This window comes from Capsicum annuum, chromosome 1 (genome assembly GCF_002878395.1).
Source record: "Capsicum annuum cultivar UCD-10X-F1 chromosome 1, UCD10Xv1.1, whole genome shotgun sequence".
In the NCBI taxonomy this organism is placed as follows: domain Eukaryota; kingdom Viridiplantae; phylum Streptophyta; class Magnoliopsida; order Solanales; family Solanaceae; genus Capsicum; species Capsicum annuum.
The window spans coordinates 197,413,447-197,485,535 of NC_061111.1; the positions used below are offsets into that span (position 1 = coordinate 197,413,447).

At 33.8% G+C, this 72,089-nt stretch overlaps 4 protein-coding genes across 5 annotated transcripts; 2 read left to right on the forward strand and 2 right to left on the reverse strand.

Annotated features, from left to right (window-relative positions):
* The first annotated feature begins 20,464 nt into the window (after window positions 1-20,464).
* Window positions 20,465-27,446, forward strand: LOC107843503 (CSC1-like protein At3g54510). Of its 2 annotated transcripts, XM_016687820.2 has the most exons (6): window positions 20,465-21,195; window positions 21,291-21,366; window positions 22,063-22,342; window positions 22,570-22,776; window positions 23,635-23,868; window positions 27,171-27,446. In XM_016687820.2, exons 2-6 carry the CDS (start codon window positions 21,350-21,352, stop codon window positions 27,231-27,233), a joined length of 801 nt encoding a protein of 266 aa, XP_016543306.2. In that variant the 5' UTR covers window positions 20,465-21,195; window positions 21,291-21,349; the 3' UTR covers window positions 27,234-27,446. The 2 variants fall into 2 exon arrangements, with proteins under 2 accessions (XP_016543306.2, XP_016543301.2); XM_016687815.2 differs by lacking the exons at window positions 23,635-23,868; window positions 27,171-27,446 and having other exon boundaries at window positions 20,466-20,847; window positions 21,120-21,195; window positions 22,570-23,606.
* An 11,606-nt stretch (window positions 27,447-39,052) lies between these two features.
* Window positions 39,053-39,427, reverse strand: LOC107860167 (protein PELPK1). Its single transcript, XM_016705438.1, has one exon. It carries the CDS (start codon window positions 39,425-39,427, stop codon window positions 39,053-39,055), a length of 375 nt encoding a protein of 124 aa, XP_016560924.1.
* A 599-nt stretch (window positions 39,428-40,026) lies between these two features.
* LOC107860175 (protein PELPK1) lies at window positions 40,027-40,422 on the forward strand. Its single transcript, XM_016705450.1, has one exon. The coding sequence runs from the start codon at window positions 40,027-40,029 to the stop codon at window positions 40,420-40,422; it is 396 nt and encodes a 131-aa protein (XP_016560936.1).
* Window positions 40,423-41,683: 1,261 nt separating this feature from the next.
* Window positions 41,684-42,479, reverse strand: LOC107843516 (40S ribosomal protein S16). The gene has a single exon (XM_016687831.2). It carries the CDS (start codon window positions 42,358-42,360, stop codon window positions 41,908-41,910), a length of 453 nt encoding a protein of 150 aa, XP_016543317.1. The 5' UTR covers window positions 42,361-42,479; the 3' UTR covers window positions 41,684-41,907.
* Window positions 42,480-72,089: the final 29,610 nt, after the last annotated feature.

Sequence of the window (72,089 nt, forward strand, 5' to 3'; positions counted from 1 at the left end):
ATATGGTCTTCTCAAGTGTAGGGTCAAGTACGTGGGGGATGATAAAGATTTAAAGGAGGGGGGCAAAAATATAGATGAAATCTGGATCAACTACTGTGGCATGCAGGTTTGTTTTGGCATGAAAGAGTTTGCCATAGTGACAGGCTTGAGATGCAATCGTCCAAAAGAACATCTCATCAAGGAAACACCCCTCAAAAAGTCTGTAATACCTCGTATTTCCCTAGCTTAAATTAACTCTTAGTACATGAGTAATCTCATATAAATTTTTATAAATACTAATTATTTTTTAGTTTAGAGCTTACCATTGCGTGGGAAATTTAGTTATCTTTCTAAGGATATAAAAGTCGCTCAAATCCGATACCTAAGTGAAGAGTTATAGCCATTTTTGTAAAATAGTGTGCCAAAATGCATGTCAGCGCATTGCGGAGCCAAGCCAAATGACAATTGTCAAAAACCAGTGAACCAACGCGATAAGCCCGCATCGCGGTGAACTTCCAAGTCTCATCCAGTTTGGCAACGTGATATTACCGCATCGCGACACTTGTCAATTTCCCAATTGTCAATTTCTAGTGGCACTCCGCGATTATACTGCATTACGACACAGGCCAAATTTCCAATCGTCCTTTTGAAACAGTTCCAGTGGAATTCCAGTAGCATGGCACGATGGTGGCGCGTCGCGCCAGGGCCCAAAATTGGGTTTTTCCTGTGACAATTTTCAAATCATTCCTAGGGGTAATTAGGTATTTTTTTCATGACCCAAGTCAGTCACGAGATTTAGCCATAAATAACCTATTTATACCTTTATTCACTTATTATTCCCCAAATTAAAAGCATTATCTCTCAAAGGAGTAAACCCTAGATTCAAGAAATCAAGAACAAACTCAAGAATTCCTTTAAGAACCTTAAAGAATTAATATTCCCAGGTATGTTTTGTGTTCATTCACGGGTTCCTTTCACCCATGAATTCCAAGAATCCTTTTTAAACTTACAAGATCTCAGATTTATAAACTTCATACTTGAAATTGATTGTGTTCATCTCCATGATAGTAGTTGTGTTTCAATTCACGATTAATTATAAGTTTCCAGGAAATTAAAATAGTTATGTGATGAATTATATAAATTTCATGGTAAACCCTTGAATTTGCAATTGAGTATTGAATTCATGATGTTCATGTATTGGCCATTACCATGTGAAATAATCCATGTTCCCTAAGTGTTTGCTAAAATGCCTATGTAAAGTAAATAGTGGAATCTTGACATGTCATTGTGTGGTTCCAATCATTTATAAACTTATGCCCAACAAGTGTTTGATTAATTATCTCTATGAATGAATTATGAACAAGTGGACATTGTTATGCTTTACAAGATCATGCCATGCTTTACTTTCATGCTATTGAGTTCTAGGTGTATTCAATACCCAAAAATCTAGTTGTTTACCTAGAGCTACAGTAGTTATAGAATAGTCTCAGTCATGACACAAAATAGTAGTACTCATCCAGTAGATAGAACTCAATGAACTCAGTCAGTTACAGAACTCAGTATCAATCTAGTTCAGCTTAGTATAATCAGTTCAGTGTCTATTCAGTTGTGATACAAGCATGATCATAATCAGGACACTTTTGAGTATTTTTTAAGACTAGTAACTAAAGGGCTCCTTTATCATTTCTCTATTATTTGTAATGTATTATAAATAAAACCTTGTAGGGTTTATTTCCTTAGTTTATGTTTGAGATTGTAAGAACACTCCTCTTGAGAGAGAGAGCTCCAAAATTGATATTAGGGCATAGCATAAGAGTGGATTCTCTTGTGTGTTGCAAAGCTTGATACCTTGGTGCTTGAGAGGTGGACGCCTTCTTGTGTCATTGTAGGAGTTAGGTGTGTGTCTAGTGTGGTGTTAAGGGTCCAAGAGTTTCCATTCTTGGGTTCTTAATATTACAACATCATTGTGTCTAACTATCTATCTTTATTTCTTGTTCTAGTTTTGGATTTCCCTTGTATTGTTGTAAAACCCATAGGTTCTAATTGTTGTAGCCTTGTTGTTCTTCATTGTAATATGCTAATATAACTTGTTGGTTGGATGTTTTGAGGTGTTAACACTCGTTGTTCCCTCTATTCTTGTTATAAGTAGCAAATCCGAGAGTGATCACCAAAATAGTCTCGGGTTTCCTCAACTTGTGGACTATTTTGGTGTTTGTTTTCTTGTGTTCTTGGTCATCCTTGTATCATTTGGTATCAGAGAAAGGTTTGATTTTGTTCCAACAAAATCAATCTTGGGATTGTTATCTTGAAAATTAAAAAAAAAGTGAAAAAGAAGAAAAAAAGAAAAAAAAGTTATTGTTCATGTTTTTAGGGTTTTTCAAAAAACTTGATTTTTTTGTGTTTTGTGTGTTTCTAGTGTTAGATCCTTGTTTCCTAACACTATTAGAGTCTAGCAATTTCAAATTCCAACAAAAAAGAAGTGTCAAAATCAAAAATTCCCCCCAAAATACTAAACCCATTTTTGACCCTAGGTCAAATTTTGTGTTTTCCTTGTGTTTTTAGTGATATATTTGTGTTCTCCAACACTATAGTAGCATAGGGTTCGAATTTGAGCTAAATTGTAGGTTATTTGAGCCATCCACAATTGTTGAGCTTGAGTTTGAAGAAATTTGAAGGTGGGATCTCATTGTGGGAGGTTGTTTTGAACTCACATGTGTTTTGTTTTATAGGATTTGTATTGTATTATTGTGTGTGACATTGTGGACTGATTGGGTGTCTTGATTGGACTGTAACTTGGAAGGTTAATTTTTGATACCACCACAATGGAACCCGAGGCTTCAAATGCTCATACAATGGACAATAATGCCATCAATCTCATTTTGGTTCACCTTGAAACTATGTCCCAAGATGTGGTGGCCAGATTGAATGTGGGTCTTGAGAAATTAGATACGGATGTGGCATCAATGAGTAGGAGATTAGAATGTGTGGAAAGCCTAAGGAGTCAACCTTCCACCCCTCAAAACATTTCCCTTACTAATACTCCTGAGACCTTACACTAAATTCTATATCCACCAATTGCCACAAATCAAACCAATCTTTACTCCCAAAGCTAAGAACAAGATAGACCAAAAAATCCTCCACTCCACCAAGTCCAACAAGAAGGGCTTGGAACCCAAATACCACCACCAAACTCGAACCCTCCCATCCAAAATCCACTTAACCAAAGACCTCACTATCCAAATCCAATCTCGCCACTACAAGCTCCACTTAACCCAAATAGACCCATCTATGTTGAGGGCTTTGGTAGGGGAGGAAAACATGATGGTTATGGGTCGTATGATGATGTTTACTTGAGGGAAGAAAGAATGAGGGGTGGACATGGGGAGTTAGGCTGAGAGGTAAGAGATGGCCACCCAAACCAAGATATAGGTCTCAATACCATCAAAATGAGCCTTCCCATTTTCAAAGGTGAGAGTGATCCCGAAGCCTACCTTGTATGGGAGTCATCTTGTGACAAGATCTTCCAAGTTAATGATCTCACCGAAGAAAAGAAAAGTTTCTATGCTATAGCTCACTTCGAAGGGTATGCTAATACATGGTATGAGTATATTAAATGGTTTGGGAATGAGTTGATTGGGGGACAACCTCCTCCTTGGTTTAGGTTGAAGAACCACATGTGGAAAAGGTACTTTCCCAAAACTTATAGGCATGAGATCCTTGCCAAATTGTACAATTTGAGTCAAGGGAGCAAGAGTATCATGGCTTACTACGATGAATTTCAACAGTTGATGTTGAAACTTGACCACCGAGGTGAGCACATAAGCATGACATTGTGTGCTTCAAGGTTGGGTTAAACAAGGATATCTCCACTCGTATGAGGCTTCACAAATTCAACACCATAGATGGCATCTTCTACACGGTTTTAGAGATTAAGAGGGAGCTCAAAGAGAACTCATTCATAGCTGCCCAACCTGAGGCCACCAAGGTTGTCCGAAAACATCCTCCAAGGTATGAAGATAAATTGAGTTCTACTTCCAATCCCAAGGGGTTTCAATGATTCAAGTGTCAAGGATAGGGGAACAACACTAGTGAGTACCCAAATCAGAGGAATATAATCCTAAAGGAGGATAGATTATACTATCTTAGAGAAGAGGTAGGCATTGAATCGATTAAGAATGATGGAAAATCGTAAGATGGAGAGCAAAAAGAAGCTGAAGTGCAAAATAAAGAGTATGTAGAAGATATGTGGCCACAATAATGAGATTGTGAAGTTCCTTTGTAAAAGAAGTGAGCCCATGAATTTGTGGTCAAATTCCTCTCAAGATGGAGAGGATGATACAAGTATGATCATGATCATGACACTTTTAAGTAGTTTTGAAGACTAGTCACTTAAGAGATCTTTTGCTATTTCTCTATTATTTGTAATGTTGTATAAATAGAACCTTGTAGGGTTTATTTCCCTAGTTTATTTTTGAGATTGTAAGAACACTCCTCTTGTGAGAGAGAGCTCCAAAATCAAAATTAGGGCATAGCATAAGGATGGATACTCTTATGTGTTGCAAAGATTGCTACCTTGGTGCTTGAGAGGTGGACGCCATCTTGTGTCATTGTAAGAGTTAGGTGTGTGTCAAGTGTGGTGTTAAGGTTCCAAGAGTTACCATTCTTGGTTTCTTAATATTACAACTTCATTGTGTCTAACTATCTATCCTTATTTCTTGTTCTAGTTTCGGGTTTCCCTTGTATTGTTGTAAAACCCGTAGGTTCTAGTTGTTGTAGCCTTGTTGTTCTTCATTGTATTGTGCTAATATAACTTGTTGGTTGGCTGTTTTGAGGTGTTAACACTCGTTCCCTCTATTCTTGTTATAAGTAGCGAATTCGAGAGTGGTCATAAAAATAGTCTCGGGTTTTCTCAACTTGTGGACTATTTTGGTGTATGTTTTCTTGTGTTCTTGATCATTCTTGTATCATGTTAGGAGTAGGATTCAGCACCGAGTGAACCCAAGGATGGGGGCTCACCTTCTAGTAGAGGATGTGATCCTTAGAAGCAGTCTTTGTATTCCAAAACTACGTATCCAGCGTAGGTTGAGACATCAAACTTCCAGTTGAGGGTTAATGAGGTGTTTTAACCTGTCAGTTGAGGGTACCACCATTCTCATTAGAGTACCTTCTAGATGAGGGTAACTCTTCAACTTGTCTTTATTCGTGGCACAGTACTAACACCTTCCAATTGGGGTTACGGGTTAGACCCCAATTATCTTATTTAAGGCATGTTGGTTAGATGATTACTTCCCACAGTCTTATTTTCAGTCTCAGTATAGAACTCAGTTCAGTTCTACAAAATCAGTACTGTTAGATATAATTAATTTATTTTAGTAATTCAGTTATCAAAAATCTCAGATATCAGTTACTCAGTTATCAGAACTTAGAACTCAGTTTCAGTAAAAGCTTAGTTATAATATACACATATATGCACAGTATTACATACTCAGTATTTACAGCAGTTTCAGTTATCCATGTACTCTCATATTCAGTTACTCTATATCATTGAGTTAGTTATTGTTCATGCATATGAACCCTTGTATTCAGCCTTACCTCATCGAGTATGCCAGTACATTCCATGTACTGACTTATACTTTCTCTTTGTGCTATGATATTTTATATCATAGGTTCAGACGCTCAAGTTCCTGACCATACATAGACAGATTCAGTTATCTGCAGTATTTTGGTAATGAGTCCTCATCTATCAATGGAATGATTTTATTTCAGTATTTTAGTTTATCAGTAGTTTAGTAGTCAGAGTTAGTTGGGGGCTTGTCCTATCAACTCCATATTTAGACAGTTCAGTTAGAGGCTTTTCAGACTAGACTAGTTCAAATAGTATTCAGATTTCAAATGTTTTATCAAATGTTATTATTTACCAGTATTTTAGATTTTAAACCTTATGGAATTTCAGCCTATTTTCCTTATTACTTATAGTATTATTATTCAATGCTCACATCAGATATTAGTCATGGGTTAACTTATGGCCCTTTGGGGTCGTAAGCACCCTGTAGTATCTGGGGTACAGAATCGGGGTGTTACAAACTTAGTATCAGAGCCAAAGGTTAAACAGATTCCTAGGGAGTCTGAAAGCCACGTCTATTAGAGTCTTGTGCATGTGTGCGTAGTGCGCCACACTTATGGACAAGAGGCTATGAGATATTTTTAGGAAAAGTTTCCCTTCTTTCAGTATTCATGTCGTGCGCATGAGAATGAGCTCAAGTTAAACTCTCAGTGTAATCCTTTCTCCCTTCTGTTTATAGAAAATGCCTCTTAAAAATACCAACAAAAGAAGAATAGGAAACCAGTCAACACCTCAGCCCATTCAGGAAGATCCCCTGGACGAGCATCTCTCCCATACAGAATTCAGAGCTGTATTCACTACTATAGCAATTCGTTAGTAGCTCAAAATGAATGAGCATCTGCTATTTAGGCCAACCCAGTGCTTAATACTGCTACAGACAAGATTTAGGACTCCACTCGAATGAATCCTCCCCTATTCTCAAGATCTAAGTCAGAAAAGGATCCACAAGAGTTTCTCGATCAGGTTCAGAAAGTCACAGATATCATGGGAGTGACTTCCAGTGAGAGTTCTTAGTTTGCAACCTATCATCTACAATATGTGTCTCATACATGGTTTAAGCAGTGGAAAGTAGACAGGGGCACAGATGTAGAGCCCATAGAGTGGGAAGAGTTTGTTACTGCTTTTCTAGATAGATTTTTTTGCTTAGAGTGGAGAGAAGCCAAGGTGTTAGAGTTCATCAATCTCAATCAAGTAAATATGAGTGTGAAAGAGTATTCCCTCAAGTTTAACCAGTTAGCTAGATATGCTCCCCATGTATTAGCAGACAGTAGGTCCCGAATGAGAAAGTTTGTGTCTGGGGTGTCAAAAAATGTGGTTACGGAGTGCAGAACTATGATTTTAAATAAGGAGATGGACATATCTAGGCTTATAGTCCATGATCAGTAGATAGAAGAAGCTAAGAATAAGGACAAAGAGAGAGGGAGAACAAGAGAGCTAGAACAGGTAACTTCAATTTTACCAAGAACAACAATAAATTAATCCAGCAACACCAACATAACACACACACGAAGAACATCAACAGTAACCAAAAACACATACATTGTTTTTTTGTTTGTACAAACACAAACAACAAAAATTAAACTTCAAAAAACTCAACAGACACCAACAAATCAAATCAACAGTTCGACAAAAAGAACTACAATAACAACAAAAAATTATATTTTACTTTGAAAAGAGAAATTGTTAACCAATACTAGAAGAGAAGTTGGCTCAAGTTTCTTTTTTTCTTCATAACTAAAAAGTCATAATTTTTTACTTGTGAAAGAAAAAAAGAGACGATGAAGAACTCGAAGTTATTGTTGCCGGAGAGCAATTTTGTCACATCAATTGATGGTTAAAAGTCGAAAAGGAACTTGAAGCCCAACTATTTATCATCGGAGGTTGAAGTCGACGGAGATTGAAAGGAAAAATTTGCAGAACTGTTCATTGAGAAAAGTTTGAGAGAAACTGTCGAGAAAGAGGAGAGAGAGAAGAGACGGATAATTTGGAAAGGAGAGGGGTGTGGGTTGATTTGTATTTTTAAAAAGATTAAAAAGTTTAAAATATTAATTAAGTCCACAATTAACTTTATCAAACTTCCTAATTATGTTTGACTATTTAAGTTGGTCAATGTCACCACTTCATTCAAGACTTAGGCTGTATTTATTTTTATTATGATTCATCCATCTGAAACTGAACATAGATTTGAATGATTAACGTGTTGTCTCTAGATCTGAAAATTGAATGATTACGACTGCTTGTTTTTAAACATCTGAATGTGCAAAATTTATTCATTTGTATATACAATAAAAAAAATATAATTCATATAAAAAATTAATTATATATTAAGAAAATATTTGAATTAATGCAAAAAAGTTATTATTTGATTGAAAAAAATATTTATGTTTGCTAGTCATACTCAGATAGTTTGTACTAATGGTGGTAGTGCTAATGATTGATGTTAGTGACTAATAGTGTTGGTGGTGATAGTTGTGATGGTAGAGATGGTTGGTATTATAGTGATTGTTATGATGGTGGCGACTGGTAGCGGCGGTGGTGATTGTGATGTGAAATTGGTTGATAGTAGTTTTTGGAGGTATTGGTTGTGATGGATGAAAAATAAATGTATGATGTTTGACGATGTGTTGGTGGTAGTTATAGATGCTATTAGCTGTGATAGTGTAGATGGTTTTAGTAAAGATAAATTGTAGTAATGGTTGTGGTTGAAGTGGTGGTAAAGGTGGCGACATCGATGATAATGATGGTGGTGGTGGTCAAAGAATGTGTGAAGATTGATGATGTATTAGTGATAGTTAGTGGTGGTTCTAGTTGTGATAGATGAGTTGGTTGATAGAGATTGGTTGGTAGTGTTTGATGATGGTGGTGGAGTTAGAATTAATGTTAGTGTTGGGATGGCGGTAGCGGTGGATATAATTAGAATGATGGAGGTGGTAGATTTATTAGTGGCGGACAGTAGTTGTTAGTAACAACATTGATTCTCAATGGTGAAAATAATTGGTGATGGTTGATGGTGGTAATTGGTGATGGTGGGTGGTGGTTGACAATGATGGTGGTGACAAAGGTGGTAGTGATGGTGACCGGTAATTATAGATAGATTAGTAGTGAATATTATTCAACACAAAAATACGTCTTAATGATATTAAAACTTAGCCCCAGATCTGAATAGTTAAAACCTATTCAGACCAATTAAAAACTAAAATTCTAATAAAAAATAAATATAATTAATAATTTGAAATCTGAACCATTTAAATTTAGATATGTATTAAAAGCAAATAAATGAAGCCTTAAAAAATAACTCTCCTTCAATTTTCTCTAGTGTAATGACAGCGAGAGTACTTATGTGTAGTTATTGTTTACGAGGTCTTGTGCACCCAAATAGTCTCGAATGACAGGCTGTTATGCATGGTGTTTACATCTATCTCTCCACATCTGCCATATATTCATGAATATTGCCACTTCCAACCCTCCCTCTTTCTCCTCATGCACATATGCTTACTTCCTCCAGCTTCCCAACGCAGCAAAAAAGAATTCGAAGAGAAATGAAAAGGAAATAGTAAGAGAAAAACTTGAGAAAAAAAATGAATATACAGAGTTTAGTGGTAGCAGTAGGCATTAACATTGGCTTAGCTATCTTCATTCTCTCTCTTTTCTTTTTACTCAAAAAACAGCCTTTCTATTTTCCTATCTATCATGCTCGACGCCTTTCCTTAGGCCACCATGACGTTCCTAATTCGGCCCACCGCTCTTTTAGTTTCAGGCGGTTGGTTCCGAAGGTCGACTTGCTTTTTCGTGCGGTTCAGGTTACTGAGGAGGAGATTCTCCACAATTTTGGCCTTGATGTACTCGTCTTCGTTAGAATCTTCAAATTCAGGTAAGTTGTCAAATTACCAGACTGATTAGCACTAAGATATATATATATATATATATATGTGTGTGTGTGTGGATTGTATTATGTACAGTTTCTCCTCGGTCTCAATTTATGTGTTACACTTTGCAAATTTTGCAATTCAAACTTCTAAACTCCGAGTTTAAACTTGGACATATATAGAACAACTACAACAGGTACGCAGTGTGAATTCACAAGTGGCACAAGTGGGCTTTGGGAGGGTAGAGAGATATGGTGTATACAGACGTTATACCTACCTAGATAGGTCGAAAGACCCTCGACTCGAGAAAAAGAATAAACACAAGTAAAGAAGCCATCTCAAAATACTATAGAGATTATATCAGAGCGTACTAAAAAAGAAATGTAACTACAGCAAATTAACTTATATGAAACAGTAAAGGCCAAGAAACTCCCTAATAACACTACAACGACCTTACTAGTGGGGAAAGGTATAAATGAGATAACTATCAATTATCTACTAACTCTCCATCCTAATCCATCTTTGATACGAGCCCAAGTTCACAACACAAGAAACAAACAACAAGAAGAACAACAAGATGAACAACAAATGCTAGTGAGTAGAAATAGGCCACACACCGCTTCACTAGTCTTCAAGAGTCACATTTTTAGAATAAGAAGATGATACTAACAACAAGAACAAGCAAGTAAATAATAATGCTAGTGAATCAAAAGAGCCTCACACAGCTTCACTAGACTTCAAGATTCCAACAACATAAGATTAACAAGATTACAAGAGGGATAGTAACTTGACACACAATATTCAATGATCTAAGAACCCTAACAAGAGAAAGGACCCTAAGATTAATGAATATTAATACCAAGCTCTTACTTGGACCAAGAGGAACTCAAAGAACCCCAAGAACCTAGTTTCTAGACAAGAGACAACACTAGTATCACTCTACTAATGAGTTTTCGGAATTGGGGCTTCTCCAATGGAAGAGAGAAGTTTCAAAATATTACAAAGTGTTTGTTGTCTTCCAAAATATGAATGAACTAACTCCTAAATAACCCTAACACTATCTATTTATATTAGTCCACAAAGTGAGATAACAAATGACCATCATACCCTTGCCAAGGGGTGGCCTTGGAGTGTAAGTTTATTACACTTCAAGGCTCTTCTTCACACTTAAAAACATTTAATCCATTGGAAGGTTCATGTACCAACTCACACATGGTCATTTGCATGAACATAGCTTGGATTTTTTGTAACTCCCAAGCTTGGCTACGTGTGAATGGTTATGAACTTGTTGGACAGCTTGTAGAACTTGTTGGACAGCTTGGTACACCTATACCATCCTCTCCATCTTGAGAGGAATTTGAACTCAAATTCAAAATTTGGTCATCTTCAACCGCATCCACTAGAGAAAGATCACACGCGTTGAAAGTGTTGTGCACTTGGTATTCCGAGGGAAGGTCAATCTTGAAGGCATTATTATTGATTCTTTCAAGTACTTAGAATGGACCATCACCCCTTTGCATCAATTTGTTCTTCCTTTAAGATGGAAACTGATACTTCCTAAGATACACCCACACCCAATCTCCCAGTTCAAGAATGAGTTTCTTTCTTTCTTTGTTTGCCCGCTTTGCAATCTCTTGATTTTTCTTCTCAAGTCGAAGCCGAACCTTCTCATGCAATTTTTTCATAAAATCTGCCTGCTTTCTTCCATCTAGGCTAATCATAAGATCACTTAGCAAAGGAGTTAAATCTAAAGGGGTAAGGGGGTTGAGGCCGTATACACACTCAAAGGGAGTCATTCCCGTACTTGAGTGTATGACACGATTATAGGCAAACTCAATCACTGGTAGGTGTTCCTCCCAAGAAGTCAATTTTCCCTTAATCATGGAATGTAGCACAGCACCCAAAGTCCTATTTACTACTTCCGTTTGTCCATCGGTTTGTGGGTGGCAAGAAGTGGAGAACAACAACTTGGTACCAAGACTACCCCACATGGACTTCCAAAAGTGACTTAGGAACTTAGAGTCCCTATCACTCACAATGGTCTTCGGAACACCATACAACTTGACAACATTATCAACAAACAAAGCGGCCACACTAGGTGCATCATTACATTTAGATCATGGAATAAAGTGAGCCATCTTAGAAAACCGATCAACCACAACAAAGATACTATCCCAACCTCTTCTAGTCCTTGGCAACCCTAACACAAAATCCATAGATATATCAAGCCAAGGATATAAAGGGGTGGGTAGCGGGGTGTACAACCCATTAGGTTGGACCCGAGATTTGGCTCCTTTGCAATCTACACATTGGCCGCAAATCCTAGACACATCTTTGTGTATTTTTGGCCAATAGAATTGATCCTCCAATATTCCGAGGGTCTTTTCGACCCTAAAGTGACCCATTAGACCGCCATTGTGTGCTTTCCTCACAAACAACTTTCTCCAAAAGCTAGAGAGTACAAACAATCGCCTATCTTTAAATAAGTAACTGTCAAACTTGGCATAGGGATGTGAACCCCTAGCCGAACCCCACTTGTCCCTACCCCATTCTTTGCATTCCCTATAGATAAGAGCCAAGTGATGGTCCTTGGGATACAATTCCTTTAATATCTCAAAACCCATCAATTTTGAAGATAAAGTAGACACAAGAACGTGTTTTTGAGACAAAGCATCGATAACCACATTGTCCATACCCTTCTTGTAATGAATAACATAAGGGAAAGTTTCAAGAAACTCAATCCACTTGGCATGCCATTTGTTAAGCTTATCTTGTTCCCAAAGATACTTCAAGGACTCATGGTCTGTTCGGATCACAAATTCTTTAGGCCATAAATAATATTGCCAAGTGGCCAAGGCTCTAATCAAGGCATACAACTCTAAATCATATGTAGAGTAGTTTAGAGTTGGTCCTTTGAACTGTTTGATAAAGTAGGCAATAGGATTCAATTCTTGCATTAAAACCGCGCCTATACCAACTTTGCTAGCATCACATTCAACCTCAAAAGTCTTGTCAAAATTTGGCAATTATAGCAAAGGGGCCGAGATGAGCATAGCTTTCAAGTCCTTGAAGGCCTTAGCTTGTTCATCTCCCCACTTGAAAGGCCGATCCTTTTTAATCACTTCATTTAAGGGGACGGCAATGGTGCTAAATCCTTTGATAAAACATCTATAAAAACTAGTCAACCCGTGGAAGCTTCTCACTTCACCTATGGTTTTGGGAGTTGGCCAATTTTTGATAGCATCAATCTTAGATTCATCCACTTTCACCCCTCTTGAACTCACCACAAAACTGAGAAATACAACTTCTTGGACAACCAAAGAACACTTTTCTAAATTAGCATATAACTTCTCCTTTCGGAGGACATCAAACACACATTGTAAATGTTTTACATGCTCATCTAAGGACCTACTATACACCAACACATCATCAAAGTAGACAACAACAAACCTTATGATAAAAGGCTTCATCACATGATTTATTAGCCTCGTGAAAGTACTTGGAGCATTTGTTAGGACGAATGGCATAACCATCCATACACAGAGACCGAATTTAGTCTTGAAAGCAGTTTTCCATTCATCACCCGATTGCATACGGATTTGGTGATAGCCACTCCTCAAATAAATTTTAGAAAAAAAACATGTACCACTCAATTCATCAAGCATATCATCTCACCTAGGAATAGGGTGATGATATTTTACCGTTATCTTATTGATGGCTCAGCAATCAACGTACATATGCCAAGTCCCATCTTTCTTGGGAACTAGTAGCACCAGGACCACGCAAGGTCTCATACTCTCCTTGATATACCCTTTGTTGAGGAGTTCCTCAACTTGGCATTGCAATTCCTTGTTATCCATCGGGTTTCTCCTATAAGCCAGTTTGTTGGGCAATTGTAATCCAGGCATAAAATCTATTTGGTGCTCAATTCCCCGAAGCGGGGGCATCCCTTGTGAAAGTTTTTTGGGAAAAACATCTTCATAATCTTGCAACATACAAGAAATCAAAGGATAAATAGAAGAATTAGTGGGGTTAGTGTTAAAACAATATGCCAAAGAAGCATGGGTATCTCCTCGTCATGATCCATGAAGAGCTCCTTATTTTTAACCAACATCACCATATTTTATTTTCCCTTTGATGTTGAGGCAGCCCCGGATATCCCCACTGCCCCACCTATGGGTTCCCTCTCTTGTTATATATTTTTGAATTTCCTCCCCTTTTCTTTCAATTCTCTCATTCTTTGATGCAACTCGTTCACTTGTGAAGGCAAAAGTGGATGAAGTGTGACCTTTCATCCATCATTCTCGAGTGTATATCGATTAGACCTCCCATTATGTTTGGTAGACCTAACATATTGCCAAGTTCTACCTAACAACAAGTGACACGCTTGCATTGGTATTACGTCACAAAGCACTTTGTCATGGTAGTTTCCTACCTTAAACCGTATCACACATTGCCTCATGACTTTTAACTCACCACATTCATTCAACCATTGCAACTTGTAAGGGCTAGTATGAAATGTAGTTAGCAATTTTAAGAAGTTCACCATAGCAACACTAACAACAATTGCATAACTACCACTATCTATCACCAAAGTGCACACACTTTCCTTCACAAGGAATTTAGTATGGAATAGATTCTCCCATTGGCTAGGATTATCTATTGCCTTACTAATCATGGAACACCTCACTACAAAGTTTAGAACCACGCACTCCCCTTCTTTTGGATAAGCATCCTCACAATCATCATCATCATCATTATGTGGGTTATTTTCGGGTTCCTTTCCATCTCGAGGATCGGCCTCATTCTCTTATTTTTCAAGATTCACTTCCTCAACAAGGTAATACAATATCCCTTCCCTTAGGATCACATTGCATCGGTTTGGACATTCATTAGCTTTATGTCCCCAACCCCGGCACTTGAAACATTGGAACCCTTTAGGATTAGGATACTTGTGAGCTTCTTGTCGGGGAGGAAACTTGTGGACTATTTTAGGCTCGGGCAGACTTATAGTGGCGGGTTGGTTCTTGTTTTTGGGCCAACCCAAAGATGGTTGAACCATAGCTTTGCTCCTCGGCCAACCCAAGGTTGATGGTCTCTTTGTCTTGAATGACGACCTCTCTTTAAGCTCCCTTTCAATCTCAAGAGACGGTTGGAAAATTCCTTCAACGGTATCAAACTTGTGAAGTGTAAATGAGTGGAGATCTCTTTGTTCAAGCCACACTTGAACCGAATAATGTCATGGCCAATTTGTTCTCCACGATGATCAAGCTTCAACATGAGTTGTTAAAACTCATCATAATATGTCATCACATTTCGATTCCCTTATCACATATCGTACAACCTAGCAAGCAACTCATTATAATAAATTTTGGGAAGATACCGTTGCCGCATTAGATACCTCAACCGAAACTATGGTGGTGGTTGTCCTTCAATCAACTCATTACCAAACCGTTTGACATATTCCCACCATGTGTTAGCACAGCCTTCAAAGTGATCTATGGCATAACAACTCCTCTTCTCCTTCGATATATCATTCACTTAAAACACTTTATCACACGCTGACTCCTAAGCAAGATACAGCTCAGGGTCACTTTCACCCTTAAAGATATATAGGTTTAATTTGATGGTATTGATGCCTACGTCTCTCTCTTGGTGTCGAATTTCCCTTTCTCCATACCCTCGGTATATTCTTGGATCTACACGTCCCTCTCTCATCTCCTCTTCTCTCTTGTAAGCATCGTCAAAGGAACCATACCCTTCATAATACTCTCTACCATATTTCTCAAAGTGGACGAGATGGTTTTGGATGTTTGGAACTTGATTTGGAGGGATTAAATTTTGTAGAGGTGGGTGGTATTTGGTTTAGTGGAGCTTGGAAGGGAGGATTCGGATTTTGTGGAGGCATTTGACGTCCGAGCCCCTCTTGCGAAACTTGAAGAGTTTGGGAATGGGTTGGTCTATTGGAGTCTTGGTTTAGGGGGTTATAAGTGGTTTGGCTTACGGCATATAGTGGAGCTAGTGAAGGATTTGGCAATTGTGGCCATGTTTCGGGAGTAACGGTGGCGGAGGAATTTCTATCATGTCCACTTGATGAAACATATCGAGGAGTCGAAGGACGAGAGTTCCTTTGAATCTCTACTTGTTCTAACCTCCCACTAATAGTCGTCACTTCTCCCCTTATGGCTCCCACTTCTGTATTCAACCTTTCAAGAGCTCGGGTCATAGCCTCAAGAGTGGCCCTCATATTCTCCATTTCATTAGAATCCACAGTTTGAGACGTGGTTCCCTCCATTGTCAAGGTATCACCTACACAAGCAACAAACAAGTTAGTTTAAAACCTCTTCTCACTCATACACTCTCGAATCACTCACACTCGAGCTCTACAAGTGTTGTAGATTGGCTAGTAACCCATGAATCCTTAAGGTTTGAGTATGCTATTGTCCGGAGTAGATTCTTATTTGAAACTCAAAGAATTCTTATCAAACTAGAGTCAAGGAGTTACAACATATTCAAACGACAAAAGAATACAAACAAATGATGACACGAATACAAGGCTTCAAAGGACTAATTGACAACCTAGTAGGAATGTACTAGCTTGCTAATTAGTTCTCGAGTCAATTAGAAGAAACTAAGAATCAATAATAAGAAATTAAAATATCCAAATTGAGCTTAATTAATGACATGAACAGTGATTAAGGTGATGTGACTTCATGGAATTGATCACGGGTCCATACATTTTGTTCAACAACTTGAAGACTTAATCTTCACAATTTTGTAATGGATGACTTTGCTTTTGGAGGGGAAGTAAAGTCTTGTAACTTTTCAAATTTTTCCAACTCAAAATAATAAGGCTTGACTTTACTAGTTCCACAAGACAAGGCTCCTTGGTTTAAGGGAAAGTGGTTGTTAAGTCAAGGAAGTGATGTTGACAAGTATTTTCACAAACAACTTTACAACCTTGTCTTACAACCCTTTTGGATCTATTTTAGTCTTTATAGTGGTCAAGATATGAGATGATGAGAAGATCAAGATGATCACCTCAACAATACTTCAAGAACACAACCACAATTCACCAACAATAACCCACTTTAAAGTCAAACAACAAAACACAAACTCAGCCTACTTCAAGTTCATCATACTACCACTTCAAGTCCACAATTGCAATGTCAATATGTTAAGCTCAACTTAGCTTTAGACACCTTTTGTGTTGATGAGAAAGAAATCAACACAAGAAAAAAACTAGACAAACAAAATAACATCTAGATCTAAACACACAAACACCAATCTCGGCTAAGACAACAACACAACACAATTTTCTCGGCCAAGAACAAGATGGACAGATTTCTCTTTTTTTCTGACATTTTCAGATTTCAGCAACTTTATTTTTTTTTTATTTTTTTTTTGGTATTTTTAACTACCAAACCCAAGATTGATTTTGTTGGAACAAAATCAACCACAAGCTTTAATACCAAATGATACGAGCCCAAGTTCACAACACAAGAAACAAACAACAACAAGAACAATAAGATGAACAAGTTCTAGTGAATCAAAATAGGCCACACACCGCTTCACTAGTCTTCAAGAGTCACGTTTTTAGAATAAGAAGATGATATTAACCACAAGAACAAGAAAGTCAATAATAATGCTAGTGAATCGAAAGAGCCTCACACAGCTTCACTACACTTCAAGATTCCAACAACACAAGACTAACAAGATTACAAGAGGGATAGTAACTTGACACACAATATTCAATGATCTAAGAACCCTAACAAGAGAAAGGACCCTAAGATTAATGAATATTAATACCAAGATCTTACTTGGACCAAGAGGAACTCAAAGAACCCCAAGACCCTAGTTTCTAGCCAAGAGACAACACTAGTATCACTCTACTAGTGAGTTTTCGGAATTGGGGCTTCTCCAATGGAAGAGAGAAGTTCCAAAATATTACAAAGTGTTTGTTGTCTTCCAAAATATGAATGAACTAACTCCAAATAACCCTAACACTATCTATTTATATTAGTCCACAAAGTGAGATAACAAATGACCATCCTACCCTTGACAAGGGGTGGCCTTGGAGTGTAAGTTTATTACACTTCAAGGCTCCTCTTCACACTTAAAAATATTTAATCCATTGGAAGGCTCAAGTACCAACTCACACATGTCCATTTGCATGAACATAGCTTGGAGTTTTTGTAACTCCCGAGCTTGGCTACGTGTGAATGGTTGTGAACTTGTTGGACAGCTTGTAGAACTTGTTGTACAGCTTGGTACACCCATATCAATCTTCTCCACATCCTCGCATCTAAGATCATGTCCTCGGTAAGCTCGAACTATGTCATGTCATGTATAATCACCTTTCTTCAATACTTTGACCTACCTCTAACCATCCAAAGCCAACCTCTCACTACTCTACATTGGAGTACCCTGTGCATCTTCTCTCCACATACTCAAACTATCTTAGTGTCTTACTTCTCTCATCTTGTCTTCCATTAAGGCCATTCCTACCTTGTTCGGATATTTTCATTTCTAATCTTATCCCTCCTAATGTGGTCACACATTCATCATAACATCCTAATTTCTGTAACTTTCATCTTCTGAATATGAGAATTCTTAATTGGACAAACTTTTCCCCATGCAACATGGCAGGTTTAACCTAAGGGTGTTAAGTGGGTCGGGCTGGGTCAACTCGGAATCGGACCATTAAATTTATTCGGGTTGTGGGTCGGGCCGGGTTTGGGTTGGGGTTAAGTGGGTTGGGCCAGGTCGGGTTCAATAGTAAAACTTTTAAAAATAGCCCTAACTCGGCCCACTTAACCCAACCCGGTCAAACCCACCTAAACCCGATTAAAAATCCGGTCTAACCCGGTCAAAAATAAAAAAAAAAGTTTTTTTCAATATACACTATATATACCCACCTATATATATTTTAAATACGTTAAACAATAAATATACACTATATATATAGTATATACTACATTAGAATTTAAAAAGTATATACACATATATACGCACCATTCAATGTACATGTACTACTTTAAAGTTTAAATAAAATATACTACAATATATATACATTAAAATATATATATATACCGTTCTGCTGAGGGGTGTATGGACATGATGTTTGGTGAATGATTCCTTGATGAGTCATAAACTCCTGAAACTGGGAGAATAAGTATTCTAAGGCATTATCACTATGAAAAGCACGAATAGAAACACCAAATTGATTTTGTATTTCAGTACAAAAACTTTTGAATATAGAGAATAACTGGAACGATCTTTCATTAAGTAAACCCAAGTACATCTTGAAAAATCATCGATGAAAGTAACAAAGTAATGAAATCTAATGGTGAACTGACTCTACTAGGACCCTAAATATCAGAATGAACTAATGAGAAAATAGACTCTGAGCGACTCTCAATACTACGTAGCACGGGTGTGTTTCCCAAGTTGACACGACTCACAATCTAATGTGGATAGAATAGACAAACTAGGCACCATCTTTTGTAGCTTGGTTAGACTAGGATGTCCCAAACGTTTATAAATAAGGTTGGGAGGATCTGTAGCGGAGCATGCTGTGAAGGAATTTGAAGCGGTAAGATGGTAAAGGTCTTGTGATTCATATCCTATGCCAATTGTCTGTCCCGTTTTGCGGTCTTGCATTAGAAAGGAATCATCAAAAAAAGTTATACAACAATCAAGGGAACGTGTCAAACGAATAACAGATGCAAGATTAAAAAGACAACCAGGGACATAAAGAACAGAGTCTAAAGTGACAGAAGATAGGGGTTTGGCTTGTCCAACTCCTTTTGGATCTGTTCGAATTCCATTAGCTAAAGTAATAGCTGGAAAATATTGTGACTAAACAATATCAGAAAAAAGTGATTTATCACCAAAAATATTATCAGAAGCACCTGAGTCCACAACCCATGATCCAAAGGTAGGAGATTGTGCAGTTGAGGCTATTGGTAGAAATATATGCTTACTTGCTTGATACTGAAGATACTCATTGTATTCCTTGTCAGATAAATACTCCCGTTGATCACCTGTGGTGTTAGACTGAGCAATATGAGCATTTTTAGTTGGTCGACCATGCAAAGAATAGCATATTCCACGAGTATGTACATACCTATTACAATAACTACACTTAGGTCTAGAATAACATACGCCACGAGTATGTCCAAGCCTTTTACAATAACTACACCTAGGATGAGATCGTCCAAATTCGATTCTTCATGGACTGTGACATTTGATTTTCTGATCTTCTCATTAAGGGCTCAGATTTAATCATAGGACTTGAACTTCCAATTTCAATATTTTTGGAGCCAAAAAAGAAATATCATGCCCAAAAGATATCTTGGGAATTTGACTTGAAAATCCCAAGAACCAGATCTGAATTTCTGGAAAAAAAAATCCCCGAAAAAAACTGATGTCAACGGAATTAGGGTTCCGACGGTAGAAATCTCAAAATAATTGTCGGAATCTGGAAAGGAGCAAGTGGTCAGAGTCAGAATAGACCGGCGACCCCAACAGAAAAAGAAACAACTCAAAAATCGACCGGAGATGGGCTCACGCACCGGCGCGTGACGCAGATCTCACCGGAATTTCTAGATTTCGGCTGGCGCGTGGCGGCGCGTGGAAGGTAATTTTCCAGCGGTTTTCGTCGGATTTTTGTTGCTTGATCTTTCCAATCCTTTTGGTGGTGGTGTATTTTTTACACAACCCACAAAATAAAAATTGACCCAAATCAGTCACCGGAATTGACGCACGGTGACTGAGTTATTTTTTCTGATATTTCTAACCTGTTTTGATACCATGTGAGAAATAATGGAAAAAAAATATTATTAAATTGTTGTCTCTAAATTATTACATTGAAACCCTATTTACAGACACTACATCTCAATCCTATTACTAGTAGGATATACATTACAATCCTTTTTCAAGTAGAATTATTCATATTTTTCAAGTAGAATTCAATATGTTATTCCTATTCATATTCTAACAGTTTACATTTAGGTCTGCTGTACGCCGAGGAGTCTTTTATTATTCTGGTTGAAGGCATATGTGTAAGATTTAGAGAACTTCTAGTTTTAGAGAACTCTTATATTGCCTTACAGGACAAATTACTTTGTTGGAATGAAATGGTTTTGAATAGAACGGAATTGATAAAGATGGTTCATGTCCCATCCAACTAGTTTGAGGTTGAGGCATGGTTGGATTGATTGGTTGATATAAAAAAGGACTTGCTTGTTCAGGAAATTCACTCTTTTTGCTTGCCACTTGTGAAGATGGGCCTGGAAACATTTGCAATGCCTCAGTTTTTCTGTTGCAATTTTGATCTCGTATGAATTAGCCACCATGATTTGCCAACATTTTGAGGTATATGTCCATGTCATTTGATGAGTTTTCCATCGTAATAGGAGTGAGGAAAATATTGTCTATTGACAGCCATCTGTGTGCTGTTGAGATTTTGTATGGAGATCTAAGGAAGTGCTTGAGGATTTGTTTGTTATCTTATAACTTTGTCGTGGAATGATTCTCTAATGTTATCTTAACAGTTGAACAGTTGATTAGATTTGACCATATTTTTATTGCTTAGAAATTACCTGTGGCTTTTGTTGCATTTAATTCACGATGGGGCGCTGTTCTAGCTGCCCAATCTCAACAGCACACAAATCCACTCCTCTGGATCACTGAAGTGGCTCCAGAACCGAGAGATGTGATCTGGTAAAATTTCGCAATTCAATATCGTCATTTGCCACTGTACAGGATTGTGATACTTGTTGCAGCATCACTACTTACCATCTTCTTCGTGTTACCAGTTACAGCTGTTCAAGGAATTGCCAAATATGATCGCCTGAAGAAATGGTTTCCTCCTGCGATGGCTGTGGACTTGATGTACAGACTTCATCTCTTCATTATTTCGGCCTTTGATTTCTTGAACATAAAATGTTTCATTCTGTAACATCTCATACTCTCCAAGCACCGTTAGTATTTTGAACTCTTCCCTTCTCGCGAAAAGAAGTGGGGAAGAGAATATGACAGATCAGCACTTGTAATTTCAGTATGAAATTGGCATCAGTTCCTTAATAATTTTGGAAAAATCTACTTAATTTGAAACTACATAAAAATACTTTAAATCAAACTTTTGTTATCAAGATATTTCAAATGTTAAGAGTTTGATTCACCGAACAGAAATAAAACACCATTCTCTCTATCTCCTCTTTTTTTTTTTCTAAAATGGATAATAAAACACCATTCTTTTGGGATGGAGGGAGTAGCTCGTTTCACATCAAAGTTCTTCCGTGCTTTGACAGAAGATCAGAAAATGCGGTGATGGAGTTCTGGGAAAAATCGTCTTTGTTCTTTAGTGGCTCATTTGTTGTTTGTGTATCTTCTCCTCTTTCTTTTCAAATTAGATAGATTGTTTGGTATTTCCTCCTTTGTTTTTATTTTTCTATTTGTGGGGAGGAAGGGCTGAGGTAGTAGGGGTAGTTACTGAATCCTCCTAGTTACAGTAGGTACAGTAGTTCTTTAGTTGAAAGCTTTTGTAGCTGGTTGCTGATCTTCAATCCGTTTGAAATATTGTGGCAGACCGGGGTTAAGGTCCTTCATCACGGGATATCTTCCTAGTGCCATTCTTAATGGTTTCATATACATTGTTCCATTTGCCATGATTGGACTGGCAAGATTAGTTGGTTATATCTCGCAAAGTAAGAAGGATATAAATGCATGCAACCTGGTGTTCTACTTCCTGGTAGGGAATGTATTTTTTCTAAGCTTGTTGTCAGGATCTTTACTAGATCAAATCGGCGAATCTTTCTCTCATCCCAAGGATATTCCCAACCGTCTAGCTAGTGCTGTCTCTGCTCAGGTGCAAAACGTGTTGGCTCTTCTCTTTTCATTTAGTATCTATTTTTATCCTGCTTCAGAATATTTAATGTCTGATTGGCGAAAGGGATACATACTTTCAGATAGTGCTTTAATTTTTACCAGACTGTAGCCTATTAAAGAACCGATAGGCCTGTCTTAGTCAATATATTCTACTTGAAATGTGGATGATTAATCTTCGCATTTACACTCTTCTTTTCGTTCTTTCAGGCAGATTTCTTCGTGGCGTACATCTTGACAAATGGGCTGGCAGGATTCTCTTTAGAGATACTTCAGCCAGGATTACTTCTCTGGGATGCTCTTAAATCTCACACGTGGGACCGTGGAAAGAAGAAACGTCCTTATGTTTATTCACTACCTTATTATAGTATTATTCCTTTTGTTGCTCTCTGCATGCTGATTGGGATTGTTTACGAGGTGGTCTCACCTTTGCCTCTTCCATTTTTAGTAGGCTACTTCCTGCTTGGATATGCAGTGTTCATCAACCAAGTGAAGTTTCTCTATATGCAATATTTGTGTGTTAAGAACGAATCTTCTTATAAGCCTGATCCACATTACTTTGAGCATGTGTAAATGTAGTTTGTACATGTCTTTGGTTTGAGCTAGGTCTCCTTAACTAGTCAAAAACTTGGGCTAAACCCGACATGGATCAGGAAAGAAAAAAAGAAGCAGCAACCACCCAACTATGAACAACTTATTTAACATTTTCTTGTGTCCAACGTCGTGTCCTTGATAATATGTCTCGTTACACTCGTGGGTGATTTGGGCATAGATGCAAATCTATAATCATATGGAATAACGTTTTAGATTAATGAACTTTTAAGTGCTCATTTTTACTTTTTCTTCGGATATTTAGTAGATTCTGTGATTTACCTGCTACAGTACACCTGAACCAGTGATACTAATACAAAGCAGATGAACTTTTTGTGTTTTATTGGACTTCCTTATCAAGACCATTGAGTATTACAGGCCCTAGTTATTCACTGAGGTTTTTTCATTCTTTTTCATTTTGAGAAATGGTGATAGTCCTTATCCTTAGTAACTAGTTTTCTTCTGTTAAGGGGATTGCTACAATCTTAGTTTCCTAACTAATTGTTATTACATTCATCTTTTTTATGCCTCTTAAGCTACATTGTTATCACAAGTAAGTGTCCTGTTGATATAAAGTATATATTAATATACTTAATTTTGTTCTTCTGTATTGCAAGTTAGCTCAAATATTTTAGAATAACTATGGAGGATAATGTATATAATGTAGTGTTATTTGTGATGCAGATTGAAGATGTGTATATAACTACATACGAGACATGTGGTCTGTATTGGCCATACGTTCATCACTATATTATAGTTGCGATCATACTTATGCAAGTTACAATGATCAGTCTTTTTGGACTGAAAGCTAAGCCTTCAGCTTCCTTCTCCGTTATCCCTCTCATGGTCGTCATTATTCTTTTTAACGAATATTGCAAGATGCGGTTTCTTCCTACTTTCAATCATGTCTCAATTCAGGTAACTACTCTGTTCATTGATACTTGGGAAAACTTCTGCTTCCCTCTCCTCCCCCTTCAAAGAAGAACTCCAGGGAAGCAGATCAAAATCACATAAAGAACGCACTACAAAGTAATTTTGTTTCTATTTGTGGGTCAGCACTTGGCTGCATTCTATTCCATCTATTTTTCGCTTGGAGCTTGCGAAAAGTTGTGTTCATTAAGAATGTGGATCACAATGGTAAAATGATTTAGATTTTAGACCTTGTGGTAAGGTTGTGTTCATTAAGAATGCGAATCAAAACCGGAAAAATGATCTTTCTAACTGCTCTCACATCCAAGGGACATCAAGGTTCTCTTATTATGCTTGTTTCCTATTTGTCGAGGTGCTTCACCCTTTTCCTTGGAGTAAAGAGGGGCTCTAGAAAGTGGTCGAGCCTTACAAACCTCTGAATCCATTGAGAACCATCTTTAGTTCTTAAAGTTTTGACCTATTTTTCCTTCGAGCTTTGTTTTTTGAATAACATATATATCATCAAAAGAAAGGTAAAATACATTGAACAAAACATTTTCCATTTTCGTCTTCCTAACTTAGAAATGAAGAGTTCAACCCTTTACTTCCATGGTTGTTGTAACACCCTGAACGTTCAAGCTAAAAATAAAACTAATTGGACCGTTCTTCATATGTACTTAGACCTGAATCTAGAAATTTTATTGTATTTAAGTGTAAAGATCATGTCTAAAGTGTCGTAGGGGTATTGGGTATGAATTAAGGGCATAAGAAAGCTCTAAAACAAGTTTGAGTTGAAAGGTTCTTTAATGATTAAGTTTTCGTATAGGTTCATACAAGGGCCAAATTTAAGCAAGGATTTATCCTAGAATATTTAGAGTTACATGACCCATTACCTGTCAAATTAAAGCTTTTTGAGTCTTCTTTCCAACGCTACCAACAACTCATTAATCCGAGACCCAAGTAAAAAGTTACATGTGTTTTACTAAGAACAGTCAGAACAGCCCTATACCAGACGAAAATTTTCTTTTTTTCTTTTCTTTTCATATTCTTGGAGGGGTAATTTCGTCCTTTCCTTTTTACATTAACCCCAAGTTATTAAAACCTACTTCTCCATTAATTTTATACGTTAAGACTCCTAGACTTACTATGCATCAGTTACACGTTACAATACAAACCTCCCCGCCTTCCCTCCCCGCCTTCTTCAAGTTTCACAGGATAAAACCTCACTTTTCCCCATCAGTTTTTCATACGATATCCATAAATAAACATCCTTACTCCTCCTCTAAAACTCAAATCTCAAGAATCTGATGAAATTCATTCAACAAAACAAGTTTAATCCCTTCTCCAGATCTCAAGTTCTTCAAACGTTTTGAGGTATGTAGAACCATCTTTTGCTCACGTTTCATGATGTTTTCTTATTCTCCAAATCTGTTTTGTAATCTCCTTTCCAAACAGATGGTGTATAGATGTTTGAATTCAGAAGTTAGATTAAAAACAAATCAACCTGTCAAGTTCTATTTCTATTTCCTCTTGGCGTCTTAACAAGTGCTTATGTATTCATAACGTATGGACTGGTTTTGGCTAAATCTGGAACCTGAATCTTATCCAGTCAATAACATGGTGGTCTCAATAATCTTCAATAAGTATTTTCTATTTCTAAATTTCTTAAAAGATGTTATGATTAATTAACATAAAGAACGTCCCTTTTATCTCTTAAATTGATGTCTGATCCAGTTCGAGTTTATGTTGGCATATGCTGAAATTCTTCAAATTTAACAAGTAGGAAGGACTGCCATTTCTTTGGAATTCTTGAACTTCTGAAATAAACAATTTATTACCACAAACTTCATAACCTTGGCTAATTTTTGTAACCAAAATTGTGAGCGGCTAAAGAATGGAAACTCTATGTTCTGAAATCTTAGTATGAATCGTCTAGTTTACTCTTCGACTGTCATGTTGCGGTTGGTTTCTTGTGATGACAATCCTCTTTATGCTTTTAGATCTGCAGCTTTGTAACTCAATTCTCAAATAGCCAGAAAATGAGTTCTTGTGGTCCTCTTTAGGATATGAAAATCTATCACTGAAACTGTACTTAACCGTATTGATAACTATGAGATAAACTCTGCTTCTCCTTCCCTCCACACGCTATCTGGTCTGATGTTCTTTGACTTGACATGTAGATTAAGAACCTGGGGTTTGTCTAGATTAAGATCTTCCCTTGCTTGCCTAGGAAATTTTGAGAAAATCTGCAAACTCAAATTTGCCAGTAGCGTCAAAAATCAATGTCGGCTAGATTTCTGCAGTATACTTCCCTTCTGTAAATGTATTTTAGCCAAGTACTATATAGTTGCGAGACATTCATTATATCCTTAATAATTATAATAATGTTTCACAGAATTTTTCAGATGTTAGTTAGGATCTTAATCACTTTTTTAAAAGTTTGCTTCCGAACAGATTTGGCTTATCCCAACTGTTGCACTATGTGTAATTGCTTTCCTTTCAGTTAACTCCTAACCATAGTCTCTCAAGAGTCATGAAAGTCATGTTCATGAACCATTAACAGAATGTTTTTTTTACTGTCCAGTATACTATGAAAAGGTATCAAATAAAAATCTTGAACCCAAAGTGGTTGAATTCCCAGCATGAGCCCAAAAAGGGCTAAATTTTGTACATAAGCCTAAAACGGTTAAACTATGGATATGATCCTAAAACGGCTAAAAAAGGGCTAAATTTTGTACATGAGCCTAAAACGGCTAAACTATCGATATGAGCCTAAAACGGCTAAACTATGAACATGAGCCTAACGAGGGTAACACTTTGAACATAAATAAGTAAGACAACACCATGGGCATAAGGTTGTTAGTTAGCTGACCGTGAAGGCATGGGTTTAAACAACAAATGCCCGAAACTATGTTTGCCGACATAGGATAGAGATTATTCCGCAAGTCGGATGACTCTTTTTTTCATGTGTCCCGAAAAGGGGCTAACCATGGTACTTGCTAGCAAACTATGCCCAGCAAGGTATAGGACGGCTTAGCTGGTCGGGCCGAGATCAGACTCCATACGCTCACATGGTGGTTTATGACGGTTCACTACTTTCTCCCACAAATAATCAAAGGAATTTAAATCTACTTTATATTATCAATTATAAATTTAGTTTACATTCTTGTTCCTTTCCAGATGCCTTCACTTATATTTGATTCTTATTGTTACTTCTAATCTTTTGTTGTACTACCCTTCTGCAATGGTTTTACATACCAATACATTCTACGTATTGATCGTTTTTGGCGCTACATCGTTTCATGATGTAGGTTCTGGCTCTCAAGTCCGCGGCCAGGCACCTCATTAGGATTCCTAATTTCTGTTATTGGTGAGCCTCTTTCCTACCAGGAGGCTTGATGAGATATGATGATTTTTTTGTATTTTCTTTCCTTTCAGTATTAGTACTTATTAGAGGCTTCACAGGCCGGTGTAGTTGTCAAGCACACTTTGTAATTTTCAGTCTTCATTTATAATAACTATTGGTATTGTTGAACATTATGCGGTATTAATAAACTTGGGTGAGGTTTTATCTCGTTAGAAAATCATAATTGAATTCTATATTACTTCCGCTTTATACATTTATAGTAGAAGTATGCTCGGGTGATATGCCAGAACGTTCGCTTGTACAAGCTATAGTATCGTATGCGTGTCACGTCCAGGGCCTCAGCTCGGGTCATGACAGTTGCACTAAACAAGGGGTCCACTTAGAGGAAGTATATGTTTTAGATATTTGTGGTACCATTGTGTCGTTGAGAGGGCTTGATGAATTCAAATCTCAAATAAGCACATTAAAATTTAATGTATTGATAATGTATAGATATATTGATTTTTGCACTTCAATTTTAGTAACTGCTGATGCTGCATGGTGTTTTCGGTGATTTTAAAGCTGACAACAGCCAGGACTAATCTGCTTTAGCAAAGCAAACAACTAACTTGGTGCTAGACAATCAAATCTAACTGCACCAGGTATATATTACTTTTAACTCATCTGAAAAGGGCGATAATTAGGTCGTTTCCTCCCTCTCCTCGCTCCACAGAGAAGAGCGCTTGCTAGGCAGAGGTGAGCTTTTCTTGGTTAGTGTTTGTATGAGATATATGTAACCATTAGTGGTAGCATATTGCAGTAGTACTCCACTGAGAAACCCAAGGTTACAAAGCACCAGTCACTTCAAGATGAAAGTGGTTGAAAAAGCATCCTAGAGGAGACAATTTGTAAGAGTAAACTCGATGTTGTGTCCCAATCTCTCTTGATTGTTCCCCGTATTTGTAGCATTTGCCTTGTTATTTTGGTTTTGCCGTTTTGAGTAACTTCTTCATTCTGTCTGCTCGGTCATTACAACATGTAGTGCACTTGGTTAGTGAGGTAAACCTCAATTATGTGTCACCTTGGTTTCTTTTGGTAGTTCCATTGAATTGATCTGTTAGAAAGTCTTTGAGCACCACTTTTTTGACAAGAAAAGATTTACCAAACAATGTAACTTTTAGGTAGATATATCCGGCCCCTCGAAAAAATGAGCACTGTATGTCAGGCTGCTTTGGGAGGACTGGGTATTCGCCCAAGTATTGCTAATACCGAGGAGCTAGGCTCAAATCCTCCAGCAGTCTCCTCCTTTGCCAATAATTTTTTTTTGTTTTGTGTTGGTAAAAACTAAGATTGTATATATTAAACGAAAAATTGCATAATGAGGTAAAAGCAATTGGGACACTGTGTCTCTGTAAATGAAATTTTGTCCGATCAATATTGCATGATAAGTTTTTCTAAGGCTAGGTTGCTTCAGTGATCACAATTTTAATGTTGGATATCATTTTTGAGAATGTTGACCAAGGGTCACTAGGATTGAAATCGACTTGATGATACTGCTCTCCGTATGCTTAACCAAACTTTTAGGCTTTAGAACTGTTGGTCCTAAGTCCTAACGGCAACTCTTGCTTTGTTTCATGGAAAAATTCTCAAGATTTTATTTGGTTCTTCAGCTGATGTTATGGTACTTTGTCGTCAGGATGCAAAAAACAATGATGAACTTGACAAGAAGGATGGATTGATGGAGGAGAATGTCCGGAAGGCTCTTGATGCTTATTGTTGAATGTTACATGATCATTGTCGATACCTAATTTTTGCCCTCCGCAATCCAATTTAACTTCAAGTTTCTTCAATTTTAAAATAAAATCACAATAATTATTTTGCTCAAATAAATGCTGGTTAAAGTAATTATTCAAGGCAATTTTATCATTTAACTGACGATTATATAATTTTTGTATTTCTTATATATACGAGAGTGTATAAATTTTGTTATTTAAATGAACATTTTATCAAAATTAGATTTTTTATTGATTAAATTTGAAAATTAATCCGAATGGATAAAGTCTTGATTTTAAATATGATTTGTTCTCGAAATATTTTATTCGGAGGAATATTTGTTAGATTTTTATCAAATTAAGAAACTCGAGGGTAATTTGTTACTTGATTCGTGCCAGATTGCGATTCAATTTAGCGAACGAATTAAATATGACCTCAATTGAGATCCAATTGGCCCAATTGTAATGCAATTGACCAATAGATATTCAATTTGGTTAGAGTTTGAATAAGTCATTTAAATTGTAATACAATCTTAATCCCAAAAGTTACCATTTCTTAATTGGGATTATTTTAATTCGATTGAATTTAATTTGTGTTATTCTTAATCCAATTAAATTCAATTATGATTATTCTAATCTAATTAGTATAATTAGGATTATTTAATAACTCAATTAGATTTAATAGGGGTTATTAAATAACCCAATTTTGAACCCAATTATACAATCAACCAACCTAATAACCAAACCAACCCAATTTCATGTTGTGACCCGGCCCAATCCTATATGTCGATTAGTTAGATCCAAAACTTGAGATAATGAGTGTAAACCGAAAAAGGATTCATAAGTAGTTGTTAATGGAGTTGAGGTTACCGAATTTTGAGGTGTCTTGAATTCTCAAAAAAACTTCTGTCGCTCCATCCCCGCAGGGGCAGAGAACCCATCGCTATCTCGGCTGTGCTACCGGAAGCTCTGGGAAAGTCGGAATAGGAGAGCACTCATCTTGGGGCTCCCTTAAGCATAACAGCAACATCGATCAACAACTCTCAACCCGAATCCAATCGAACCCGACCTTACCAGCTCGAAATCCACCCGAAATCAACCAGTTCGTAGCCCTCCTCATGCGTCTCATGCGAGAAAACCCTCGAAGCTTCCAGAATCCGATGAGTTGTCCCCTCTAACGGCTCAACCCCGTGATTCTCAAGATAATAGGTACGATTTCGTACACGTTTGGAGGATTTTCATTGGTTTAGGGGTGTATTTCATTTGTTTCTTTTTTTATTGGTCCACGATTTTCAATCCGTTAAGGGAAGATTCCAAAAGGGAGGCGTCACACGCGAAATTCATCAATGGTTTTCCTCATTGAACCCTCATTTCGATGGCTATAAAAGGCTCATTGATTGAGCTGAAGGGGGGGGCTTTTTTTTTGGAAAAAAAGGGGGAGGTTCGAAAAGGGGAAGGGTTTTCTTCTGCGTCATTTTTAGGGTTCAAAATTTTTGAGGTCTGAGAGAGAGGAAAAGTTCTGAGTATTTTAGTTTGAAGTTTAGGTCGAAGATTTGGAGGTTTTGAAAGAAACTGAAGGAGAAATTTTTAGGCTGGTTCAAAAATTGGGTGGGCATTCCAAAATTAAAGAGTTTATTTTTGCAAAAAAAATTCTCGTCCATTCTTTCTGGGAAGTTAGTCGAGCAATGGGAAGTTCCCGAGTCGACAACATCAGCCCCCAATAGGGACAATTTTGCTGATAGCTCGAGTCCTGTTTTACTACTCCCGGACAGGTAACTCCTCATTTCATTTAGTTTCGTTCATTTCTGCTTCATCTCACCATTCTGTAGTTGCGAATATTAGTGATATTACGTGTTGGGTTGTATGCTGTAGAGGTCCTAGAGGCCATAGGATTGTTGTTTCAATGAAGAACTGTGCTGATTATATGGCATAGGGCTCTTGTCGTCTCTAATCTGATTCCATGACTTTTTCCCTCTATTTCAAAACATTATCAATTGATATAATGCTCTCATTTTGTGTATCGCTTGTGGCGCAGTAGCAGGGTTCCAAATTAAGTTTGTGGTTCGTTCGCATTCAATAGTTCTAGCCATGTATTGTGCTGTTTGTAGTTGTTATTTAAAGGTATTTCAGCTGTTGGTGTTACTGGATGGTGTCACGATTATTGAGTTAGCCGCGTCGATAGAAAAAAAATATCTCTTAGGTTCCTTTGGCTTCTCATATGCCAAAAGGAAAATGAACAAGGTCTAAAAGCGTGTCAAAAATTCCTGGGATACCTCAATGACCGTTTCATTAGAATCTGTTGAAATGAGGAGGAGGATCAGAGTAACAGTCATCTTGGCCGTAGTTTGTAGGATTATGATTAGTCCTATTCTTATTCGTTTCTTCTAAGACGTGATTGGATCTAAATTATTGGTAATGGAGGTTCTGTTTTTCTTTTCTCATTTGAGTTTCCCGGTCATATATATTCATTATGGGAATATATGTTGGATGTTCATTTATGAATCCTGCGGACTATCGATTTCGATTAATAGTAGTGTCGACTTGGGCTTATTTATAGGGGCTCTCTTTTATGTTTCTATTCTTATCATTCTTCTGATTATTGTTTCAAAAGAAGAAAAAAATGTTTGGGTGTAACCCATTATCTCTTATTTAAAGTCATTTGAGAAATTGTCGAAATTAGTTTAGTCTGCTTGTTCTTTGAAGTGAAACTTTCGTTAAATCTCTTTGGTTTACAATGTCTAAGAGGCTTAACGAAATTGAAAACCCGCGCTCTTATGAAAACAGAACTAAAAGCGAAATGTTCATGATATGTTCTCGCCTTTGGAAGTTCTTAAGCCAAATCTTCCTGTGGGTATTGTTTGGTCCAAGAGCTTTTCTTCCTATTCATGGAAATTTTTATTGATTCACTTTTGGGTTTCTTTTGGAAACTGAAAAGGAGATCAGAACAACTATTGAGGCATTGAGGTGGAATTTTATGGGCTTAGACGTGAGGTTTGAATTCCTTCCTAGTTCAACCATACTTCTGTTGTTTTTATGTGTTCATGCGATTTTGAATTTGTATTAGGATTGTATAATGGATGTTTGTTATGTATAGTCTTTCCTGACACTTATTCATAAACACGAGATAGTAGATCTTGGCTTCTCTTTGTGTTTCACTTTATATTTTGATCATGCTCTCGAAATAAAAATTGCTAATACACAATTATAACCTCTTTAAAGTAGTAATTTGGATTGTATTAAGTAACAGTAAGGTGAAGGTAACACTCCAAAGAGAATGTGTTAAATTATGTGGTATCTTGTTCTTTTCCTACGCTGCCATCACTTTATCTTATTTTATTTTATCTTGTCCCTTTTCCTTTACTCATATCACTATGCCTTATAAAGTGATGTTTAAATTTATTAAATTATATGATTCGGATTCTAATTGCTTGCCTTTTCTTTCTTCACATGTCCATTTGCATTGGATTTCACTATGGACTCTTTCCTATCGCATTATCCGTGGGCCAATGAGGCCCATATCCTCAAGGATCAATTCCCAAAGTGATTCTATGGCATTCTAGTAAGAAGATAGAAGCAGATAGCGGGCCCAAGATCATTGACAAAGTTACTAGGATTTGGAAGCTCAAAAAGCCTCATCTTCTTTAGTTTATTTAGCGTTGAGTTGATTTTTTTTATTTTATTTATTCATTTAGTTATTTATTTATGCATTCATTCGGGCCACGAAGCCAAGGTTGTATCTAATACAGGTGGAGCAAGATTCGAGCCAAAGGCTCGAAAAGTAGACTAGGACAGGTGAAATGGGTTGAAAGCTCAACTAGATTAGGACAGGGTCGACGGTTTGGGCTTAAAAGCCTAAATCATTACTTTCCCGCTTCTTCCCCTTTTTCTTGTCACTTGTTTGCTTGTTTCTTTGTGAAGCTAGTTAAATCCCCAACTAAGTCGCTAAAAACTGATTTCGCAAAAACTTTTCCCTTAATCAACTATTTTTCCAACAAATTGATTTTACGAAGTTAATCAAAAGAATGTTTTCAAACAGATCGCATAACCGCAAGTTAGCAGACGTTTTAGGTGCCTAACACCTTCCTAAAATGTTAATAAGAATCACTTACTTAGAATCTCTAACTTAAAACGATTTTCCTATTTTGAATCGTTTTAAGTAACTCTCTAAAGGTTTCTTAATTTCTTTTCAAAATTAAGTGGCGACTCTCTTTCAAAAGTCCAAAATTTTCGTCAAAATAATCATCATTGTGATCTTGAGAGTCATATAAGTACCAGTTATAGTAGAGAACAATGAAAAAGAAGAAGAAGTATCAATGGAAGATTAGAAGCAGAGCAAGAGAAGTAGGATGAGAGGAAGAGAATGAATTTAGTGTAGATTATTATTCTCAATCTTGATTCTTAAGGTACACATGGATTCAGTATATATATATAGTGGTTTGTAACTGACTCTAATTAACTAGGTGAGCTAACAATCTAGAATGATCTCTAACTAACTCAATATATAACTAACTTACCTAACTAGTGGAGCCTATAACAACTTTAACTAACTTATGAATTAGTTTATTACTCAACACTCCTCCTCAAACTTGGTGTGGTAAATATGTTAACCATGCCAAGTTTGGAAATTAAGTCTTCATGCTGAACTCTAGTAAGTCCTTTGGTTATCACATCTGCAGGTTGGTTCTGTGTAGGAATGTACTGAGTTTTTATCAACCCTTGTAGGATTTTTTCCCTTACAAAGTGACAATCAATTTTTGTGTGCTTGGTTCTCTCATGATGAACTGGATTGGCAGCCATTTGTAAGGCAGCTTTGCTATCACTGAGGACTGTAATTGGTAGTTGAACTTGAACATCTAACTCGTTAATCAATCCACTTTACCATGCTAATTCTGCCACAGTAGTTGCAAAGCTTCTGTATTCAGCCTCAGCAGAGCTTCTTGATATAGTGGCTTTCTTTTTGGACCTCCAGGATACTAGAGATTCACCAAGTTTGATTGTAAATCCTGTCACTGGTCTTCTTGAGAAAGGGTATGCAGCCCAGTCTGCATCACAATAAGCAGTTAGTGTATTAATGTTAGAACTAGATAGTAGTACACCTGATCCAGGATTCTTCTTGACATATTTGATCACTCTAAGTGCAGCATTCATGTGTGATTTCTTTGGTGATTGTAGGAACTGACTTAGAGCCTGAACACTATAAGATATGTCAGGTCTAGTCACAGTTAGATATAGCAATTTACCAATGATTCTTTGGTATTTGCCCTGATCCTCTAGTAGTTCATCACTTGAGTCTGCTATGTCCTTGTTTTGTTGATCAAATTCTCTTGTTGTTAATTTGATAGTTGAGTCCATAGGTGTGTTGATAGGCTTGGCAACACTGAGACCTGTCTCAGAGATTAGTTCAAGAGCATATTTTCTCTGATGCATCATGATCCCTTTTTTTGACCTTGCAAATTCAATTCCTAGGAAATACTTTAGCTCCCCTAGGTCTTTTACCTTAAAAACTGTATGTAGGGCAGTCTTTGTTTCAATGATCTGATTTAGATCATTACCAGTAGCTAAGATGTCATCAACATATACTAATACTATGATCATTCCTGAATCAGTTCTTTTGCTGAATAGTGATTGATCATACTGACTTTGCTTGAAGTTACACTTAACTAAGGCTTCACATAGCTTAGCATTCCATTGCCTAGGAGCCTATTTTAATCCATATAAGGATTTAAGAAGTCTGCATACCTGCCTGCCCCCATGCTTCTTAAATCCTTGTGGAAGCTCCATGTATATTTCATCATGTAGATCACCTTGTAGGAAAGTATTAAAGACATCCATTTGGTGAATATGCCAGTTCTTATCTACTGCAATAGCAACTACAGTCCTGAGGGTTACCATCTTAACTATAGGTCTAAAGGTTTCTTGATAGTCTATACCTTCCTTTTGACTATACCCTTTAGCCACTAATCTTGCCTTGAACCTTTCCACTTCTCCTGTAGCCTTGTATTGATCTTGTATATCCATTTGCACCCAATTGGTATTTTATCTAATGGTAAATCCACCACCTTCCATGTTTGGTTGTCTTCTAATGTTGTAATGTACTTTGAGATGATATAGCAGTTGTACCAGTGTGTTGTACTACTGAAACCTCACCATTTGGTAAAAACACTTTGCTAGATACCTCAGGTTGAGTTATTGAATCTTTGTTCAGTAGCTCAATATCTGAGGTCATATGATTTGTAGCACCTGTGTCAATGATCCACTCATGGGAATCATTAACCACATTCAGTGCTCTAAAGTTACCTGTCATATTGGCCACAACTGTGTTTGAGGTCTTTAATTCATCTTGCTTTAGCATTTGGCATATGTGATCATATTGTTCTTGTGTGAACCTTGGTGAAACCATCATGCTATTACCGGAATTGATAGATGGCATTGCCTGCAATGGAGTCTGAACATGTCCTGGTATGTAGTTAGGATCCAAGGAATAAAGTGATAACACCTGAGAATTGTGAGTCTGTTGAAGCATATCAGTAGCAGACTAATCTTGTGCTACTGCATGTGCACTTGGAGTATTCCTTCTTTGTTGCTTGTACCTAGGTTCATAAGTTTTATCCATACCCTTGTGATCATCATGTTTAGGATGTCCAGGAGGGTACCCAACAAGTCTGAAGCAATCTTTCTTGAGATGACCTTTAAGTTTACAATGGTCACATACAATATTTGAGTTGTCTGGGGAGAAATAGGGCCTCTTATCCCTTTGATTACCCATTTTTTAGTACAATGCAGACTCAGAACCTCCAGGTGCAATCCCTAGCAAGCCAATATTAGTAACATTATGTGATAAATCTCTTTGACTCTCATCACTGATCACCATTGAGTAAGCTTGGTTCACAATAGGTAAGGGGCTCATCAGTAATATCTAACTTCTGGCTTATGCAAATGAATCATTTAAACCTATCAAGAATTGATACAGTTTCTGTCTTTGTAAGTACCCAAGAAATTCCTTAGATTGAGGACAATTACAAGTAGGAGAGGGTACCATTGAATCAAACTCATCCTATAAAGCCTTTAGTTTAGAGAAATAAGATGCTACTGACTGAATTCTTTGAGTAATCTGAGATATTTATTGATGTAAGTTGTAAGTTCTTGAACCATCAATTTTGTCAAATCTTTCCCTTAAATCTTCCCAAACAGCATGAGCATTAGACGCATATACTACACCCCCAATTAGATCAGTAGACACAGAATTCATAAGCCAAGATAGTACTATGGCATTAACTCTTTCCCATTGCCCCCACAATTCTACTTGATATGATTCTTTCTTATAGGATCCATCTACTAATCCGAGTTTGTTTCTTCCCAAGAGAGCAATTCGCATTGCCTTACTCCAGAGTATATAGTTTTCACTACCTTTTAACTGGAAAGATATGACAGTTAAGCCACTTACATCAGTAGAAACCAGAAGTAAAAGGTGATTCTGATCTATTGCTGTATTAATACCTTGCTCAGCCGTTGATGAAGACGTATTGTTTCCAAGATCATTAGGAGTTGCCATGACAAACACGAATCAGAGAGCCAGCCGTTGCAGAAACCAAAAGAAATTTCAGAAGTAGTTGCAGATTATGCAGAGAAAGTTTAAACCAGAATCAAGAAACTTGAAAAAACTTGGAATTTCTGGATCAAAAAACACTGAAAACCTTCAGTTATTGGCTTTGATACCATGTTGAATGTTACATGATCATCATTGTGATCTTGAGAGTCATATAAGTACCAGTTACAGCATAGAACAATGAAAAGGAGAAGAAGTATCAATGGAAGATTAGAAGTAGAGCAAGAGAAGTAGGATGAGAGGAAGAGAATGAATTTAGTGTAGATTATTATTCTCAATCTTGATTCTTAAAGTACACATGAATTCAGTATATATATAGTGGTTTGTAACTGACTCTAATTAACTAGGTGAGCTAACAATCTAGAATGATCTCTAACTAACTCAATGTATAACTAACTTACCTAACTAGTGGAGCCTATAACAACTTTAACTAACTTATGAATTAGTTTATTACTCAACACTTATTCTCCTCCATGTTTGCGACCCTTGGACTCCTCCATGTTTGCGACCCTTGGACCTTGGGCTAGAAGGAGCGAGCTCCACCAAGCCATTTCTATCTCCAACATAGGACGAACATGTTGTCTTTCCTCCTTTTTTTCTTTCTCCCACGTTGCCTGTGCTCTGATGTCTGACAATTTTGTTAGGGAGTGTTTGTGTCGACATCACATTGTCAAATTACATGCAGTAGAGCTAATCTGCTCGTAGTCAAATATACCAACTTTTTTTTGGGTGTTGTTTTGTTTCATTGACATGGCTCATCATTGCTAAGGCCATCATATTTATATCGGATGGACAAAATTGCTATTAGAATTTTTTTCTTTTATCGTCTTACCAATACATGTATGCGATACCATAGGCGTTCCTTCCCCAACTTTATTTTTTGTTCAATTCTAACATTTGTATCAGTCTCAATGAATCAATCAGCTAATATTCAATCCTTTATATGCAATGTTAGGCCTAGAGAGACGTGACGTATCGGGCTGCAACATATCTTACGATGGATAAATATCAGAAGGCGGCAATCTTTTGTAATACCTTGGTGATATACGAATGAACAAGTGCATCAAAAGCCAACGTTCTCGTTTTATCTCCATTTCATATTAACATTTCAAAAAAATTATTAAGTCGATGAACTATTTTTACATCTTCTATTAAAAGAAGAAATATGTAAAATAGAAAATTAAAAGAAAACACTAAAAAGGGTCATGTCTTTTCATTTTTCTTGGATGTATTCTCATTTAATTTGTAACGGATAAATACTTATTTGTCCAGTGTTTAGATTTAAATAAAATCAACTCTACTATGCTGGAGCGATTTGATGTAGCAAAAATATGTATTAATTAATCATGATTAATTGCCACAAGTGTGGATACAAATATATATTATACATTTATTTATTTAGTGTAAACACTCCAATGCCAAAAATTTATTCACATAGGGTATTATCCTAAATCAATACAATGTAGCATGTTTAAGTAATTTAACGAAGTAAAAAGTATATGTTAATAATGATAGTTGAATAAAAAGACACCTATATTCAAACACATGAAATCTTTACTCTTCTATCTAATTAGGTCTCTTCCTATGGTAACATTCCTATATAGTTTCTTCATTTCAACCGTTGTTTATCTATTATATTGCTTTCTTCAAGGATCAAAGACTTACCCGCACTAAGAATTTACGCCAAGCTTAGACATATATATTATGTGTTTGAATATAGAGTTCATTTACTTAATCATAGCTTTTTTTAATAATTGTTTTTTTTAATAATTGTGATGTGTGGATCGGCTTACGCACATCTCGACTAATTCCACCGAATACCTGTCAGCAATAGGTACAAGACAACTCTGTCCACCAAAGTTAAAATAGATGGAAAAAAATCACTTAATCTTTATCTTTATTAGGAATTAAACCTGAAATCTCATGTCACTCAACTCCACTTTATTGAACCACTAGATCATACCCTTAGACTCATCTACTTAATCATAGTTGATTAACATATATTTTTCATTTACTTAATCATAGTTAATTAATATATATTTTTACTTCATTAAATTAATTAGCCATGATAAATAGTATTGGTTTCTCGTGAACACACACCCGATGAGGGTAAGTGTTTTACCGGTTTCAATATCTAGATTATATGCAACTTGCATGCGAAAATTTTGCTACTTCTTAGTTTTTTACCCTATGCAATTTGTTTGAAGTAAATGTATAGGATTGGTTGGTCTTAAAATCAGGAATTAAGAATTGGATAAATGAACACAGGCAAATTAATAGTAGTACACTGCATCACCATAATTAATACAAAGCTTTTCTGTATAATCAATACAGCACACAAGAGGGTAAAAATAACAGGATACATCAATACGAATCAAAAAAATTAAGATGACAAAGGAAATAGGAAGAGCAAAACATACAACGGTAGAGACAATATGGTGAGTCAGGTAAAAATTGGAAGCCGTAAGATCAGTTGGATGGAGGAGAAAATGTTGGAATAGTGGGAAAGTTTGGAAATGATGGGATATTGGGTAGAGGAATATTGGCAGGCAATGGAGGTAGAGTCACCTTTGGAACAGAGGGCAATGCAGGCAAAGAAGGCAATGGAGAAGCTGTTGGGAGCGTTGGCAAAGATGCAATGCTTGGCAATGGTGGCAATGTGGCTGCTGTTGGCAAGTTTGGAATGGTAGGCAATTGTGGCACTGTCGGCTGAGGCAATGAGGGGATTGTAGGCATGTTGGGAAGTTGAAGTAGGCTACGAGCAGCATGACTTGTGGTAATGCTTGATATGGACAATAATGCTATGAACAATAAGAGGACTGAGCAATTGTTGAAAGCAGCCATTGTGCCAATTTGACAAATATTACTTTGTTTCAATAAAATGAAGAAATTGAAGTTGGAAGTTCTGTTTTAATTTGAGGAGATTGATCATTAAGAGGGTGTATTATATAGGGAAAGAAGTTGAAGACTATGGCTGAACTATATGAGACGCTTTGGTGTAGAAGCACGAGAACTCAATCAATTGTTAGTTCACCTTCCTAGATTTAATTAACTTGAGGCATGTATCCTCCTAATGTCATGGTGCCAACCAATAGAGAATAGTATTAGTTTTAAAAGATTAAGAAATGACTTAATCAATTTGAATGAATTGTCCACCAAATATGGTTGATCCAATCTTCATCTACGTATAACTACTTTCAGAAAACATCTCTACTTATAAGATCATATGTATGTTCCTAAAACAAAAAAATTGGGAAGGCTAACTAACAACAGAGTATCAAGAAGTTTAAAGTCTATGCTTCCTCATCCAACATCTCACCCAAATCCTAGTACTCCCTCAAAAACTTTCCCTATATATACCTCTTTCTTGATAACCAATCTCATCAATTCAAAAAACACCTTCATTTCCTTGTAATAAAAACAATTTAGCAAATTATATAACAATGGCCACTTCCAGTGACCACCCAATCCTCTTCTTGTTGATGATTGCATTATTGTCCATATCAAGCATCAGCACAAGTCATGCTGCTCGTAGCCTACTGCAACTTCCCAACTTGCCTACAATCCCCTCATTGCCTCAGCCAACAGTGCCACAATTGCCCGCTATTCCAAACTTTCCAACTGCAGCCACATTGCCACCACTGCCAACTATTGCATCATTGCCAACACTTCCAACAACTAATACACCTTTACCTTCTTTGCCTACATTGCCTTCTATTACAAAGATGACTCTGCCACCAATGCCTGCCAGCATTCCTCTGCCCAACATGCCATCACTTCCAAACATTTCCGCAATTCCAAATATTATTCCTACAAATTCACCTCCTCCTTCCAACTAATCTTGTGGCTTCCAACCACATGACTTTTACCTATTTATCCTATTGGTCACTTACCGTATTTTTTTGTTTTTTTGCTTTTCTTTTGTCGTTTAAATCTATATGCGATATGTGATTGCTGCCAACGTATTGTATCATGTTATACTTGAGCCCTATACATGGATTTACATTTGTGTTAACCCCATGCAGTGTCTATAACTGAGTCGTGTATTTGTCCAATATAATTCACGCATGAGAAATGATGAACCATGTATACATGCTTATTTTGAACAAATTTAATCATACTTTGAAAAACCTATTTAGAAGATCAACATATTTAGGACCCATATTCAGAAAATAACCAAAGGTTTTTTATTCATATGATGTTAAATTGCCTCAGTCGACTGTGATTAAAAAAGACAAGTGAAAATCGTGAATTTGAAGTTCCAACTACCAAAAATACATGCCAGAGGTCTTTAAGTTTGAACACAGGCTTGAAGTTGGGGAGTTGTCAAATCTGATTTCATACTTAGATTATCTTAAGTTGGCAAATGTGTGAACTGATCAAACTTAAAACAATGGAGTCTAAAATTAAGCTTGGCACATCTTCCACCCAAAAGTTATGAAGTTGGGAACAAGACGAACATCAAACCCAAATGTCTGAAGTAGGAATATTGTTCATGCAGCTCAAACTTTAGACGTTCAACTAAGTTATACTAGACAAACCTCCTGCCCAAATATCTAAGGTTGCACAAGCCAAGCCTATCAAAAAACTCACATGTCTGGAGTTAGTATACTGTCTGCGCAATTGGAACTTCATACACTTAAGTCTGAAGTTAGCATTAGCAGTTTTCCAGCCTAAAGGTCAGAGGTTGGGAACTAGCCAAACCTAAATTTGGAACTGAAATTGGCCGACTTCCTACTTTAATCCAGGATTGGAAGTGACATGACAACTAATGTCAAATTCGATTTTAGTGGTCACCCAACCATCATATATTACTCAAATATGTGAAAGGGGTGTTATGGGTTAACTATACAAAGAGCAAAACATTAACGGGTTTGGCAGCTGGTTTTCAGGTGAATTATGCAAATACATAGACAAGTTATGAGAGAATCTCTGTATATGAAAGGTCGAACAACTAATTGCTGCAAAAAATAATATATAACTTCTCTCATAACTAATTCATATATTACTCTCTAACCAGCTACCAAACAACCCCTAAAGCAACTGTAAATTGAACACAACATCAGCAAGTAAATATTGCAAACAAGAATTGCACCACCATTGAAAGAAGTAAAAACAACTGAAAACAGAAAACAATTAATGGTAATCCAAAACTAACAATATCATAAGCAACACTGTAAAATTTTCAGCATTAAAAAAAGGACAAACACAGCAAAATTAATCCAAAATCTCCCAACCAAATCGGTCTTTAAACGAAACTAAACCAAAACATAAACTCCATTACCGTAGACGGCAACCAAAAGGGTAAGTAATTCATCTGGAACTCAACGGTAAGATTTCTGGAACCTAGAACGAGCACCACGACCACCAAACTTCTTAGGCTCACATCTTCTGGGATCAGCAACAAGCAAAGTCCTATCATACCTAATCAAAATATCCTTAATCTCCTTCTTCTGCTGCTCATCAACAAACTTCTGGTAAAAAGCAACAAGGGCTTTCGCAATGGACTGACGAATAGCATAGATCTGAGAAGTATGTCCTCCTCCCTTAACACGGATACGCATGTCGACTCCAGCGAAACGGTGACGGCCTAAGAGGAGAATAGGTTCAAAGGCTTTGTAACGGAGGATTTCAGGTTGAACAAGCTCGATTGGAACACCGTTGATTTTGATCAAACCGCGGCCGCGCTTGCAGTGCGTGACAGCTACTGCTGTCTTCTTGCGACCGAAGCATTGGACGGATTCCGCCGCAGCTGGTGTTGCTTCTGCCTTCTGCATTTTGGGGGTATTGTGAATGAGAGAGCGAAAATAGTAGTGAGAGAGGCGGAATGAGTGTGGTTAGGGATTTGTATGAAGTGAATAAATATGGGCTTTGAGTAGCTTTTCAATTTGGGCTTCGATGAAATATATGGGCGAAAGCCCAATATATAAGGTTCAAGTACAAATAATGTAGGGAAAAGTTCAGAATTAGCAAACTTGGTCCATTAATTAAGAGTTGCAAAGCAACTTTTTGCTAATTACTTGTATATATTTGTGGCCCTTTTGGGGGGTAAAAACACAAAATTTAGAATCTCCTTTATTTTTTTAAACACCATATCAAGTCAAAACACATTATTTTTTAAAATCGAGGGGAGTACCTAATTGGTCTTCTTCAAGACCTTATCATCATTCGCAATCATTGGACTACTTCTCCTTCTTTCTTTATAGGAAAATTAGAACATTTATCTGTGCTTCGCACGGTTGATAATAAGACTATTGAACGTCGATTTTATTATATATAAATTTTCTTACATCATTTATTAAATTTAATCAAAGTGTAAGTCTATTCTTAAAAATTCAATAGCCTTTATATTTTTCTAAAAGTACTTTAGAAACTATTCTTGATAGGGAGCTTTTTTCTGAATTGGTCTTGAACTGTGGGAATTTGAATTAGTCGTGGGCAAATGGAGATAGCGAACATGAAAAGAAAAATAAAGAAAAAGCATTTTAGAAAAGTATATTGAGATATATGTTTTCTATACATCTTAAGCACAATGCCTTTTTTTTTTGTTAACCGAATAGTAGATTAATAATAATAAGAATAATAATAATAATAATAATAATAATAATAATAATAATATCATTAACAGGATCTCACTAGGCTGGGGTATGCCAGACCATATAACAATATCGGATTACGCGAAAGTCGAAAAATCGAACCAAAGCACCAACCGAAATATAAAAAGATTTCAAATAGTTTAATGACTGTATGGAATCTTTTATCCAAACAAGGGGCCTTTCAGAGATTTAATAACCTTATGTTAAACCCATGTGTCTAGAAGTTCTAATTATACAGAAGTCGCCCTTTTCGTATCAGTATAACGGGCTAAAGAGGCACAACTTACTAGACGTAGTCACAGACACAAAGCTAACATAAGTTTATTGAATTCGACTGTACCACCATTTCAAAACCAAGTAAAGAAACTATAGAAAAATTTCTTTATATTTTGATAGAGTCTGGGTCTTTCATAGTTAACATGTAAGCGAAGTTAGACCTTCAACATAGATATAAGAAGTCTTTTAGCCAGACATAGTCACGGCTAGACGACGGTAGAAGTTGTATTAAATGCACACAAATAAGAAAATATGTACCTTAATAGCCGGAAGCAAGGCCTAAAAATATTAACAAACAGTGGTTATTGCCTTCTTATTTATCTCCGAGATATATTGTACAAGAGGGAAGATCTTAGAGAGAAGGGAGAGTATTTTAGAGATAGAAAATAAAAAGAAAAAACTTGTTCCTCTTACAACTGAATGAGGTAGCTTTAAATAGGAAAGAAAAGCATCTTGCACAGTAATATGTGGGTCCCTGTGCATAGTAAAGTTTTTAATAATTTAGCTGTTGGGTTCCGCCTAGTCTTTTCTTTTCCTTTTTCTGATAAATGCTACAGCTTTTCAATCATGTCTTCTGTTTCTCCCATAACTTCTGGAGGTTGGGACTCTGTGATATCTTCAGTGTTTACTTCATCACTTTTCATTAATGTATCTGAGTTTTGATCCACTGTTTGAAGTAATTTATTTCATACTTTTGCTAAGTATTGTTCTATCATCTCCATTTTATTCCCATCGTGAGCTCATATTCTTCTGGAAACATAATTGAGACTTTTATCTTCAACTAAAATTGATTTTTGAGGAGTCTGTTCATATTCAACAATTTTCTTGACGATATTTTCTCGTTGATCATGTCCATATGTGAGTTTTGTATGTGGATCTTCACGAGTTAATTTGTCTCATATATTGCAGTAAAAGACTCTGTATAAAGCAGAAATTTGTTGGCTAGTATAACTTATTTCAACCGACCATCTATGAATCAAGGGATAGAGAATTCTATAAAGAAATACATTTGGTCAAGGGTATCTATTTTACAAATATGTTCAGAAAGGCATAATTCAGTCAAGAAGGGTGAGAATTTTTTTCCATGTATAATAAAGAGAAGAATATTCTGGAGCTAATATTTTAACGGTAGGTCTGTGGTAAGTCCACCATTGTACAAACCAATTAGGAATGGGTTTATCAAAGACCTTGGCACAGATTTTTATAAACCAAGTATGTTTGTGTTTAATGTTATTATAATATAAAACTTGAGAAAATGCCTTAATATAATCCCAAAATGTGAAATTTATCTGAGATTTTCCATTGGTCCCATAGGCATAGTTTTTTGAGTCATAGATGAAATTTTTCAATCTTCAATAGAAATAAGTTTTTTAACAATTATCTTGGAGTATCCATGTACACCTGGGGTAGTGTCTCCCATCGGACTGTGCTCAAAATCTAAACTAAATGTCTGAACCAAAATATTTTCATAAAAAGTTCGTGTTTTATATGATTCTCCTGTGAAATAAACATTAGTAGTTAAGTATTTTTGGAGTAATCGCCATGCTTCTCTAGAATTTTATTGTCGAGGAATATGCGGATTTTCAATAAGTAGGATGAGTTCTCTAGCATCCAATTTCTCATATGTGGGTTTATTTTCGGAGTTTTCTTGGACTATAGATGCAAATGAATCTATAATTTTTTGTTGATCGGATATATAAGATTGAAGTTGTTTGTACAAAGGATGATCTTATGAAATATCTTCCAAATGAATTGAGGAACCAATATTCTGTGTTTTTGATGATGATCCTTCCTGGAAAATTTTTGAATTGACCAAAGTCCTATTTTCGTGTTGTAATATCGAAAAATTAGAACTTGCAGAGCTATATGCAGAATTATTTCTATTACCAAAATAAGTAGGGTTGGTTCATCCTCTGTAATATGAAGAGTTTTGACTTCGTCCTCCTCTGCCACGTCCTCTGGCTGTTTGCCAGGATGGATCCATGCTACATCAATAATCAGGAATTTGATCAGCATACCATGACATATATTCAAATAGATCTTCATAAAGTGTTTTCTTTGTGATAAGATCATTAATGACCTTCCGAAGGATAAGCATGTACATGTCCGCATTTAAAGGAGTTGTCTTTATAAAGGTGATTAAGAATTTTTGAGAGAAGAAGTGCAGAAAGAGCTTCATTATACCTTTTAATCCTGTAAATATTAATCACTTAAGTCAATATCAAACCAATAAATATCATTATCAAGAAATTCGTCGTAGTTAAGGAATAATTCTTCTTCTATTATACCACGAACCAGATTTTCTAAGATAAGAAAATGAATATCTTCGTTTAAAGGAATGCATTTGATAATAGTAATTATAGTTTTCTCAGAGAGGAAGTACGTGTAAAAATTCATGTTAATCGATTAAATATTCTCGAGATAGAAAATCAGGCAAAGGATTTTCACTACCCTTCTTATATTGTATTTCAAAATCAAAAGGGGTTAATTGAGCTTTTGGAGACATCATGTTTAAAGTCTTTGTCAAACATAAATTTAAGGGATTGAGCATCGGTTCTGATTATGAATTTTTGGTCATACAAAGCATCTTGAAATTTTAAAACACATTTTACAATAGTTAGCATTTCATGGTCTACAGTGGCGTATTTTTTCTGGCTTTCAGTCCATTTACCAGAATAAAATCTAATCAAACATTCTGTTTTTGTATGGGGATTAACTTGTTTAAGTATTCCGCGATACCCAATAGTTGAAGCTTCAGTTTCAACAATTTTTAACCAGTTAGGGTTTGCAAAAGATGTACAAGGAAGAGATTGAACTCGTTTTTTAATTAATTTTACCAAATCAGTGTGGACTTGAGTGCAAGGCATTTTGTAATCCTTTTTTAGTCTATCATACAGAGGAGCTAAATCTCTAGACAGATTTTTATAAAAAAGAGAAATATAATTAAGACTACCAAGAAATCTTTGCAGCTGTTTTTTATCAGTAATAATATCGGAGAATTTTTTAGCAAATTATAAAGCTCTTTGTATAGGCTTAATAGTACCTTGACAAATATTGTGTCCTAAAAATTTAATATTTGTCTGGAATAAACTTATTTTTGGTTTGGAGATTACCAAACCATTTTGTATAATAACTTGTTTAAACATATTCAGATTTTTAAAATGTGATTTAAGGGTTTTCGAAAATACTAAAATATCATCAATATAGACAATGATAAAATCCATATAGGGATTGAAAATGTCATTCATAATTTTTTGAAATTCAGAAGGAGCATTTTTTAAATCGAATGGCATAACATTGCATTCATACTGTCTAAAGGGGACATTAAAAGTAGTTCTATAAGTATGTTTTTTATCAATTTGAATTTGCCAATAAACAGATTTTAAATCAAATTTAGAAAATATATTAGCATCATATAATCTAGAAAGTAAGTCCTTTTTATTCGGTATAGGATATCTAATTCATTTCAAAACTTTATTCAGAGGTTTATAATTGATGACTAGTCGAGGCATATCCCGTTCTTTTTCAGCAGCATTATTGACATAAAAAGCAGTACAAGACCAAGGGGACTTTGAAGGTTTTATAAGACCCTTTTGCAGAAGACTATCAATCTCTTTTTTACAGAAATCTACTAACTCTGTATTCATTTGGCAGGGTCGAGATTTTGTGGGAATTTTTTCTTCACTGAAATCATCTTCATAAGGAAGAGAAACAATATGCTTCTTTCGGTTCCAGAAAGCATTTGGGTGATCCGCACAAATATCAATAATAAATTGATTAGAAATTATTTTTATTTTTTCTTGGACATTTACTGAATTTAAAGTATCAAGAATATTAATACTCATCATTTCTAATTGTAAAAAATTGACCTGCTTCTGCTTCATACTAATAAGAGCATTTATATCTCTTGTTACAGGATCAGTAACAAAAGGATAAGAGATTTATTTATTTTTATAGGTAGCCTTAAAACCATTCGCATCGATATGTGTAAGGATAAATAGCATTTATAAAAGGTGTTCCTAAAATAATAGGAGGATATAACTGTTTTTTTTACCAAAATGAAGAAATGTGGAATGCAGACTTTATTTCGACATATATGAGTATACGGTAATTTATAGTTGATGTCAAGACTATGATCAAATGCAGACTTAATTATGTGAGTAGTTTTTTCAAAATATCTGGTTGGAATTAAACCTTTTTGAATGCAGCTAACATCAGCACCACTATCAATCATAGCAATATTAGTGATACAAAATTCCCTATTAATCAGAATAGTGTAATTTATATATCATTTATGAGCAATAACTAGTTGTATCCTCTTTTAGACTAAGTTTATCTATTTCAGAATCTTCAGAGTTTTCTAAATCCTTTTCTTTTCCTTTTGAAGTAAAAGAAATAGTATTTTCAGGAATGTCAGGAATCTTTTCTTCAATTTTTAAAATCCTATGATCGGAAATCATCTGTTTTTGTTTTAAAAAAATAATTTCTTTCTTTAATTTTTCAACTTTGATTTTTAAATCATCAAAGGTAGTATCTCTACCTGGAGTTTGACTCAACACAAGACGTCGATTAACCTCAGCTAAAGAATAAGACATATGATAATTATCATAAGAATTATCTTTAGAAATACTATCAGTATTAGTAGAAGTTTTTTTAGTAGCAAAATTAATGATTTTTTCACGTAGTTTTTCATCAGTAACTTCCTTCAGCAATTCAAGGACATTATCAGCAGTAAGAGTTTGAATATTTAAATCAAGATCTTCAAATTGCTCTTGAAGTTTATACATCATTTCATCACAATTACAAGTATCATTATCACAATCATTGCATTTATTAATCTGATCGGGGTCACTACCAGAATTAGGTAGTTCAAAATCATTTTCAGATGTAGAATCATAATCAGATTCAGAACCAGAGGTATATAATAAACCATAGACTTGGTCATACACTTCCTCAGAAAGTCCTAAGGACTTGAATTTTTGTAACTTACAGTTTGGAGCTATATGACCATATTGATTGCACCTATAACACTTGATTTTTTCTAACTCTCTTTTGGATCTATTTTTCGTAAATCTGGTAGACCTACGATAGGATTTTCTTGTTTCACGTTCTTCTTTGGTTCTATGCCTAGAGTGTTTCTTTCTATAGAATTTATCAAACTTAGAATATCTTTGGGTTTTTCTTGCTACTGGTTTATCCATACCAAATTTTTCACAAAAATCTCCTAATTGGAATTTTTCTCTGAGTTTGTCAATCTTAATCTGTTTGGCTAGTTTTAGCTCGTTGTAAAGGGCTAAATCCTCTTGAGTACAAGCTACAATAAGCTGACCATAAGTTTTTTCTGAATACTGAACTTCGTCATAAGATCCTCTAAGTGTTTTTCTAACTCGTTCAGCAAATAAAGGAGGAAGACCATCAATGAATTTTGCTTTCCAATGGTCATACTTACTCTCGGATAAATCCATAACCCTACTAAGAAAGGTGTCTTTATACCATCGAAATTCTCCTAAGTGTTTGCATTTTAAACTATTAAGAAGAGTTCTAATGCTTTGATACTGATTGGTAAATCTACCTCCAAAATGTTCAATAATTGTAAGAATAAGGGTATAGACAGCATCTGGTCGTCCTTCCCGAAGCGGTCGGCCTAAATTGTCTTTTTCAAGTTTATCATTAGTGGCATTAAAAATAGTCTCGCATTTATCATCGTCTAGGAAATTATCCCACCAGCCTCGAAGTTGGCCAGTAAAGCCCACAACAATTATTTTACAAATTGTTGGGTCAGTACGATTGGCCCGATTCTCTACTGATGCAGTAGCTGTGGCAATAGAAGAGTACATAGATATACGGTGGATAAGAATAGAGATTTGTCGATCTGATAATCCATCAATATTTCATTCATAAATAGCTTCTCCACTATAAGAAGTATTTGTTTGATTCCAATCCCTTTCCTCTATTAGAACATTTTGAGGAGTTGGACATGGATAATACGCAGTAGACATACGGGGAATGTCAGCATATTTTTTCCCCGATTGTTTTTTAATCATACCTTTGAGCTTATTTAGCTCGGAAGAGATAGTGTCTCCTACGTTTTGAGTAGATTCGATATTATCAGTAAAATTAGACTCGAGTTTTTGCACAAAATCATCAGAAACATTAAGAGGTTGAATATTTAAACGAGAGAATTTTTTATCTAAGAGTTTTTCTAATTGGTCTAATTGAGAAATTTTTTCAAATCCTTCTATTTCAGGAGGTCTTTGGATATAAAGTTAGATAAAATATATCCTTCATCTTCTTTGGTTTCGGAAGTAGAAGGAATGTTAGAGGAATCCATCTGCGTACTAAGTTTTTTAACTAACTCAATTAATTCGTCAAGTTTTTTATCAAGAGATGAAATATGTTCGCCCAAAACTTTAACATAAAGACTCAAATAATTATTTTGGGTGATAAGGTTATTTATTTCAGAAACAGTGATTTTTCCAACATCCTCATCTACAAATTTTTGAAAAGCAGAAAAAGTCATTCCAGTATTATTAGGTAATATAAAGGAAGATTGAGGAGGATACATAGCTTGAGTAATTGTACCATCAGAATTTTGATAAGATCTTTCAATAATTATATCCATGAGTTTTAACATTTAAAGTTAAAGCATTAGTGATTAACATCAGTCAAAGATAAAGTCAAATTAGGCTGAGTATTAAAATAGACAGGGTCATAAGTAAGAGTAGATTCTATAGATCCCATAAGGGATTGTCTAAAGTTTAAATTTCTAGCATCACGAAGTGCAGCTAAAAAGGTTTCAGGAAGACCTTTCAAAGTTAAAGGTTTAAAAATAATTTGCACTAAGCCAATATGTAAGTAATTATATTATTTTTTAAAGATATCAATATCATCTTGTTTGAGCAATTGAAGAGTTTTTTCATCAGCATTCAGAATAATAGATTGCTTTGTAGTTTTAATAATCTGTTTGTGTTTAATTTTATCAAACAAACCATATTCATAAATAGTGCTTAAATCGACTTTGAAAATTATCCATTTATTTAATAAGTCCATATTCTGAGGTAAATCTATTTCTTCGAGTTTAGTACTCTTAGTACTAACTTCACCCATATCCATGATTATAAAAGCCTTATATCTATGCGGAAAACTTCACAACATTTAATATATTTACTATGAAAGTTCCTAAATAATAATAATAATAATAATATAGTAGTTTACAATCCTGCCAGCATTCAAGAAATTTGATCCCATCATGGGTCCTTTAGAGATGAAAATTTTCTCTCAAAAATAGTCCCCATCATGTCTGCCGATAGTGCTTTCTAGACAAACACCAAAGGAACAACAAAAAGTCTTAAAGCAAAATGCCTTTAAAATCATCAAATGCATTATAAGTAGGATGTATTCATATCCACAAGTGTTATATTAAGTTAATATATACTATATTAAGTATAAATTTCTTTTCATTAATTATTTTTCTTAGTACACCTGTCAGTGAGTTTAAATATTTGAATTTATGCCTCTCTTAATCTATAGAGAGAAAATTAGGTGATTATATAAGAAAAATAATTTTCGTGTTCCAGTTAAAAAAATGTACTTGATGATAATATTTTGTCATCTACCTAAAACTGAATAATATCTTAATATTATATATTTATCATAAAATATCACACAATTTAGAAAATGAAAAACTTGTAATGTAGATATAAAGGGAGATATTTTTCTTTTGTAAAACTATATTATTAGTATCTTTTTTTCGTTAGCTTTTAATCTCACTTCTACTAGTAATTATAGAGTCGGAAAAGGCTCAAAAATACCCCTGAACTATCTGAAATAGCTTAAAAATGCCCCTCATTAGATTTTTGGCTCAAAAATACCACTCTGTTAAATATTTGGCTCAAAAATACCCCTCCCTCTGACGGAATTCGGAAAAGGATCAAAAATACCCCTGAACTATCTGAAATGGGTCAAAAATACCCCTTTGTTAAATATTTGGCTCAAAAATACCCCTCTCCTTAACGAAATTAAATTATTTCGATTGAATTAAACCTTAACTTTAACTTTTTAACCCTAATACTTTAATTTTTTTTACATAAAAGTATTTTTAAAATTTTAAAAATAAGATAATGAGAAAAAGTATTTGAATTATAATATAAATTGGTTGAATTTGATTTGAAAAATAAAGATACATTTATTCTAAAAAGGTATTTTCACTTTACATCTTTTTAATCTTTAAAGAAATTAACGAAATATAAATTAACGATATTAATGAAATATAAATTTTCACTTAAAGAAATTAACGAAATAAAAATTAAATGATGAACTTTATATAAATTAACGATATAATCAAAATAATTTAATTTCGTTAAATATCCCTCTGTTAAATATTTGGCTCAAAAATACCCCTCCCCTTAACGAAATTAAATTATTTCGATTGAATTAAACCCAAACTTTAACTTTTTAACCCTAATACTTTATTTTTTTTACATAAAAGTATTTTTTTAATTTTAAAATAAGATAATGGAAAAAAGTATTTGAATTATAATATAAATTGGTTGAATTTGATTTGGAAAATAAATATACCTTTATTCTTAAAAGGTATTTTCACTTTAAATCTTTTTAATCTTTAAAGAAATTAACAAAATATAAATTTTCACTTAAAGAAATTACCGAAATATAAATTAAATGATGAAGTTTATATAAATTAACGAAATAATCGAAATAATTTAATTTCGTTAAATACCCCTCTGTTAAATATTTGACTCAAAAATACTCCTCCCCTTAACGAAATTAAATTATTTCGATTATTTCGTTACCCTAACTTTAAAATTTAACCCTAATACTTTAATTTTTTTACATAAAAGTATTTTTTTAATTTTAAAAATAAGATAATGAAAAAAAGTATTTGAATTATAATATAAATTGGTTGAATTTGATTTGGAAAATAAACATACATTTATTCTAAAAAGGTATTTTCACATTACATCTTTTTAATCTTTAAAGAAATTAATGAAATATAAATTTTCACTTAAAGAAATTAACGAAATATAAATTAAATGATGAACTTTATATAAATTAACGAAATAATAGAAATAATTTAATTTCGTTAAGGGAGGGCTATTTTTGAGCCAAATATTTAACAGAGGGGTATTTTTGACCCATTTAAGATAGTTTAGGGGTATTTTTGATCCTTTTTCGAATTCCGTTAGAGGGGGAGGGGGGGTATTTTTGAGCCAATTATTTAACGGAGGGGTATTTTTGAGCCAAAAATCTAACGAAGGACATTTTTGAGCTATTTCAAATAGTTCAGGAGTATTTTTAAGTCTTTTCCGATTATAGAGCTATAATGAAGACCCTAATTTTGAGTAATAAATGAGAAATTGCATGTATTAAATGACATGATATTATAAAAATATATACCTAATCAAAGAACCGTGACATGATATCTTTTCTAAGGTCATCTCTATGACGATTCTTGCATGATGATAATCTAAATAATCAACTACTGATTGACTTTCAGAATTTGTCTTTTGATGTTCTTTCATTTAAATTTGGATTTTAAATTTTGAAAAAAATATTCTAATATTTTGGTGCTTAAGACAACACAAAATAATACAATAACTTCAATATTGTTGATTGCAATAAAAGACATGCAATATTATAATTAGTTTTCATACCACAAATAGATATAACATTTAATTTGTTTTGTTGGTGCGATTTTGTAATGTAAATTTTCAGCCTGTATTTTTTTTTCTTGAAGAAAGGGTAGAAATAACTTGGAAAATTTTGTTAAAAGTGACAAAAGGTTTTTGAAATGAGATGTAGGTGACTCAAGTTTTTAAAAATTGAGTGGAGGTGATAATTACTTTATTATGGATTAAGAAAGTTATGAAAGTTTGAGAATAATCCATAAGTTTTTAAATTTACACTTTGATCCATGTAAAACCTAATATAACTAGAAACGGAGGTAAAAAATGTGTGTTTCTCTCTCTTCTCATTTATTGTTGTTTTCACTCTCTTCAGGATTTTCGTTGTTTATTATTGTTGCTGCTTTATACATCATCTTCCACTTCATTATCATCTTCTTCTTCTTCTTGTCGACCACTGTTGTTGTTGTTACCACTACTACTGTTACTTGATCAATTTTTTATGTCAAATTTTATTTCGTACATCACTTTGGCATTACTTCATAGGTGACTTTGGTAAGTAAAATTATGATTTTTAGTTGAATTTCTCATCTGGGTACACTGCTACTGCTATTTTTGCAACAATAATAGAATCCGAACATGAATCCAACATAAGATTTATCTGTTGCGATGAATGACTCATATGTTGAATTCATGTTTATGGTTCTATAGTGTTGTAACATAAATCGAACAGATGGGTCATTTGTTGCAACAAACCAGTTATCTATTGCAACAGATGAGTCATTTGTTCGATTTATGTTACAACACTATAGAACCATAAACATGAATTCAACATATGAGTCATTCATCGCAACAGATAAATCTTATGTTGGATTCATGTTTATGGTTCTATAGTGTTGTAACATAAATCGAACAGATGGGTCATTTGTTGCAACAAACCAGTTATCTATTGCAACAGATGAGTCATTTGTTGAAATATATTACTCACCTGTTGCAATAAAAACTGAAGTTGATTCCAACAGATGACTCACCTATTGGTATTTATGTTGCAGAATATAGAACCTGAAGTTGATTTCAACCTGTTGCAACAAGTTAGCAATTTGTTGCAACAGGTTAGTGATCTTTTGCAAAAAGTGACTCATCTGTTGGAATCAGCTTCAAAGGGTTCTATAGTACATCCCAACAAGTGACTCATCTGTTGTAGCAGATGTATAATCTGTTGCGACAGATGAGTCACCTATTCCAACAAATGACTCATATATTCGAATCAGCTTCATGTTCTATAGTACCGTAACATGAATACCAACAGGTGAGTCATCTGTTGTAACGTGTAACTCATTTATTGTAACTTTGTTGCAACATATTATTCACCTGTTACAACAAATTACTCATTTATTAGATTCATGTTATAATACTATACAATCACTATTACTTTTATTATCATATCATTATTAACTTTTTTAACAAATGTCTTTATTTAGGTACCACTAATAGGGAGATCAATAACAATAGGGGAGAACTATCATGGTAAATGGATTGAGAAGAGAAATCGATATGTTTGGCATTGGAAGGAGGGTGAAATACTAGAGACGATATCTATGACAGTCCAAAGTGATGTTTCGTATGATGATTTTATGAACTTAATCATCAGCTATTGTGGACTGAATTATCAACTTGAAGAACTCGTCATTAGCTACATGCACAACTCTTTTGAAAATCAGAGGGTACTACCTTTTAAGAAAACTGATCAAGTTCGATTTTGTGCTTATTTGAGTGATTCAGCTAGGACAGTGTTAAGAGTGTACGTGGTTGAAAAATCGAGAGAGAATGAGAAACTAAATGTAGAAGAAGAACAAGACATATTTGATCATAAATTGGATGATCTGAACATGAATATTTTGGATGATGATCAAACACCTACGCCCGTTATTGTGAGACATAAGGTGGACAGTTCTTCTCAATCATCACAGTCGGGCAATCGTTAAGATGACGACAAAATCTGGATCGAGGCAAAGGAATTCTTGCAGTCACTAGCGTGGAAGACATACATTATTGGGTTGTTGAGATACTATTTGAGTAGGGAAAGATCAAAGTTTATGATTGCAATGAACCTACCGTCGAGGAGGTCAATTTTGTTTTCCTCGTGCAGCCACCGATGGAGTTGTTACCCATCTTGTTGAGGGAGAGTAAGCTGATGAATCATTTACCAAAGGAAGTGTTGATGAAAAAACTATGGGATTTTGAAGGTCGAAACAAGGGCATGACCCTTCCAAAAAGTGATATCAGTTACGCGTGCGGCTCGCACGCTCTTACACACATCGAATATTTGCTGACCGGCATAGAAATGACCGAGCCAATGACCTTTCTGTGCGACAACGTTGTGGCAAACCTACAAGAGGTTTGGGCTTATGCGGTACTAACTGGACGCTTGGAGCCTGCTATATAGAAGAGCCTGTGAAATAACAATTTTTTATTTCAAGTCACACTTCACTTTACTTTAAATTACATAACATGTACATGTAGTGACAATAATTTTTTTCTGATGAAAGTTGAGTTTTTTATAATGCAATAGATTGTCAATCTGTTGTAAAATATATTCTATCTGTTTTGGCAGATAGTTTATCTGTTGCAATAGGTTGGTCATCTGTTGCATTATGTCGATGCTATTTCTATCTAATCTAAGTCTAATCTGTTGCAACAGTGGGAAGTTCTGTTTGATAATTTCCAACAGATGACCTAAATTTTACAACATATGCCTAAATTTGTTTGATATTTTGCAACAATTACGTTTGAATATCCATATGCTCGACAACACCAAACCAGTAGCAAATACACCACCATAAAAATTTCAGCAATTAGGCTTGAATATCCATGTGCCCAACAGCACCAAACCAGTAGCAATAACGGCAACAATGTAATATCTTCTTGCTATATTTTATTTTTCTTCAGAAGCCTTGACTTTGTTCAACAAACTCCAGATTACATGATTTGCTTCTGAAGAGTGTCGTTCTTCATACCAATCAAAGTAATCGTATCCACCCAATTTCTATAAAAACAAGAACACAATTATAAAACAATTACAAGTCAATAATTAATCAACTAATTAAATAAAAAAATATTACCTTTGAAATCTTACAAGTAAAAAACCTACGACCTGAATTTTGTTGAGTTCAAGAAGTCTTCAATAGAGCTTCATGACCGCACTTATAATATCAAAAATTATTATCACAAAAAACAGTGGAAGATGCGCTCGGCATTGTCAAGCTCAGGTGGAAAAAATGAAAAAAAATAAAGAAATGAAAAACCAAATGCAAATAATTTGAAGAATTTGGATAGATAAAAAAAAGATGACGATGAAGAAGAAGATTTGAGAATTTAAGGTTAAATTTTAGGAAAAAGATGAATATATAAGACATTGGCGGAAAAAAAACCCGTTGGGGGCCAAATCAAATGTCAAGTCAGCAAAAAGTGCCAACATGACACATTTGATGCCTATTTTATTTTACGTGTTTAAAATGTACACTGTCTATTTGATGCCTATTTTATTTTAGGTGTTTGAACTGAATACCGTCGATGGGTTCCGCCTTAGTTATTTCAATTCACTTTCACTTTTTTTATATGTAGTGGCAATTTTGTATGTCCAATGAAAGTTGAATTTTTATAATGCGACGGATTCTCCATCCGTTGTAATAGATATTCTACTTGTTTTGACATATAGTTTATCTATTGCAATAGGTTGGTCATCTGTTGCATCATGTCAGTGTTTCTATCTAAGTCTATTTATCTGTTGCAGCAGTGGAAAGACCTGTTTGATAAATTCCAAAAGATTATCTACATATTGCAACATATGGTTAACTCTGTTTGATATTTTTCAATAGATGTGCCGTCTGTTGCAAAAGATACATTATCAGTTGCAATATTTGAATATAGTATTTCATTTCAATTAATAAGTTAATTCTAAGCCTTAAGAACTTAGCTGAAATAAATCAACGAATAAATGAAATATAAAAAAATTATTATTGGTACAAATCTCAACCAATACATCAACAATTTAAGTATTGATGCCAAGAATTCCTAAGGAGAGGTGAGTTTATTACTTTGGCAGACTCAAGCTATTTAGATCTACTCAATATGAATAATTTCAAGCTGTTCTTCATCCGGTGCTATGGAATTCGGCTTTGCTCGTTGTGGATCCTTATTGTCGCTTACATATAGTTTCTGTGCTTTCTGTTCTCCGTATTTTCATAAAAACAGTAGAGTAGCATATTGTCAATGCTGTTCAGCAGGAGCGAGCTTCTACATCCACCTGAAAAGCCAAAATTGGTCAATGCTAATCACGGAGATACAACAAAACGAAAAAGGATAACTCATATGTTCTAGCAAATCAAACAGGTCTTCCTCTTGTTTTAAATTATCTGAAACAGATTATATTTTTGTTGCAATAATGAATCAACTATTGGGACAAATTTCTACATGAGGAAGACCTGTATGATAATTTCCAATGGATGAACCGTCTGTTGCAATATATAGCTTATCTGTTGCAGCAGATAGGTCATCTGTTGGTACAAATAAAAGTGGTACAAAAAGCTATTTGATTTGTTAAAACAGACTAGACATCTATCACAAACAGATACTTTATCTGGTGCAACAAGTTAGTCAACTGTTGCAACAGATGTATATATATATGTTTGATAATTTTTAGCAAATGTATCATCTGTTGAAATAGAAATGTGTCTGTTTGTTAGTTGGAAGACATATATATTCACCTTCTTTAGCTCGTGTTGCTCTCCTTTGGACATTGTACATTGCTCAGTGCAACACACGGACAGAGGAGTTGCAATTTCACTTTTTTGGATGCTTGATAATGCCTTAGAAATCACTTTCCTTCTCCTCTTAACCTTAATCTCTAATGGAGTGGATGGAAATAAAATCTTTTTTGATGGAATGACACCCTTCTTAGATGTCAATTCCTTTACAGAAGCAGTTAATACATTAATAGTATTAATCACTACATCATGTTTCTCCCTGTGGTCTTGACATTTGTATGCAGAACATTTGCTGGGAGAGGCAAAATCTATACAACCAGTAAAATCATACTCATAATGGTTTGTTTTAAATACTGTAAGAGGAGCATCATTAGCACCAACAGCAGCACCACTACCACCACCAACAGCTCCATCACCACTAAGACCATCAACAACAACAAGCCCATCCTTCAAAATTATTTTTCTTGTAATGGATGTTGCTCCAAATAATTCCATTTTTATTTTATCGATGACCTTAGGGTCCGATAAAGTTTGCGCGGGCCGTAAAGTAAGAAAAAAGGACATCTTCAACTCTCGATTGGTCGGAACTAGTAATGGATGCACAATCTAACATAAATCATTACATATATTATAATGATGATTAGATCATTCAAAAAAATTATTAATTAAAATAAAATTTAACTATAATTATACTTACTGCATCCTTCGGGTGGTTGAAGAGATCAAAAAATTTTGTATTTTTATTAGTTTAGCCGACAACCATTTCAAGATTCTTGAACAGGAAACTTCTTCCTGATAGTTCGCTTGTTTTCTCAAATAAGGAATGGCTTCAAATGCCCAAGCCTATAAAATAATGTCAATAAATTAAAACTATTATTGAGTAAAAAAATTGAATGATATCATAATAAAAGAAAGAAACATTTACCATGAAAGCCCATGAAAAGCGATATAAGTTGACTGTCTTTGGCGCTAACGGAGTCAACAAATATTTGACAGTTATTTTAAAGCTTTCATAACCCCAAGGATAGTTGTTAAACACTTCAAGATCCTCAGAGAGCTTTATTAAATCAATGCTTATGTTGTTGTTAATGTCTCTCGTCCAAAGAATATTATGTACAAACCAAACCAAGCACAATGACTGCTTGTGCTTCTTTGAAAGTCCTTTACCTTTCAATGCTTCTAGAAAATTTTTGTTTTTGAAGCTTGGATCAACAATGGACACCAGTTCATCACGATCACACGACTTGTCTTTGCCTTTTTTGGGTGTGCGGGGTACTTTTTTGGGTTAGAATAGGTATAACTTGAGAAGAAGGATACATTTTAGTCCAATAACTATGACAAACTCCTTCCAACCAAAACAAATAGGCATGCCACGGTAATTTATCCATACCTCATCCATATTATCTTTGTTTTCATGCATAAACCTATGCTTGGGAAGTTCATATACCATTTTCATTTGAAAATGAGCATTGTTGTCCTCTGACAAATCAAGATATTTCTCAAAGTAACTGTCCCTGAAATAAGCATCCAATTTTTATTCTCTAAGTATTTTTCTAAAGGCGTCGAAATATTTTTTCATGGCTGACTTAACCACGAAATCACCCGTTAAATCTGTGGCATCACTGCACTGTATTCTCACAGGATAACAATCAATGTTGGAGGTTTTGACCAACTCTTCGACGGAAGGGCTATTAGCCTTTGAATTATCTCTTTTGAAATATTCCTCCTCCCTGTGTTCATCATTAATCCGATGGTTCTTCCATTGCATCAGATGGTTAATTAGCTGCATCAGATGGTTAATCTGTTGCATTAAATGGTTAATCTATTGCATCATATAGTTAAACTGTTGCATCATATGTTAAATCTGTTGAATCAGATGATTAATCTGTTGCATCAAAATTTTAATCTAATGGTTCCTCTGGTGCATCATATGGTTGATCTGTTGCATCATATAATAAATTTGTTGCATCAGATGGTTAATACATTGAACCAGATGAATAATCTGTTGGAGAAAACAAAAAATAGTAGCACGATTTTGTTCAACAGAAAAATAGCAATATCACTATTTTTACCAAGAACAAGAACAAAACAAATCAACCCAAATCGTTGTTTTGTTTGTATAAACAAAAATAACAAAAATCAAACTTTAAAAAATGCATCAAACAACAAAAAATCATAATTTGCTTCAAAAAGAGAAGAGAAAAAATACCAGAAATTAGAATTTTATTCAGACCGCATTTCAAATTAAAGCAACAAATATTAATACTATAAGAGAAGTTGGATCAAGTTTTTCATTTTATTCAAAACTAAAAAGGCCATAAATTTTTACCTGTGAAAGAAGAAAAAGAATAATGATGAATTTGAAGCTGTTGTGGCTGGAGAGCAAGGCTGTCACGTCGATTGAAGGTTGAAGAATTCGAAGCTATTGTGGCCGGAGAGCAAGGTTGTCACGTCGATTGAAGGTTGAAGTCGAAAAGAAACTCAAAGCCCAACTATTTATCGTCGGATGTTGAAGTCGCTGAGGAGTGAAAAGACAAATTTGTAGAACTGTTGGTTTGGAGAGAGTTAAGAGAAGCTGTCAAAAGAGAGAGGAGAGAGACTAGTTGATTTGGATTGAAGACAGGAACTCGATGCCCAACTATTTGTCGTCGAAGGTTGAAGTCTCCGAGGATTGAAAGGATAAATTTGCAGAATTGTTGGTTGGGAGAGAGTTCAGAGAAGCTGTCGAGAGAGAGGAGAAAGACTGGTTGATTTGGATTGAAGAGGGGTGTGGGTTGGGTTGATTTATATTTTTGAAAAGATTAGAAAGTTTTAAAAATATTAATCAAGTCCACAATTAACTTAATCAAGTTTCCTAATGATGTTTGACCCTTTAAGTTGGTCAATATCACCAATCCTTCATTCTAGACTTAAAAGACACCTTTTCTTCAATTTTCTCAGGTCACCTTGTCTTATTTAATGAGAAAGGAAAATTTTAGTATATCATCATTTGAATATAATAAATTTAATTATTTGAGAAATGTATAGAGTAACGCATATTATTTAATAGCAAGGGTAAAATGGACAAACAATTATAAATTATTTATTGATTTTTTAAATTAAATAAGTATTATTGAACATTTATTTTTAGTATAATGGATAACTAAAGGAGATGTAGGGAGTACATTGAAGGTAAATCAATGGGTCCAATTCCAATTTAAGTTGAGGACAGTTTTATAAATCTTTTATTTCCTCCGGTTTAGTTTACTTGGCCCGTGTTTACTTGACACACCCCGTAAGAAATCCTTAATCAAGGGTATTATACTAAATTATGATGTTTTATAATTCTAAATTTGACTTATATAGTTATTTAATGTTAATGGTAGAAAAAAATAGCAAATATTTTTAATTTCATAAATCGTACAAATAAATTAAAATAATTATTCTTTTAATAGATGAGTCAAGTAAAACAAGAGGGGGAGGTGCTTTTATTCCTCTCTATTTAACCCCAACTTCCCAACAACTTAATTAATAACAAGACTTACAATGCTGTTTTTATACAATTCAAATCAAGAGGATTCAGATTTGATAGCTTGAATGTAGAAACAACACATAGAGTTCGAAGCTTAAAGAGTAAGTTTTTTCATTTAAAATTTTAAAAGGGCATATAAAAACCAAAAGATTTTAAAACGGACAAGGCAAATGAAGGTGTTTGCCTTATTCATAAAAAGTTAACATCGTCAGGTAATGATAAAGTACAATACGGGAGCATGATTTTATCTTATAAGGTAAATGGAGACTCTTACCTTATCCTTTGACTAACAGAGGCTGGGGTGGAAATTTAATTTAAGGTGGTAGGGGTTGTCAATGACACCCTAGGGAAGGAGAAATATTAATTTCTAGGAGTTGACATCGATGTATTCTCTCAGTTCATTTTTCTATTTTAGGATATCTAATAATACTTGTTCATTTTATAAAATTAATGAATAATTTACCTAGTTTTACCTATTTTATCCTTGATTTAAATGCAATACATCACTCATTGCATTTTTCAAAGCAAAAAATTTATTATATTTAAAGAGTGATATAGTAAAATCACCATCTATTTATTGTTTCTTAAGAAATGTGTCAAGTCAAAAATAAACAACTATTTATAGACTGAGGAAATATTTAGTGAGAATTTACCTTACAATGTAAAACATGTCCTCCGTGTTCTTAATTTTCTTTTATAAAGCACCTATTTTATTCATTTTTTGTCTACATTATTTTGAATGTTTGTTCATCCGTTTCATTCTCTCTTGATTCACATTATTTTTAGTATTTGTTCTTGTTCTTTTTCTTGTTCAAGTCTATTTCATCAAAAATCTTGCACATTAAGGTATATTTTAATCACCCCTTTGTATATAATTATTTCAATACCCAACAAATAAGTATGTAATAGTAATATTATTAATCATCTTTTTAGCTTACTAATTTGCCAAATGTTGTTCTTATAGGGGAATATTCAACTGAGGCGTACATGTCAAGCATATGTATGTAGATTAAGACGATTATTAATAATTTAAACGGTACGAAGAAACAAAGATAAAGAATCAACATTTTGAAGTGGGATTTCACCAAATATTGATTGTCTGTTGGACGTAAAATAATTTGGATATCGATAAAAAATAACCACATCGTCTTTCAAATTTGTAATACTCATTTTAATCCTAAACAACCTTTTCAAGCGATCATATTTGTGAGATAAAAGAAACGATTGAACTATTAGAGGACGCCCACTATATCGCATCGAATCTCTATCATGCAAAACTTCACCATCCCAATATAAATTTACTTTTACCTTATTATCATCCATCTTAAAATAAAAAAATGAATAAGGTTCAACAAATATTTTGAGTTATGCACTTTGACAATTTTTTTTAGGATTGTTGTAAATGAAAGAAATCTACAATCTTTATATAGCACCATGCAACACTGTATAAGACAAACATGAAATCCTACCTTATAAGGTGAGAACTCATACTCGACTTACAAGTAAGTCTCATAAGTCTCAACTCATTTTTAAATGGGTAAAATTCATAAATAGCATACTTAAGACCATAATTATGAGATTCATAGCAACACTTTCATAATTACTTAAACTAGCAATTTGTATTTTGTATTTGAACAAACTGTTGCTATAAAAATACATATACAAATCGTTTTACTGCCCATATTTAACTCAAATCAATTTAGTTAAATTTGGTATAATTAGCCATGAATTAAATGTGGAGATTCCTTTTCCATTAAAACCTCTTAATTAACATGATTTCCGTTATTTGTTACCAACTGATCAAAATTCAAATTTCAGTTTCACATTATCTTTTTCATCCCAAAAAAATCAAAATCAAATTCAACTGAAACTTCTCCTGCTCAATATTTTCGAAAATTCAAATTAAACCATTACTTTTGTTGAAGATATTTAATCGTAATATTATTTTCTTATATGAATTTCATCAGTTGTTTAAACTCGATCAAAAAATTTTCGTTCTGAATTTTTTTTGAACCATTACAGCATTACTGTTACTTCGTTCAAATTTTTTTGAGCCATTACTGATATTTCGTTCAAATATAGTGATCAAAATTGATTTTTTGTTAAATTATGTTTGAATATTTTGAGCCATTAAGGATTTTTTGTTAGAGTGATCAAAATCAATTTTCCGTTATGTTGTTTAATTTAACAATTTATTTTGTTAAATTATTTTTGAATATTTTGTAAATGAATTTTGAAAAAAAAGTAATGCAACAGTAAATTGAACTGATCGAATAATATAGTGATCAAAATCGATTTTTCAAACTGCTCAAACTCATTTTTTTCTCTTTTTCACTTCTCTTTTTTTGTTTTTCTATTTTTGTTTTTTTTCGTTTTTTTACTCTTTTATCTCTAACTTTTATTTTGAAAAGAAAAATATATATATCACATACACATTAAAAAAATATACAGAATACATAGCCATACATATTTGAATATGTATTTACAGTACAAAACATACATATGTATTTACAAAAATATATATCTCACTCATATGTATATATAAACATGTAAGACACAAAATCTCTATAACAAAAAGGACAATTATATACATATATATATAGGTAATTCAAAAATACAGGATACATATCCTATATGTTTATATATACATGCGAGTCGGATATGTATTTCTGTAAATACATATGCACATATATATGTATATTTTTTATCGTAAATACTTATGCAGATCTGTATTTCTATTTATTTTGTATATTTTTGAATATGTATATGTGATATAAATATTTATACTTTAAAAATAAAAAATAGAGATAGAAGAGTAAAAAAAAAAAAGACAAAAATGAAAAATAAAAATCTAAAAAAAAGAAGTGAAAAAAGAAAAAAAAAAATAGAAACTAGAAATTGACAGGAAATAGCATGCTATAGACCCAAATATGGGTGACTTTAGATATTTGACCCCAATAAGAAATGTCTTTAAAGAATAATCTTTCTTACTTTTTAAGTATAGTACAAGTACCATTTTGCCTCACTACACCTCAAATATATTTTTTAAACTTTCCATACTTATTTGTCTCTCAAATTTTATTTTTTACTATTTTCACTTTTTATTTTTTCCTTTAATTTTATTATTCTATTTTTTATTATTTTCATTTTTTATTTTTCATTTATTTTATTATTCTATTTTTATTTTAAATTTTTTATTTTTTCTTTAATTTTATTATTCTATTTTTTATTATTTTCACTTTTTATTTTTTCCTTTAATTTTATTTTCATGTTTTAATTCATTTGTCTCAACCTTTATTTTTTCTCTTTTCTCTTTTTTTTCAAGCATTATCTATTTCTTTTTTTAATTCATTTGTCTTTAACCTTTATTTTTCTTTTCTTTTTGGTTTTTATCAATTTTTTTTCCTCATTTTTCTCAAACTTTATTTTTATTTTTTCCTCTCATTTTTATTTTCTCAATTTTGTAATTCTTTGCATTTTTCTTAATCTTTGTTTTTTCTTGCCTTTTTTTCTCACTCTCTTTTTTTATTTCTCTATTTTGTTTGATCGTTTTTTTTTCTTTTTTCAGTTCTCTTTTTTTTTCTTATTTTTTTTAATTTTTTTTTTTTTTTTTTTTTTTCTTTTTTTTTTCTCAATTTTTTTTTATTTCTCTATTTTGTTTGATCGTTTTTTTTTTCTCAACTTCTATTATATTTTGCTAATAACTAATAAATTGGATAATCCACAAAGGCATTTTCTTTTTTTGACATGAAAGCAAACTTAAGGGCATGAATTGTTGTTACGAAGTTCTTTGAAAATTCTTGAGATAAGTCGTATCTCTAAGGCGAGAGTTGTAGAATATCTCATGAATAAAGGCATAATGTGGTAGTGTCAACTCTTGCTCGTGTGGCATAATTTATTATTTGAAAGTCCTTGAGCTAAGTCTTGCCTCTAACGTAAGAGTTGTAGAACATCCCATAAATAAAGACATAACGTGGTAGTGTCAACTCTTGCCCGTGGGGCATAATTTGTAGTTTGAAAGTCTTTGAGCTAAGTCTTGCCTCTAAGGCAAGAGTTGTAGAACATCTCATAAATGAAGACATAATGCGGTAGTGTCAACTCTTGCCCGTGGAGCATAATTTGTAGTTTGAAAGTCCTTGAGCTAAGTCTTGCCTCTAAGGCAATAGTTGTAGAACATCTCATAAATGAAAACATAAAGTGGTAGAGTCAACTCTTGTCCATGGGGCATAATTTGTAGTTTGAAAATTTTTGAGCTAATTAAGTCTTGTCTCTAAGGCAAGAGTTGTACTACATCTCATAAATCAAAACATAACGTGGTAGTGTCAACTCTTGTCCATGGAGCATAATTTGTAGTTTGAAAGTCCTTGAGCTAAGTCTTGCCTCTAAGGCAATAGTTGTAGAACATCTCATAAATGAAAACATAACGTGGTAGAGTCAACTCTTGCCCGTGGGGCATAATTTGTAGTTTAAAAGTCCTTGAGCTAATTAAGTTTTGTCTCTAAGACAATAGTTGTAGAACATCTCATAAATGAAAACATAACGTGCTAAAGTCAACTCTTGCCCGTGAAGCATAATTTGTAGTTTGAAAGTCCTTAAGTCAAGTCTTACTTCTAAGGCAATGGTTGTAGAACATCTCATAAATGAAAATATAACGTGGTAGAGTCAGTTGTTTGAAAGTCCTTGAGCTAAGTCTTGCCTCTAAGGCAATAGTTGTAGAACATCTCATAAATAAAAATATAATGTGGTAGAGTCAACTCTTGCCCGTGGGGCATAATTCGTAGTTTGAAAGTCCTTGAGCTAAGTCTTGTCTCTAAGACAATAGTTGTAGAACATCTCATAAATGAAAACATAACGTGGTAGAGTCAACTCTTGCCCGTGGGGCATAATTTATTGTTTGAAAGTCACTGGGCTATGTCTTGCCTCTAGGACAATAGTTGTAAAACATCTCATAAATTAAAATATAATGTGGTAGTGTCGACTCTTACCCATGAAACATAACTTGTTGTTTGAAAGTCATAAGTCTTGTTTCTACAATATAGTAGTGTCAACTCTTACCCATAAAACGTAGCTTATTATTCGAAAGTCATAAGTCTTGCCTTTATAATGTGATAGTGTCAACTCTTGATCATGAGATATAACTTGAATGGAAGAAATCGAAGAAAAGAACAAAAATAATAAAAATTGCGAAAATAGAAGAAAAATATTTAAAAAAAGAGATTAAAGAAAATGTAAAAGTTGAAAAAGAATAGTAAAAAAAATAAAGGTTGATAAAAAAAAGAAAGATTAAGTAAAAATAAAGGTCGAGAAAAATTTAAAAAGAAAAAAATCAAAGAATAAATAAATAATATATATATATATATTATATAAAAGTAGACGTTGAAAAGTGTAAAGGAAAAAAGAAAGGGTTGATAAAAACTAAAAAGAACACAAAAAAGGAGGAGAGAAAAAAATAAAAGATATAAATAATATAAAAAAAAAAGTTGGGAGGAAAAAACTACGGGTTGAGAAAATTAAAAATTAAAAGAGAAAAGAAAAATAAAAGTCAAAGTAAAATTAAAAAGAGAAAAAAAAAGTTGAAAGATATAAATATAGAGTTGTTATCCATTGTGAGGATCATTTATGTAATTTACTCCATTGATCAGGAACAATTTTGTCCAAAAAAATTATTAGTTAATAAATGCTATTTTAAGGAAGCTTTTTTATTTGGGCTAAAATTTGAAAGCCACCCCAATTTAGGTTTATTTTTTAGATTCACTCAGAAATAGAAGTGTAAAAGAAAAAGCAAAAAAAATAAAAAAAAAATAAAAAATAAAAAAAGAAGAAGAAAACGAAAAAAAATATGAGAAAGGAAAAAAAAAAAGAAAACGAAAAAAGAAAAAGCGAAAAAGGAAAAAAAAAAGAGAAGTAGAAGAGAGAAAATAAAGTGAAAAAAATAAATAAAAAATAAATAAAAAAATAAAACGATAAAAAAATGAAAAAACTAGCAAGAAAAAAAAAGTTAGAGATATAGAGAGTGATATTTTGAACATCATGACGATAATAATTTCATAATTGAGTTTGGTTTGGAAAAGGATTCTACTAATTTAAATAAGAGTAATTTATTGAAAACGAAAAAAATTAAAAGAGCAATCTAAGATATTTCAAACAATAAAAAGTGAAGTAAAAAATCAGTTAAAAGAAAGAGAAAGAGAAGTGACATGAAAAAGAGAACCTTATACATGGTAAGTTCTCAAAGACAGTAATATTATGTTTGCTACACAATTTAATTTATTAAAGGGTTGCTATTTTTTATAATTTAAGTGTTAAATATGCTACTTCTTGTAGTTTTTTCTTTTTAAATTGGGTTCAAATGAGCCCAATTCAATCTCTACTTCAACCCATTTAATAGAAAAATAATTTCTTAATGAAATTAGGAAAAACAAGCGACAATGTGTTCCTCCACTCTCAAAATGACCCACTCCACTACACCCCCAGTTTACCCCACCCATCCCCACCCGCCTCTATTAAATATATTATTTTTATTTCTCAATAAGCTTTTTATAAAAATTTTTTTGCCCTATTCCCACCTCATCCCCTTCCCCCTCCCTACCCCAAACCCCCATCCCCACTCCACCCTATCCCAAAAAATTAATTCTTTTAATTTTTTTGTAAAAAAAAATGAAAATCTCTTCTTACCTCACGATCAAAAATCCTACCTCCCCCCTTTATCGCATCCCCTATCCCTCCTAAAAAAGATAATATTTTTAGAAATATTTTTTAAAAATAAATAAATAAATTTTTTTATAAAAAAAGACCCCCCCCATCTCCCCCTACCCCCTCACCCCCCCCCATACGACAATATCCCATCTCCCCAAAAATATAGTTTCTAAAAAAAGTTTAATTTTTTTCTAAAAAATAAATAAATTACCTCAACCCTATCCCTTCCCTACTCCACACACCCCTGCCCCTACACCGGTTTCATTTTAAAAAAAAAAATTATAAAAAAAATTCTTAACCCACCCCATCACCTCCTAACCCCTCACCCCACCCCAAGACATATTCCTTTTTCAAAAAGTTATTTTAAAAAAAAAAAATCTTTCCTCAACCCCATCTTAACCCTCGACACCCTACTCCACACCCCTCCCCAAAAATTAAATTTTTACTTTTAAAAAAATTAAATTTTTTAAAAAAATTCTTACTCCACCCCCACTCTCTATCCACCCACCCAACTTCCCAACCCCATTCAAATTTATTTTCTTGAGTTGAATTTACAAAGAGTAAATATCAATCTGTTAATATTTGTTAGACTAAACAAATAAAATTGGGCGGGTCAAAAACCAACTCAATTTTTACCCATTTCAACCTAAAGTGGATTTGGGCGGGTCATGACCCAACCTGATATCCAATTCAACTCATTTAATATTGGAAAAAATACATAAAGTAGCATACTTAAGCATTAAATTACAAAAAATAGCAACACTTTTATCAAATTAAATTTTGTAGCATATGTATTATATTTTTGTAGCAACAGTTTGCAAAAATACAAAATGCATATCGATCATAAGGGCAGTAAAAATCATATGTATTTATATTTTTGTAGCAACATTTTACAAAAATACAAAATATAACTTGCTATATTATGTAATTATGAAACTGTTGCTATGAAATTCATTTAAGGAGATAAGTACGCTATTTTTGAATTTTCCCCTTTAATATTTTCAATCTCAACTCAACCCGTTCATTTGACACCCCTATGTAAATGCAATGATTTCTTGTAGACTTCTTTACATTTTTCTTCCACATTCAAGTGTATGATTGCAGAATATGAGTATTACAGACGCTAATAAGGTGCTTGATAAAAATCTCTTGTAGGAAATAGAGAAAAAATATTCAGGAATTGCAAATTTTAAAGAGAAAAAAAGCATAAACTGATGCAATTACTCTGAATATTTGTTAGAAGAGTTTTGAATTTTGGATCTTTATTATTTTTGTCCTGTTTTCTCATATGCAGATATAACTTAAGATACATATGATCCTTTTGTAATTAAGGGTTCTAAATGTTTTTGAATAATGTCACAAAGTTGAGTAAAGAAAAGTGATTTTGCTAGATAATTTCCTTGAGTACTTGAGTGACCTCTTGAGAAATCTCTCTATATATAATAGGAGAGGCAAAAAACACCACGTGCCAGCACCACAAATTTTTTATTTAATTTTTCTTTAAAAAATCTAATCAATAATTTTCAAATTTTCAATAAAACTAAATCGAATAACTAACTACAAGAAGATAAATCTGACAATTGCTTACCATTAATATTCCACGTTTTATGAAAAAAAAAAAATATATTTACATCTCAAAAATTTATAAAAATGAAAAAACAAACCACAAAAAATTTAATGAATAAAAAATAAATAATATAACTACAAAAAAAATTTATTTTATATATTTTACTTGAATACATATTCAAAAAATAAAAAGAGGAATAAATTAGCTTTTTAAAATTAGAAAAAAAACAGTTGTTAATAAACTTCCACAATTTAAAATATCTTTTAACAAATTAACATGAATTTTTTTAAAAAAGAAATACAATACAAATTCATTAATCATTATTATTCTATTCTCTTACATTCATTAACAAAATAAATTACTAAACAGAAAGAAACTAAAATTAAAACTGAATAACAAACGGTTAGTAAAATGAACAAAATCAAAATTCCTACAGATGGCGTATTAATTTTGTTACTAATATTTTTTGTTCTTTTTTAATATATATTGTTATTCCATTTTAAATATTTTATATAGAGCAGTTACCAACATTAAATATAACTTCCTTTCCACTTTCACTATCTTTACAAAATAAATTGTCAGTTAACTTCAAAAATTTTAAAATGCAAAACAGATATCAAAAAAGGGAAAGAAATAAAAAAACTGTCATTAAAACTTCCTTCTATTTTTGTTTACATCATAATCTTTTTTAATATCTTCAGCTCTCGCTTCACAAAACTCTCCCATTATTTTCTCATAACAAAAACTTGAAAAAGTAATTTTTCATCTCATAATTTCTTTTTTCTTTGTCGGAACGTTGATCAAAAAATTAAAAAATATGAGCAAAAACGTGAAGCCACTCTCTCTCTCTATATGTGTGTGAGTGTGATTATTTTCTTCTCTTCTTGACTTTATTGTGGTTTTTCATATTTTATGATAGAAAATGAGAAGATAAATTGCGAAGAATCGCAGTTGATATCAGCACAAAACAATAGGTATGGTACAATATATTTTTTCGTTTAATAGGTCAGGCTGTTTTTTAATGTGTCGGTGGACTTAAAAATTACTTTTTAACTTAATGTAATTTTCAAAATGCATCTTTAGGGACAACAATGTAAGTTTCATTGATAAAGTTTTTCTTTTGGTTCTGATAATTAGCAATTCATGTTCTTCTTTTAACATTTTAGATAGATATTTCACAGTGGTGAAATCTCAAACGTATACGTGGTGGATATCCCTTTCACATTTATTACAAACTTTACCACTAACAACAAAATTCACAATAAATTGCGTGAATGAAATCTGCGTTTTCATGATAAGTTTAGACTTTTTGATCATTTTTCGTATTTCTATGAATTAATGAATAATTATCTTTGATTATTTCACAGTTCACCTAAGAAATTAGAGAGAACCAATTTGTAAATCATGAACAATTCATAAATTTTTGTAAATTACCAGAAAAGGGGACAAAATGCATAGAGGATAAGTTTTTTGAAGTGCAACATGTTCTGCAAACAAGTCTGACATAATGTGTGCAAATCACATCATTTAGTACGACCTTGAAGCTTCATGTGCAAAATGCATTTGTTGAGGCGACAATTGGAGTAAAATCTGCAGTGGTAATTATCGAGTTTTATTTTATAGAAGTTCTTTGATGATTTAAGTACAACCACTTTTTTGATCTATTTCCGAGAGTATGCGAATCAAATAATTGAAAAATTTAAAGCTTAAACGACTAAAATGTGCATTAGAAAATCTTTATATCATTCTTAAGTGAAGTAAGTAGAAATTGATATAAAAGTATAATCTCTTTGCCCATAATTAATATTAAATCATTCTAAAATGTGCATTAGAGAGCAAGCATGAAATCTAAGGGCATTTCATATACGTAGTCGAAAGTATGTTCTTATATCTTAATTATAAGTAGTGGAATGCATAAAAAATTAGATTTAGTATTGACGAGTTTTTAAAAGCTTTAAGTGGATATGAAGAAAATAAATAGCGAAGTAGATACCAAAAGCATGAAATCCTTTTTACAGAAATAATATTCCTTCCATTTCTGTGACTTTTTTTATTTTATTTTATATATATATATATATAAATGTCTTAGTAAGAATTAAGAAAAACCACATGTAGTGTGGCCTGTTAATTTTGGTTGATACGTTCTCTTTTTAAGTAATAACTAGTATAGCATACATGCTTTGCACATGTTTCTCAAGCAGAAGAATAATATTTTAAAATGTAACAATTGACATTAAAATGATACGTCATAAGAAATTAAGGTAAAATTAATATTAAAATTTATTACTAATGTTTTATCATATATATATATATATATATATATATATATATATATATATATATGACATGTATCGTAATGTATATTATTCCTAAAACGTATAATAATTCTATTAACATTTTATTTAGAATTGTATTTATATAAATCAACATGCCTAGTATACTCCTAGTATCAT

Coding starts and splice junctions, on each gene's coding strand:
- LOC107843503 (XM_016687820.2), top strand. Junction 22,777..23,634: donor TGATTGGGATTGTTTACGAG/GTGGTCTCACCT, acceptor TTTGTGATGCAG/ATTGAAGATGTGTATATAAC. Junction 23,869..27,170: donor TCAATCATGTCTCAATTCAG/GTAACTACTCTG, acceptor TTCATGATGTAG/GTTCTGGCTCTCAAGTCCGC.
- LOC107860167 (XM_016705438.1), bottom strand. CDS start 39,427: ATGGCTGCTTTCAACAATTGCTCAGTCCTCTTATTGTTCATAGCATTA.
- LOC107860175 (XM_016705450.1), top strand. CDS start 40,027: ATGGCCACTTCCAGTGACCACCCAATCCTCTTCTTGTTGATGATTGCA.
- LOC107843516 (XM_016687831.2), bottom strand. CDS start 42,360: ATGCAGAAGGCAGAAGCAACACCAGCTGCGGCGGAATCCGTCCAATGC.